The 72,089-nt window shown below is 37.4% G+C and overlaps 2 protein-coding genes and 1 long non-coding RNA gene across 5 annotated transcripts; 2 read left to right on the plus strand and 1 right to left on the minus strand.

The window, feature by feature from the left end:
* Positions 1-9,627: 9,627 nt before the first annotated feature.
* LOC148770660 (uncharacterized) lies at positions 9,628-11,601 on the minus strand. Its single transcript, XM_088817978.1, has one exon. The coding sequence runs from the start codon at positions 11,599-11,601 to the stop codon at positions 9,628-9,630; it is 1,974 nt and encodes a 657-aa protein (XP_088674104.1).
* Positions 11,602-29,481: 17,880 nt separating this feature from the next.
* On the plus strand, positions 29,482-30,702 carry LOC105976983 (uncharacterized). The gene has a single exon (XM_013002247.2). The coding sequence runs from the start codon at positions 29,596-29,598 to the stop codon at positions 30,625-30,627; it is 1,032 nt and encodes a 343-aa protein (XP_012857701.2). The 5' UTR covers positions 29,482-29,595; the 3' UTR covers positions 30,628-30,702.
* Positions 30,703-47,028: 16,326 nt separating this feature from the next.
* Positions 47,029-49,090, plus strand: LOC105958422 (uncharacterized). Of its 3 annotated transcripts, XR_016031450.1 has the most exons (5): positions 47,029-47,409; positions 47,500-47,652; positions 48,153-48,247; positions 48,853-48,982; positions 49,054-49,090. It is a non-coding gene; the product is annotated as an uncharacterized LOC105958422 (long non-coding RNA). The 3 variants fall into 3 exon arrangements; XR_016031449.1 differs by lacking the exon at positions 47,029-47,409 and having other exon boundaries at positions 47,418-47,652; XR_016031451.1 differs by lacking the exon at positions 47,029-47,409 and having other exon boundaries at positions 47,418-47,625.
* Positions 49,091-72,089: the final 22,999 nt, after the last annotated feature.

The following is a 72,089-nucleotide window of genomic DNA, read 5'->3' on the forward strand; positions in this document are numbered from 1 at the left end:
ACTCTGTCTAGCTTGACTTCACCTCTCTCTATGATCTCTCGGATCACATGGTATTTTCTCAACACGTGCTTCGACTTCTGATGAGCTCTTGGTTCCTTAGCTTGCGCTACGGCTCCGTTGTTATCGGAGTACAGCCGTACTGGATCGCTAGCGTTCGGAAATACACCCAACTCTTGGATGAATTTCCTAATCCATGACCCTTCCTTTGAAGCATCTGATGCTGCAATATATTCAGCCTCGGTGGTGGAATCAGCCGTCGTGCCTTGTTTGGAACTCTTCCAACACACGGCACCCCCGTTGACTTTGAATATAAACCCCGAGTTTGACTTCGAGTCATCCACGTCCGATTGAAAACTAGAATCCGTGAAGCCTTCTAATTTCAACTCGGTATCCCCATAGACCAAAAACAAATCTCGAGTTCTTCGCAAGTACTTGAGAATGTCCTTCATAGCCTTCCAATGGGCTGGGCCGGGGTTGGACTGATATCTGCTTGTGACGCTCACAGCATACGCAATATCAGGTCGTGTACACAGCATGCCATACATTATGCTTCCTATAGCGGATGCATAAGGTGTGCTTTTCATCTCCTCGATTTCCATTTGCGTTTGAGGACGCATGGATTTCGAGAGACGAACCCCATGGGACATTGGCAAGAATCCCTTCTTGGATTCTTCCATACTAAACCTTTTAAGAACGGTGTCTATGTACATGGATTGGGACAAGCCAAGCAATCTCCTCGATCTATCTCTATAGATCCGTATTCCCAATACGTAGGATGCTTCTCCCAAATCCTTCATCGAGAAACGTGTGAATAACCATACTTTAGTTGACTGCAACATCCCTACATCATTCCCAATGAGTAGTATGTCATCAACATAAAGTACAAGGAAAGTCACTGCACTCCCACTAACCTTCTTGTAGACACAAGGTTCCTCCGGGTTTTTCACAAATTCAAACTCTTTGATAGTTGTGTCGAACCATTTGTTCCAACTACGGGATGCTTGTTTCAATCCATAAATGGATCGCTGGAGTTTGCAAACCTTTTGCTCATCTCCAGAAGATATGAAGCCTTCCGGCTGCGCCATGTAAATTTCTTCCTCAATGTCCCCATTAAGGAAAGCGGTCTTCACATCCATTTGCCATATCTCGTAGTCATACCACGCAGAGATGGCCAGCAAAATCCTAATGGACTTAAGCATAGTCAACTCCTTGCTTTTGAGTATAACCCTTCGCTACCAATCTAGCCTTGTAGGTCGATACCTTTCCATCTACTCCAATTTTCTTCTTATAGATCCACTTGCAGCCTATGGGAACAATACCCTCGGGTGGATCTACCAAGGTCCATACCTTGTTGGAGTACATAGAGTCCATTTCGGATTTCATGGCATTAAGCTAATGTCCCTTGTCTGTATCCGATACAGCTTCGTTGAAAGTTCTAGGATCACATCCTTGGTCAACTTCATCAACGAGGAATAACCTATCGGGCGCTCTCCGAACTCTTTCGGATCTACGCAGCGACGGTTCAGGAGGTATATTAGTGGTTTGTTGACTTGGTTCATTATCTGATTGTTGTGTTTGAACTTCAGATTGTGGTTCTCGAACTTCTTCGAGATCAACTACAATGCCCTTTCTATCCGATAGAAATTCCTTCTCAAGGAACACAACATTTCTCGAGACGAACACCTTTGCCTCGGAAACATAGTAGAATTCGTATCCCATGGAATCCTCGGGATACCCCACAAAATAGCATATGTCGGATTTTCTATCCAACTTGTCTCCCACTAGCCGCTTCACGTAAGCGGGACAACCCCATATCCTAATATGTTTAAACGTGGGTTTCTTGGAGTGCCAAAGTTCATAAGGTGTGGAGTTAACTGCTTTGGTATTAACCCTATTCAGCAAATATACGGCAGTTAGGAGTGCATGACCCCACAGGTATGCCGATAGCTCGGTGAACCCCATCATAGATCGAACCATGTCTAACAATGTTCGATTCCGACGTTCGGAAACTCCATTAAGTTGAGGAGTTCCAGGAGGAGTCCATTGAGACAGAATCCCATTCTCTTTAAGATAGTCTATAAACTCAGTACTTAAGTATTCGCCACCACGATCGGATCGTAGTTTCTTAATACGTCTACCGAGTTGGTTTTCTACATGGTGTCTAAAATCTTTGAACTTTTCAAAAGTTTCAGACTTATACTTCATTAAGTACACGAAACCATACCTAGAATAATCGTCGGTAAAGGTAACGAAGTAGTTAAAACCACCCCTAGCACTAACGCTTAGTGGACCACACACGTCTGAATGGATCAAATCCAAAAGACCCTCGGCTCGTTCCATCTTCCCTTTGAAGGGAGTCTTGGTCATTTTTCCTTTGAGGCAGGATACACAAGTTTGAAGTGATTTCACGTCCTCCAAGCAGAACAATCCTTCACTTACAAATTTGTTCATCCTTCTCAAGGAAATATGACCCAGTCGAGCGTGCCAAAGTTGTGCGGGGTTAAGACTTATATCTTTTCGTTTTGCTGATATAACGTTAATTGGTATTTCACTTGGATTTAGTTCATACAAGTTGTTTATAAGTTGTCCCTTACAAATCATATTTTGATCCTTTTGTATAATGCAAATCGAATTTCCAAAAACAAAAGTAAAACCTTCATTATCCAAAACAGGAATAGAAATAAGGTTTCGAATAAGTGACTGGACGAATAAACAATTGTTCAAAACAATGGAAAAACTAGAATCCAAAACAGAGAGATAAATCGTCCCAATGGCTTCAGCAGCAACCCTTGCTCTGTTGCCCATTCTTAGGTAGGTCTCACCCACATTAAGTCTCCTACTTCTTGTCATGAGCTGCAAATCATTACAAAGATGTGAGCCACAACCAGTATCCAATACCCAAGAACAAGATTTAACGGACAAATTAACTTCTATTAAATACGTACCCTTTTCAGAACGTTTCTGATCGAGGTAAGCTTTGCAGTTGCGTCGCCAATGGCCCTTCTTTCCACAATGATGGCAAGCGTCATCAACTTTCTTGGTGACCTTGTCATTCTTCATTCCGCTCGACTTGCCCTTCTCAAGTTTCTTGCTCGGGCCGAAAATCCTTTCTTTCCTTTTCTTCTGGAAAGAACCTTTCTTCACAGAAGGAGCAACTAGGAGAACAGATTTCTCCTTCTTGATCGTGGACTCATAGCTGACCAACATGTTCAACAACCATCCAATGGTGGATCGAGCTTGTTCATGTTGAAATTCACTATGAGCGATTCATAGGAACTAGGAAGGGACAGTAGGATCAAATCCACCGAGAGCTCGGCCGGGAGGGTGACATCAAGGCTCACCAACTTCTCAAGGAGAGTGATCATCTTGAGACCGTGCTCGTGGACCGAAGCCCCTTTCACGCAGCCTCATGGTGATCAACTCCTTGGTAGCTGAGTACCTTGATGCCCTAGTATTCTCACTGTACATGCTTTCAAAATGATGCTTGATATCATAAGCATGCACATGAGACTCATACTTCCTCGCGAGCTCTGGCACCATGGATGCTAGCATGTAGCACCTCGCATGGAGGTCGTCCTTCTTCCATGCCTCGAAAGTGGCAGTCTCGTCAGTAGTAGCAGTCGCAGGGAGAGCAGCGGGGGGACGTTCATTGAGCACATAGAGACGCTCCTCGACTTGGAGCACAAGTTTCAGATTGCGAAGCCAATCCAAATAGTTTGGACCGGTGAGTTTGGTTTGGTCGAGGATAGCTGAAAGGGGATGTTTGGACACTGTTGCTGAGAAAATTTTAAGAAGACAATAATTAGAGTTTAGTTCGTAATAATCGTTACAATTAAAATTTTGGACTTTTATGTTTTAATTGTTCTCCCACTAATTTTATCGAATTCCACCACCCTCTAGCAGACAATCGAGAAAACTTATTTTTCTTTAATGGGCTTTAGGTCCAATAGCGCTAATGTAACCTGTAGTTAATCTATCCCGATTACATAAGCCTAAAGGTAGAGTACTATCAATCACATCACTATGTGACCCTAAATGTAGCACCCCCCTTCTAGACGGGCGATAAATCGAACCGGTTTATCGAAATATTTATGAAACTAGCGGAAGCAAAGGATCTCTTTGTAATTATTGAAACATTGGAAATGAGCGAAAATGCAATTATTAAAACTTTGCATTTTTCGAAAACTTTCTTGGGTTGTCTTTAGCCGAATAGAGTTTTCGTTTAGAAATAAGTTTCAAGAGGAGGTTTTTCATTCGAGTGCTACAATATTACTATCGGTTTTCGGTTCGAGAAGAAATCAGAGTTTTGAAAGGTTATTTTGGTGAATACTTCAGAAATCACTAACGGGGCATGAAAATAGCAAATTACGAAACTTACTATATTAAAGTAGGGGTTAAGTACGATTCGTAACGAAAATGAGTTCAAAAAGTACGAAAAGAAAATGTTACGGTTTAAGGTTACACCACCAAAAGAAAATAACCAAGAGTTTCTAGCATCGTTCATAGGTCCTCGTACGTCTTCCAAAATTCCGGGCAAGACCTCGATCCACTACTCAATCCATCCCGGTTGAGGATTACTAGCACTACTACCTGCAACTAAAAGACATCATATGAGCTATAAAGCTCAGTAAGAAATCCGATGAAATATCGAACTTTGAAAATACGTTATACATAATATTATATACCCATGCTTACCCACGTTTCGTACAACAACACCAGATATTCGTAACTCACGAGAACACATCATTTAACACAAAATCACGTGATCATGCAAAACGACTAAAATGCCCTTTTTGTGAAAATCATGAAAAACACATTTTTCGGTTATCGGATCCGTGAAAGATTAATTTATGTACCGGATAATAAACCTGTTACTAGCCCGTTTTCACTAAGTGGAATCAAACCACTACACACATCATCCTAGTTGGATATCGGCCCACTATATCCGAGGTGTTTATTACCCGATATTCCATTAATCTTTCAAATAAAAATCATTTAATGCAACTTTTCGAAATAATGCTATAACCCAAACATGACATCACAAATATCAATCAAGTGCCACAAATTCACACAATTATCACAATTTACCACATATTTGTAAATTGGGCAAAAATCCCAAATTCACACACATAAACACACAACCACACACGGCACACACACCATGCACAATCAACACCCACACATTCACACATTTTCAGCACACACACATGCAGCCAAACATTAAACTTCACTAATTACTCATCAAAGCATGCTTAAGAACAAATACCCCTTTTTCACATCTCATTTAATGGACTTATTACAACTTCTAGGTAATAATCCATTTCAATAATCTCTCACAGCCATTAAACCACATCCAACAGCATTTAAAAATACCAAAACTCATCACTCATAACCATTAAATCAAAACATGAACATTTAAGGCACAAAACATATGTAAATGACATGCAATTATCCTAATTTTGAAATAATAGCAAGTTAATTCCAAAAATTCTCAAATTAAATCCTAGAACTCCTAATTGATCCAAATTCCATATTCTGAAATTATTTTAAAGTTTTACAAAGTTTCGAATTTTCTTGAAATTAAAAACTAGGAAAATCCCTTTTTCAATTTAAAAATCCAAAACTCTAATATAACTCTAATTAATTTAAAAACTTGTTAAATAAAACTTTTTCCTATCTAATACTTGCTGAAAAACAGATCCAAACTTTTAAAAAAATGAGAGATTTTTCGGAAATTGCAGTTTTGACCCAAAAGTTTCGAGATTTATACATGCAACCACACTAGAAGTTCAATTTCTACTTTTTCATGAAAACCCCTAACAAATCTGAAATTCCACTTTACTAGATGCAGAAAATGAAGTTGAGAAGTTACTCTATGCAGAAATTTCGGAAATTACACAATTTACCCCAAAATCTCTAGATCTACACATGCAAGCCTACTAGAATTTCAAAAATCAACTTTTCTTACAAAAATTCCTTAAATCCGAAATTTTTGTTCAATAAATGCTGGAAAAATTTTTTGAAAACACTTTTAGGACTGACTTTACAAAAATTACAGATTTGACCCAAAACTTTCGAAGATCTACACATGCAACCACAAAAAGTTAAAAATTCGTTTTTCTTGAAAACCCCTTTTTGAAATCCCAAATTTTTAAGGCTTTTGGCCAATAAAAGTTGTAGCTAACCACTATCAACATAGATGATGCATGCAAGAACAAGAAATTAACAAGAAACACTCATTTTCCATTTTTCTTCAAAAAGCCCTAAATTTTCGAAATCATTCCCAATCTTTTAAAATTTTATGAAAATCAATTTCATACTATTGATGCCCTTTAATTGCAGCAAGAAATCGAAATTTCTTACCTTAAAATCGAAGAAAGAAAATAACCGAAGGGAGAGGGCTTTCAAGCACCGAAGTCCAACCAAGCTACCTTGATGGTGAATGAAATGGTGTGAGCTTCAAGAAGGGAGGAGTTGTGATCTCCCGAAAGGAGGCAAGTGGTCTTGATGGTGTTCTTGGAGTAGTCCAAGGCAAGTGTTAAATAAGGAACTCTCATTTTAATTTGGGAATTTCTTTGTAAATAGAAGGTGAGGTGGACAGAGGAGGGCTGATGATGGTGGTGATTGCTTCGGTGGAGAGGGGAATGGAGGACAAGTAATTTGGCTAGGTGTTGCAAGAAGACATATGAAGGTGCCTCTTCATCTTACAATGAGAGTGTTGAGTGTAGGTTTAGATAAAATGATTAGGGGGTGCCAAGTGTAAAGACATGCATGCTTATTACTAATTATTTTATTAATATAATTACAACTTGCATAAACACCACACACACACCATCCGAACACACACACATTTCGTATATATATATATATATTCAAATATTTATGTGATGCATGTAATGGTAGGTATAGGTGTATATCTATATGCATGTACAAAATGTACATATGTATGCATGTATGTACGTACGTGTGTGTATATATATATATATATTAATACAATCCACATAATTCACTAAGTTTCGAACATATATAAATAATTTACCAATTAAATAAGATACGCAATTATTCACATAAGTCACCTAATTCACGAAATTTCCTAGTATTTCAAGTTACGAAAATATAAATCACACATATAATAGCGCACGTAATTATTCACGTAAGTAACAAAATTAAACTCACGTAATGCATATAATTAATATCACGTAATAATATTTCCTAAGGGATCTCTAGTTAGAAATATTAGTCTCGGGTTTTAGGGTTTTCGGTTTTGGAAAGGTGGGGTGTTACAATCTCCCCCCTTAAAGAATTTTTGTCCCTAAAATTGTTACTTGAACAACTCGGGGTAACGTTCGCGCATTTCTTCTTCTCGTTCCCACGTGGCTTCTTCAGGTGTATGGTTTTGCCAAAGGATCTTAATGAATTTCAGGTCTCGTTTTCGAAGGGTTTTGGTTTTGGAGTCAAATATTTGGGAAGGTTTCTCTTCGTAGGATAGGTTAGGGTTTAGTTCGACCGGTTCGGTTTTCAATATGTGGTCGGGGCTGCGAATGTATTTCCGAAGCATCGAAACGTGAAAGACACTGTGAAAGTTGGATAATTTGGGTGGTAAGTCTAGTCGGTAGGCGCGAGTACCAATCTCGTCGAGAATTTCGAATGGGCCAATAAATCGTGGTGCTTATTTTCCCTTTTTCCCAAATCGCATAATTCCTTTGAAAGGCGCCACTTTTAAGAATACGGAGTCTCCGACTTCGAATTCGAGATCTCTCCTTCGAGTGTTGGCATAGCTTTGTTGTCGATCTTGGGCAATTCGCATTTTCTCTCGAATATTTTTGATGATATCGACGGTTTGCTGGACTAGGTCGGGACCAAGGAATTTTCTTTCACCAATCTCGTCCCAATGGAGTGGGGATCTACACTTGCGGCCGTAAAGGGCTTCATAAGGTGCCATTCCGATTGACGAGTGAAAGCTATTGTTGTATGCGAATTCGATTAGTGGGAGGCGGGATTCCCAATTTCCTCCAAAGTCGAGAATACAAGCGCGGAGAAGATCTTCTAGGGTTTTGATAGTTCGTTCGGATTGGCCGTCGGTTTGGGGGTGATAGGCGGTGCTGAAGTTTAATCGCGTCCCGAGGGTTTCGTGTAAAATTTTCCAGAATTTGGACGTGAATCGAGGGTCACGGTCGGAAATAATGGAGACGGGAACACCGTGGAGACGGACTATCTCGCGGACGTATAGTTCGGTCAACTTTTCTAAACTGAAGGTCATTCGGACTCGAAGAAAGTGAGCTGTTTTGGTCAGTCGGTCAACGATCACCGAGATGGCGTCGGATCCTCTTTGGGTCTTTGGAAATCCTTGCAAGAAGTCCATTGTGATAGCTTCCAATTTCCATTCCGGAATTAGGTTCGATTGAAGTAGACCTCCGGGCCTTTGATGTTCCGCTTTGACTTGTTGGCACACTAGGCATTCTGCTACGAATCGGGCAACGTCTTTCTTCAGTCCAGGCCACCAGTACAGCTTTTTGAGATCTTGGTACATTTTGGTTCCTCCGGGATGGCAAGTGTACGTTGTTTGGTGGGATTCGGTTGAGATTAGTCGGCTAACGTTTGGGTCGTCGGGGACGTAAATGCGATTTTGGAATCGGACGACACCATCTTTGGTGATTCGGAAGTTGGGATTGGATTCGAGGTTATTGCGGATTTTGAGAATTTTCGGATCGTTTTGTTGGGCTGATTTGATCGATTCTCCCAAGTTAGGTTGGACTATGAGCGCGTTGATCGATTTGCGGCTAAGTGCGTCGGCGACCACATTTGCTTTGCCGGGGTTTTAGAGTATCTCGCAGTCGTAATCTTTGACTAGTTCGAGCCATCTTCGTTGCCGCATGTTCAAGTCTTTTTGGGTGAAGAAGTATTTCAGACTCTTGTGATCGGTGTAGATGGTACACTTTTCACCATAGAGGTAGTGTCGCCAGATTTTGAGTGCGAAAACGACGACGGCTAATTCGAGATCGTGCGTTGGATAATTGCGTTCGTACTCTTTGAGTTGACGTGAGGCGTAGGCAATGACCTTTCCATTTTGCATAAGGACGGCGCCTAGACCTAATTTCGAAGCGTCGCTGTAGACTATGAATTCTCCGACTTTCTCCAGTAGTGCGAGGATTGGTGCCGATGTGAGTCGAGCTTTTAATTCGGTGAAACTGGCGTCGCATTCGGGTGTCCACTGATACTTGACGTCCTTTCGAGTCAATCGCGTGAGTGGAGAGGCAAGCTTTGAGAAGTCTTTCACGAATTTGCGGTAGTAGCCGGCTAGTCCAAGGAAACTTCGGATTTCCTTTGCGTTTTTCGGAATTGACCAATTTGACACGGCTTCTATCTTGCTGGGATCGACGGAGATTCCTTGTTCCGAAACAATGTGACCAAGGAAAGTCACACATGATAGCCAGAATTCACATTTGCTGAACTTGGCGTATAGTCGATGTGATCGGAGAGTTTGGAGTACGGTACGAACGTGAGACATATGTTCTTCTTGGGTTTTGGAGTAGATGAGAATGTCGTCGATGAAGACAATCACGAACTGGTCCAAGTATTGATGAAAGACTCGGTTCATAAGGTCCATGAAAGCTGCGGGGGCGTTGGTTAGACCGAAGGGCATGACAACGAATTCATAATGGCCGTATCGGGTTCTGAAATCCGTTTTGGGGATATCGGATTCTTTGATTTTGAGTTGGTGATAGCCGGATCGGAGATCGATTTTTGAGAAGACCGATGAGCGTTGAAGTTGGTCGAAGAGATCATCAATTCGAGGAAGAGGGTATTTATTCTTGATTGTGACTTTGTTGAGTTCACGGTAATTGATGCAAAGGCGGAGGGATCCGTCTTTCTTTTTGACAAAGAGGACCGGTACGGGGAATGGCTGGGCCGAACATAGCCTTTATCGAGCAATTCTTGGACCTGATCTTTCAGCTCCTTCAATTCCATCGGGGCCATACGGTACGGGGCTTTGGAAATTGGAGTAGCTCTGGGGATCAGATTGATTTCGAACTCGATTTCTCGGTCGGGCGGAAGTCCGGGAATGTCATCGGGAAATACGTCGGGGAATTCTTGGACAGCTGGAATGTCGGAAATTTGGGCTTTGGGATCGGACTCGGATTTTAGAATGTCCACTAAGTAGCCGGAATGGCCTTTGTGAATGAGTTTGACTGCTTTGATCGCGGATATGATTGGAATCGAGGGTTTGGGTTGACTTCGGAATTTTAGGGTTTCGCCGTTTGGAAGAGGAAAAATGACCGTTTTTGAGGCACAGTCGATTTGGGCTTTGAATTTGGTTAACCAATCCATGCCTAGTATAACTTTGAAGTTTTGGATCGGTAGGAGGATTAGGTCGAAATTCATGGGTTGAGTATGAACTCGGATTGGACAATTGATTATGACTAGGTTAGAGCACATTTCTTCGCCAGAGGAAATGAGAATTCGGTATTCATAGTTTAGTTGATTCGGTTGGAGATTTAAATGCGCAATTATGTCTTTCGATATAAAGCAATGAGTAGAGCCGGAATCGATAAGAGCGTAAATGGGTTCTTCGAGGATAAATATGGTACCTGCTATCATAGACGGGTCTTGCTCGATCTGTTCTTGAGTCATGGCGAACACTCGGCCGGGGACGTTCGGTGGGGGTTTCGGGCAATCTTTCACCATGTGTCCGGGCTGATGGCATCGAAAGCAGCTCCTCGTTCCGTGTATGCATTCTCCGGAGTGACTCTCTCCACACTTTGGGCAGGTTGGCCTTGGCGGCGGTGGCGGTGGTCCGGTTGATTGGCGAATGGGCTGCGTTAGTTTTCCTCGGAATGGGCGGTTGCCAAAGTTGTTCTTTTTCCACGGTCGTTGAGTAACTCCTTGTGGTCGGCGGCTGTTTTGAATGTCTCGTTCGTCCTGGGCAGCCATGAGTGCCTTGTCTACGAGTTGACGGAAAGTCGAGGCGTCGGACATACAAATGTCTCTACGGATTTCTGGTAGGAGGCCGCGAATGAAATGGTTCTTCTTTTCTTCGGCGTCTCGAGCGATGAATGGGGCGTAGAGGCAGCCACGTTCGAAACGACGGATGTACTCGATCATTGGTAAGTCGCCTTGTCGGAGTTCGAGAAATTCTTTGAGTTTGTGGGCTCGCACGTCTTTCGAGAAATATTTTTCGAAGAATTGGACTTTGAAATCGGTCCATGGCAGAGTCTCGAGGTTTGTTCCTTCCTTGATTCCTTCCCACCAGTGACGAGCTTCGTTTCGGAGCAGGAATATGGCACAGTGCACGCGGTCGCGGTCGGTCATTTGCATATAGTCGTAGATGACTTCGAGAGATTTGATCCATTCTTCGGCTATGGTGGGGTCGGTTCCACCGTGAAATTCGGATGGGTTCATTCGGAGGAATCGTTCGTATATGGCTTGAGGCGCATTATTTTGAGGCGGGGTTTGGTTACGTTGGAGAAGTTGTTCAATTTGACGTTGGTGGTTTTGGGCTTGTTCACGGATTAAGTTTGAGAGATTATTAATGGTTTGATTGGGGTCTTGTGGTTCATCGGCGGGATTGCTCGGGTTTGCTCGGGTTATACATCTCGCCATTATTTCTATATTAATTATCATTAATAAGTAAAGCAAATAAAACACATAAAGAAAATAATATACATACTTTACCGGATGGTCCGAGCTTCGCGTCTCGAGTAGTCTCTAAGCCCGTGAAGTTCGTACGAGTATCTATGAACCATGCTCTGATACCAACACTGTAGCACCCCTCTTCTAGACGGGCGATAAATCGAACCGGTTTATCGGAATATTTATTAAACTAGCGGAAGCAAAGGATCTCTTTGTAATTATTGAAACATTGGAAAGGGGCGAAAATGCAATTATTAAAACTTTGCATTTTTCGAAAACTTTCTTGGGTTGTTTTTAGCCGAATAGAGTTTTCGTTTAGAAATAAGTTTCAAGAGGAGGTTTTTCATTCGAGTGCTACAATATTACTATCGGTTTTCGGTTCGAGAAGAAATCAGAGTTTTGAAAGGTTATTTTGGTGAATACTTCAGAAATCACTAACGGGGCATGAAAATAGCAAATTACGAAACTTACTATATTAAAGTAGGGGTTAAGTACGATTCGTAACGAAAATGAGTTCAAAAAGTACGAAAAGAAAATGTTACGGTTTAAGGTTACACCACCAAAAGAAAATAACCAAGAGTTTCTAGCATCGTTCATAGGTCCTCGTACGTCTTCCAAAATTCCGGGCAAGACCTCGATCCACTACTCAATCAATCCCGGTTGAGGATTACTAGCACTACTACCTGCAATTAAAAGACATCATATGAGCTATAAAGCTCAGTACGAAATCCGATGAAATATCGAACTTTGAAAATACGTTATACATAATATTATATACCCATGCTTACCCACGTTTCGTACAACAACACCAGATATTCGTAACTCACGAGAACACATCATTTAACACAAAATCACGTGATCATGCAAAACGACTAAAATGCCCTTTTTGTGAAAATCATGAAAAACACATTTTTCGGTTATCGGATCCGTGAAAGATTAATTTATGTACCGGATAATAAACCTGTTACGAGCCCGTTTTCACTAAGTGGAATCAAACCACTACACACATCATCCTAGTTGGATATCGGCCCACTATATCCGAGGTGTTTATTACCCGATATTCCATTAATCTTTCAAATAAAAATCATTTAATGCAACTTTTCGAAATAATGCTATAACCCAAACATGACATCACAAATATCAATCAAGTGCCACAAATTCACACAATTATCACAATTTACCACATATTTGTAAATTGGGCAAAAATCCCAAATTCACACACATAAACACACAACCACACACGGCACACACACCATGCACAATCAGCACCCACACATTCACACATTTTCAGCACACACACATGCAGCCAAACATTAAACTTCACTAATTGCTCATCAAAGCATGCTTAAGAACAAATACCCCTTTTTCACATCTCATTTAATGGACTTATTACAACTTCTAGGTAATAATCCATTTCAATAATCTCTCACAGCCATTAAACCACATCCAACAGCATTTAAAAATACCAAAACTCATCACTCATAACCATTAAATCAAAACATGAACATTTAAGGCACAAAACATATGTAAATGACATGCAATTATCCTAATTTTGAAATAATAGCAAGTTAATTCCAAAAATTCTCAAATTAAATCCTAGAACTCCTAATTGATCCAAATTCCATATTCTGAAATTATTTTAAAGTTTTACAAAGTTTCGAATTTTCTTGAAATTAAAAACTAGGAAAATCCCTTTTTCAATTTAAAAATCCAAAACTCTAATACAACTCTAATTAATTTAAAAACTTGTTAAATAAAACTTTTTCCTATCTAATACTTGCTGAAAAACAGATCCAAACTTTTAAAAAAATGAGAGATTTTTCGGAAATTGCAGTTTTGACCCAAAAGTTTCGAGATTTATACATGCAACCACACTAGAAGTTCAATTTCTACTTTTTCATGAAAACCCCTAACAAATCTGAAATTCCACTTTACTAGATGCAGAAAATGAAGTTGAGAAGTTACTTTATGCAGAAATTTCGGAAATTACACAATTTACCCCAAAATCTCTAGATCTACACATGCAAGCCTACTAGAATTTCAAAAATCAACTTTTCTTACAAAAATTCCTTAAATCCGAAATTTTTGTTCAATAAATGCTGGAAAACATTTTTGAAAACACTTTTAGTACTGACTTTACAAAAATTACAGATTTGACCCAAAACTTTCGAAGATCTACACATGCAACCACAAAAAGTTAAAAATTCGTTTTTCTTGAAAACCCCTTTTTGAAATCCCAAATTTTTAAGGCTTTTGGCCAATAAAAGTTGTAGCTAACAACTATCAACATAGATGATGCATGCAAGAACAAGAAATTAACAAGAAACACTCATTTTCCATTTTTCTTCAAAAAGCCCTAAATTTTCGAAATCATTCCCAATCTTTTAAAATTTTATGAAAATCAATTTCATACTATTGATGCCCTTTAATTGCAGCAAGAAATCTAAATTTCTTACCTTAAAATCGAAGAAAGAAAATAACCGAAGGAAGAGGGCTTTCAAGCACCGAAGTCCAACCAAGCTACCTTGATGGTGAATGAAATGGTGTGAGATTCAAGAAGGGAGGAGTTGTGATCTCCCGAAAGGAGGCAAGTGGTCTTGATGGTGTTCTTGGAGTAGTCCAAGGCAAGTGTTAAATAAGGAACTCTCATTTTAATTTGGGAATTTCTTTGTAAATAGAAGGTGAGGTGGACAGAGGAGGGTTGATGATGGTGGTGATTGCTTCGGTGGAGAGGGGAATGGAGGACAAGTAATTTGGCTAGGTGTTGGAAGAAGACATATGAAGGTGCCTCTTCATCTTACAATGAGAGTGTTGAGTGTAGGTTTAGATAAAATGATTAGGGGGTGCCAAGTGTAAAGACATGCATGCTTATTACTAATTATTTTATTAATATAATTACAACTTGCATAAACACCACACACACACACCATCCGAACACACACACACATTTTAGATATATATATATATATATATATATATATATATATATATATATATATATATATATATATATATATATAAATTCAAATATTTATGTGATGCATGTAATGGTAAGTATAGGTGTATATCTATATGTATGCATATATGTACGTACGTATATATATATATATATATATATATATATATAAATACAATCCACATAATTCACTAAGTTTCGAACAAATATAAATAATTTACCAATTAAATAAGATACGCAATTATTCACATAAGTCACCTAATTCACGAAATTTCCTAGTATTTCAAGTTACGAAAATAAAAATCACACATATAATAGCGCACGTAATTATTCACGTAAGTAACAAAATTAAACTCACGTAATGCATATAATTAATATCACATAATAATATTTCCTAAGGGATCTCGAGTTAGAAATATTAGTCTCGGGTTTTAGGGTTTTCGGTTTTGGAAAGGTGGGGTGTTACACTAAAGTTTGATTTACCTCACACTTGATAATGACCTAAGTTAATCTAGCGAATATCAAAATCTTCGTGTGTCAAGTCTAGCCTACCAATATGAGATGTCATAGATCCAACTACATCAAACTAATGCAATCCCTAGTTAATCTAGCCGACCACATTAATCCAATATAATTTTATCTATGACCGTATCTCCATCTAATGTCAATTAAATTACAGCTTATCCCACAATAGCACTCCCCGCTAACACAGCTTACTGCACTATTATGAGAGGCTACAAATAATTTAATTGTTGGTAGAAGGAAAGAAAAATTCAACAATTTGGTTTTTCTTTATAGCTTGATAATTATTCTTGATTAAGAATGAGGGATTTTATTTATTGAATCTTATTAGCTCATCGGAAGTTTTAGGTTATGATCGTTTGTGATTCCTACAACTATGTTGTCTAGGTATGTGGAAACGCATATTGATCCTAAGAGAGACATACGATCATCATCGTACTTAATAACAGTCATTCATCACATGAAATAATTAATTAATACGATTAATTGCAAATATAATTAACGAACTCCCTTCATTCATAAATCAATCAAATAAGAATGAAGTCCATTAATTATTTGCCATCTAATTTGTGTTCCATTAATTAAACTAATTTAACGATTAAATTAAATAATTAATCCAACACTATTCTTTGAATTCAAAATAAATTAATGGATCAATTATCTAATTTGGGTTTAATTGATAAATAATTTCAAAAATTAAAAATCAATTAATTTTAATTTTAATATCACCCAATTTGATAACACCAAAAATTCAACAATTCAACAAATCGAAGCATGCTTTCGAAAACGATAAACACGTTGACAAATAAACGATTAACCCGTGGCTCTGATACCACTGTTGGGGATCGTGCATGTATACGCAGCGGAATTTAAAAAATTTAGATCGAACTAGTTTCGATTACATGCATAAACTAATCACATAGTCAACGTACCTTAACGCTTCCGCCATACATATGGTAATTATCGATTTAATTGAAAAACACGTAAAACCGAAAATTACGAAACATGCTTGTTCATCATTCAATAAAATCGAAACACGTAATCAGATATTACTCATAATCATAAATTACAATTCATACAAACATGCTCGAATTAATTTATGAAAGTTTCGATTTATTTACCTCTTGTAGCGTGAGATTTCAACGAATCGAAACCTAGAACCAATCACGTACAAGCTGCAAATTACCAATCCTTGGGGCTGCAACTCACAGCTGGAACAAGCTGATCCAGCAAGCGACGAATGGCGGTGAGTGGCAGCAGCAGCGGCGGCGCGTGGCAGCAGCAGCGGCAGCGCGTGAGCGGCGTAGCGGCGCGTACGGCGGTGCGTGGATTCGTCGGGGCAGCAACTCCTCTCAAATTAGGTTTCACCTCGTATTTTCGACCCACTCGAACTACAGCACTAGATGTAAACGAGTTAGATAACAAGTAAACGAAGGAGAAGAGAGGAGAAAACCAGCGGTGATCGGCGGTGGTGCGGCGGGGCAGCAACGGCCGAAGGTATGAGCGGCTAGGGCTTGGGCGGCTAGGGTTTGGTGCAAAAAATCTGATCTCAAACTCTTGTTTGAGGTCTATTTATACTAGGGTTTTCAACCCTTGTGGGTTTAAGTCATTGGGCTTGACCCACTGATGCATTAAGCCCATTCCCTCGTCGGCCTCGTTTCTTATAAACGATCGTTCACAAAATTATAACCAAATTATATTTGTGACGAGCTCAAATTCCTCGTCGATATGAGTGCCTCTTCGAAATTTCCAATTTCCAAAATTGGAAACTTCTACTTCAGTGGACCTGCTAAATTGAGAAACTTCCCAATTTAGAAAGTTCACTAAATTCCGCATTTCTCTCTTTCTCCACGTTTATTCCGATTCGCAATTCACAATTACGAATCTTGGATTCAATCATATCTACATCCAATCGTTCAAAGATTAACACATTAATCGATGCTTGTTGTTATCAAGGATCTATATTACACGAGAAGTGTGACCCTCAATGGTTCAGGTGTATGCTAGCCATGGGCTCACAACTCTTTGTGATTCAAACAACACATTGTTCGTATACGAACTCCTCCCAAGAGTCTTGATTAGAGTAAAACTCATTTTACCTAATCCCCGATCAAATCGGTGCCCAACGAATCAAGATTGGCGTCTAGCAACTACGCATCATGATTCCCTAGATACAAGTGAAGTGCCTGCAAGAACCTTATGATATAGTTAGCGTACAGTACGATCCCTTCGCAGCACATGTCCCGATTGAACTAGAGACCTCTTATAAAGTTCAATAACCGTGCGAACGTTCTAGGTATTATAAATCCGTTCATGTGCGACTTAGGGAAACACATTTCCCTAATCACCCCACTATCAACTCTGGCCAGAGATTCCTTGGATTATAAACCGCCAGAACACACAGGACATCCATGACTACTCAAGCGCTCGAATCCCCTACTACAATGCACAAACTTCACACTAGATTTCAGATTGCACGAACGTTGGCCCTTGGAGTGGTCCGCGGTGGGACTCAGAGACAGGTCACGATACAATCGGTCCTCTAGTGAAGTCACGGTGATGTCTGGGTCTTAAGGACTAATGGTGTACAACTATATCTTAGAAACCTATTACTCGATGAATGAGAACCACTTATAGATTTCTAGGGCGAGGGAGTTCAGTGAACTCATCTAGTATGAGCACCCACTCAAGTATGCCGATGTCACAACACCGATGACTGATGAGACGCAGTACACATACACTAAGTGCTAGTCTCAAAAGGGAAAGGCCAGTATCCTCATTATTGGCGTAACCCATCAACTAGGAACAATGTTTATTAGTTACATTACATTGCTGAGTTATCTCACAATTCTACTAGATCAACTCACAGTAATAGAGTAACTCGTTAGGACTATATCTATGTTGCTTGCATGGGATAAGAGATATAGAATGCCAAATGAAATGTTTTATTATTACGAACGAAAAACGATTGTTTTATTACAAGATAAAAGGAAAGACCACAGCCACAAGTTGGCTTGTTGGTCACCTACTCCAACAATCACGAGTGGGCAGGCCTTGTTTGATCAGAAGCTGATAGATCAGAGAAGGAAACATCAGATGCTCACGCTCAGTTCGCGAATTGGCTAACACACCAATCTGATTGAAAATCAATTCATCGATATTGATTTTAAGGTCATGAGTGATGCACGATAGAAACTCAGCTTGAGTGGGATTGAGAGTAGCATTGTGAGTAGTGGGAAACCAGTTGGAAATGCCGATTTTAAACAGGACCGAGTACAGCTGAGTCAGCTTGGAAACATGAAAAGCAGACCTTGGACCAGGCCATTTTTCAAAACTTTGGCAGTGTGAACAGAGGCCAGAGTATCTTTGGAAACAGAGGGTTTGGAAGAAACCTCGTTTGGACATTTATAAACTCATTAATTAAGGCAGGGGTACAGAATAGAAGGAACCCCTCACATACACTTTCCCATACCCACGAGACCCCTCAACAGAAAACCGATCAGAAAGATTTGCATAAAACTCAACAATGACAGACCGTTCGAAAGGTTTTGCACTCACAATAGTGCCAAGCAACCCTTGAGATTTAAGAAGACGGAAAATCCCAGACAGAGGTAACACAACCCTAGACAACACACGCTCAGGACAACACGCACGCTTACTCATACTATCCCAATTTTCTTTAGCAAGAGCGGAATAAAAGAGGGATGAGAAACAGTTACCAGCAGAGAGTTGAGAGCCCACAGATGAATCACAGGATTCAGAACGCAAATGGTCATCCTAAGGAATAGGCTCAGAAGAAGAGGATTGATGACCTCCAGACTCGGAGAGAGGAGTGGAGACAGATGGGCCTTCGTGTTTTCGATTAGAGCGGCGGAGTTGAGCAGGAAACACAACATTGCGGGGGAAAACCTCTGGATCTGAGGCCAGATCATCTTGTGGGGTTGCAGAGAGGCTATCACCGCCAAGAGCAGCTACGCCGGTGTCAACAGGGTCAGGCACATCACTTGTCTTAACACTTGGTGATGGTGAAGCCACGTGAGTAGAGATGGGGTCTCGATCGGTGGCGACGGGAACAGGAGAGACCTCCACAGCAGTAGGGCGAACTTTCTTCGAGGATTTTCTGGACATCTTCTCAGCAGGCGAGGCAGATGGAGTGTGGCGTCGTTTCTTGGAGCCCTCAGCAGATCGATTCTTGCCCATGGTGAATAGTGAACACAGAGAAAAAACAAGAGAAATAGAAAAAGAACGGCGGAAGAGAAAAAGAGAAAGAATAAAGTGTGAGAGGCAAACCCTAAAAGAGGCAGATATTTAAAGCACAGGGACCGAGAAAATAGGCAGAAAAAGAGAGGACTCTTCGGATACTGGATATTTTCAAACCAGAAAAAGATCCCACAAAATCCGCCACCAATAACAAGCAAGATATTCTCCACACGAAACATCACAAAATAGGGAAGGCAGATGACATGGCCATAGCCACATGGCCAGAGACAACTAGTAGCCAAAAAAATTCACAAAGCCCAAACAAAATTCAAAAAGATTTTTAAAAAGAAAAAAATCACATCTTTTAAGGAAAATAAAATCAATAAGATCACAAGATTAAAAGTTGAGGGCTTGGTTTTCATGAATTAATTTGATAATCTTAAAGAGAATCACAATAGAAGGCCACCGAGCAAACTCTTGGATGCAAGATATAACTATAACCCCATGACCATACTCAAGAAACCATAATTTAGGTAATTTTCTTAGGGTTATGAATGCGTATGCGTTTAGCACAACAATTCGATCGTGGACTTCAAGGAGAATTTCCTAATATATGCTTGAATATCATCCCAACTTTTCTTTTTTTTTTTTTTTTTTTTTGAATTCGGACTATTTTTCTTCTCCTCCCCTTTTTAGTTGATATGATGTTCAAGCAAACATTAGGAGGGCAACCTCCTTAAGAATCCACATAGCTTTTAAATAGAAGTCAAGGATGCATATGCGGTAGCATAATTCTCCCAATAGAGGTATGATCTTTGAGATGAATGAGGTCATAGACATTGATCACTCCCGATAGAGGGGGCAACACACTTCTATCATGGCTAACTGTGGAAACAAAAATTAATTCACAAAAACTAACACAAACAATTAGTCATAATGAACCTCCCATCATTCCTATTCCAAAAACAATGATGTCAAATTTATAGGTGACACATATAATGTCCGATTAAAAAAATTCAAGTGCAATCCAGACAAAAACATTAATTGCACTATCATAGAAAATTCAGTTTTGCACATGGCAAATTCCAAGCGCTTTACGCAAGGAATCAAACCTAAGGAAATCGAGGGGCTTTGTGAAAATATCAGTTAATTGATTGTCTGTGGACACATAATCTATAGTCACACGTTTCTGCTCAACTTATTGCCTGATGAAATGGTGTCGAAGATCTATGTGTTTGGTTCTAGAATGCTGGACAGGGTTTTTTGAGATATTTATGGCACTTTCATTGTCACATAATATATGAAGGAGTTTTTCATGAAATCCATAGTCATTTAACATATGTTGCATCCAAAGAAGTTGAGTGCAACAACTACCTGCAGCTATGTACTTAGATTCAGCTGTTGATAAAGAGATACAGTTTTGTTTCTTACTGTACCAAGATACTAGGTTGTTTCCCATGTAGAAACAGCCTCCTGTAGTACTTTTTCTGTCATCCACATCTCCTGCCCAATCAGCATCACTGTATCCTGCAAGACAAGTATTAGTATCTTTGGAGTACCATATCCCTAGTTCAAGAGTTCCACTCACGTATCGCATGATGCATTTGATTGCACTTAAGTGACATTCTTTAGGATTCGATTGGTACCTAGCACATACTCTTACACTGAAACAAATGCCAGGTCTACTGGCAGTAAGATAAAGTAAACTTCCAATCATACTCCTGTATAATGTGGGATCCACGTCTGTGCCGTCACAGTCGCGTCCCAACTTTTCAGTAGGACTCATTGGAGTTTTTAGAGGCTCCGCATTATCTAACCCAAATTTACTTACCAGATTCTTAGCATACTTGCTTTGTGTGATGAAAATTCCCTCCTTCATCTGCTTTACCTGCAAGCCAAGAAAGTATGTTAGTTCTCCAACCATACTCATTTCAAATTCGTTTGACATTTGAGAGATCAATTCATCTTTCTTGTGGTCAGAAGTAGACCCAAAGACAATATAGTCCACATAGATTTGGGCCAAAAGAATTTCGTTTTTAAATTTTTTGACAAATAGTGTTTTATCTACCCCACCTCTTCTGTATCCTTTTTCAACTAAAAAAGTCGTAAGTCGCTCATACCAAGCCCGAGGAGCTTGTTTGAGACCGTATAGGGCCTTTTTAAGTTTATAGACATGTTGAGGTTTGAGAGGGTCTTGAAAACCTTTTGGTTGTTCGACATACACTTCTTCATTTAAGAGCCCATTTAAAAACGCACTTTTTACATCCATTTGAAAAAGTTTAAACTTTAAAGCGCAAGCTACCGAGAGTAAAAGACGTATTGACTCAAGACGAGCTACAGGAGCGAATGTTTCATCGAAATGTACTCCTTCAATTTGGGTGTATCCTTGAGCAACAAGACGGGCTTTGTTGCGAGTTATATTACCAAGTTCGTCCGTTTTGTTTTTAAACACCCATTTTGTACCTATAACATTTACCTGGTCGGGTCGTGGAACAAGTTCCCACACTTCATGTCGAGTGAACTGCTCAAGTTCCTCTTGCATAGCTTGTACCCAATACTCATCAAGAATTGCTTCTTTGATGTTTTTTGGTTCTATAGTAGAAGTATAGCAATCGTACCTGACCATTTCTTGGTAATCAACTTTGGGCTTATTTCGAGTTTTCATACTTTCATCAAATTCTCCTATCACCTGTTCAGAAGGATGATTTTTTACAACTCGTTTTGATGGTCTTTTTCTTTCTTCTGTGCTTTCCTTCATAGCTGTCACTCCTTCTGTGCTTTCCTTCACTGTCGTCACTTCGTTTGTGCTCACGACTGGCGTTTGTACTGGTACAATGGTTTTTCCAGGATTAGCGTCTTCCTCATCCATATCTGCAGATAAAACTTCATTAAAGCTTACATTAATGGATTCCATAACAGTCATTGTACGTTCATTATAAACGCGATATGCCCTGCTGTTTAGAGAGTAGCCATGAAAGGTACCTTTATCTCCTCTTGCAGAGAACTTACCGAGTTGTTCTCTATCGTTCAAGATGTAACATTCACATCCAAAGACATGAAAGTAACTTAAGTTGAGTTTCTTACCTTTCCACACTTCATATGGAGTTTTCTTGGTACCTGGTCTGAGGTGTACACAATTTATGGTGTAGTAGGCAGTGCTCATAGCTTCAGCCCAGAACTTTGTGGCCACTCTTGCTGAGATGAGCATTACGCGAGTCATTTCTTGGAGAGTTCTGTTCTTTCTTTCTACCACGCCATTCTGCAGTGGTGTCTTTGGTGCTGAGAATTCGTGAGAGATACCATGTTTATCACAAAATTTTGTGAATGACGAGTTTTCAAACTCTCTTCCATGATCGCTTCGAATTCTTCCAATATTGCTGAATTTTTCAATTCGCAATTTTTTGCACAACGTTTTGAACTCATAAAAGGTCTCTGACTTTTCCCTAATGAAACGTACCCAAGTGAACCTTGAGAAATCATCAACACAAACTAGAACATACCTTTTTCCACCAATGCTCTCGGTTTGCGTTGGTCCCATTAAATCCATGTGAATGAGTTCCAAGGTCCTGCTAGTCCCTGCATGATCTGTGTTCTTGTGAGATGTCCGTACTTGTTTTCCCAGAGGACAATCACCACATGACTCAGGTGTGTCAGTCTTCAGTTGTGGTATCCCTTTCACACATCTTGTATTAACAAGACGGATTAGATCATGAAAATTTAAATGACCTAGTTTCCGATGCCAGAGATCAGTGAGATCAGAAGAAGTGTGATGACATTGATCCGATTTGTCAATCTGATCAATTTTGTAGCAATTATCTGATGACCTGTAGGCACAGATGTTGTGGTGTCCGATACAGTTTGCAGAGCAATTTTCCTTTCCTTGTCCATTCCGCTGATGTTCAACTTGTTTTCAAAAGTCTGTAGATTTCCAATCAGATCCTCAAGTCGCAATGAGTCCACATCACTTGCTTCCTCTATGGCAGTGATCTTGTACGCGAATCGGTCTGGCATGGATCTGATCACTTTTCGTACACGTTTAACTTCAGGATAAGTTTCACCGAGGCCATGAGCTTCGTTTGATATGTCACATAATTTGGAGTTAAACTCGCTCACGGTCTCATTTTCTTCCATACGAAGATCTTCAAATCGGGTGGCAAGCATTTGAAGTTTGGATAGTCTGACTGAAGCAGTTCTCTCGTAAGCTGTTTGGAGTTTCTCCCATGCTTCTTTAGCACACTCACACGCCGATATTATCTTGAATTGATTGATATCAATTCCATTGAATATAGCATTCAAGGCTTTGGAATTCATATTTGCTGCAATTTGTTCGGCTTTGCTCCAGTCTTTCTCATGCCTTTCAGTTTCAATCCCTTTCTCATCTGTGGCAACGGGTCGCTTCCATCCAGTTAGCACTGTTCGCCATGCATCTTCATCCATTGACTTTATGAACATCTTCATTTTAGTTTTCCAATAGGAGTAGTTGGTTCCCGTGAGCAGTGGTGGGCGAGTAGTGGAACCTCCTTCCATATGAGAACTCATAATACCTATGAACAATAAATGGCAAATAAATCAAATTCCCAAAATCACACACTATGTATATCTAGTGAGAGGCTCTTGATGCCAATTGTTGATTTATATGCCTATAGAAATCAATTAACCTAAGTTGTAACAGTTAAGTTGTGGAAACAGTATTTAGTTACAACTGTAAATCTTATGTTGGCACAGTTATACTCTACTTAAAGTAAATAAACAGAACACAAGAATTAATGTGGTTCAGACACAATTGTGCCCTACATCCACATGGACCTGCAAACACGATTTCACTAGTTCAGATTTAAAGTGTACATTAATAGGACTTAATAAAAACACTAAAGACTCCCTCTTTATGTAATATGCCGTTCTTGCACACAACTCGAACTTCGTGTTTCTTCCAACAGCAGCTCCACACCGCGTGCCTAGAACTCCTTTCTGGCCTGAACTCCCTTTAGTGACGCGGTTGATCTCTCAAGAGATCTATACAGCAAATTGATAAGTGTTCATTTTGCATGATTTTCACTTATCAATTCTTCGAGTTTTGGTCTTCGTTCGTCCGAGTTTTCGGCTTTATTTGTATATATTATGTTGTTTTTGTTTTATTTATATTTTAGGCAAAGATAAGCTATTTTTGCCGATTCGAGACGATTTTGAAAGCGAAGCCGAGAACCAAACCAAACACGTGCAAAAGTGCATTCTCGCGGATTGTGGCAGTGTTTGGTATTTAAAGCATAACTTTTGCATACAACCTCCGATTGAACTGATTCAAGTGGATTTAGAAATATAACTTCAAGGGATACAACTTTTGTGAAATGCACAATTGTCGAATTCGGGCTGAAAAAGGGTGAAAAAAGTGTTTGAAGTTTATGTAGAGGCCAGATCGCGATCCAGAATCACCGGATCGCGATCTGGTGGCAAATTCCAGTAGCAGCGAAAAGTTGGGGCAGATCGCGATCCGCACTTCCTGGATCGCGATCTGGGAAGGCGGTGGGCATTTTCGAGGTTGCCAGATCGCGATCCAAGAAGCCCAGATCGCGATCTGGGCACAGAAATCGAGTCTAGATATTTTTCTTTGATTTTTCACTATAAATAGAAGGTCTCTTTTTCATTTTTCAATCTCTCGATTATCTTCTCGACTTTTTCTTCGGTTCTCGCCAGTTCTTCGCGGGAAGCTTCGACAAGGGTTTCGACTCGGGTTTTTCATAAGCTTTTCTTTACGTTTAGTTTATGATTTCTCGTGTTCTTCATTTGGATGCTATGATTGTAATGAACTAAGCATTTTCTTTTAGGCCAATGAAACCTTGTATATATTGATTTTGATTTCCAGATCTGTGATCTATTTGTCGTTCTTTGATTCTGTTTATGTTTTCCTGTATTAAATGCTTTCGATTGTTTGGCCAACAGTTGAATTGATTCTAAATGGGAATGAACTCGAGAGAGGATTTCTCGTTTGATTTTAGGAAAATATTGTAACACCCCGCGTTTCCGATACCCGATTTCCGTATTTTCCCTCTCGTCTCCTTTGCATGAATATGTGTTGTATGTGCGAATTTTATTAGTTGCTTTTCAATTTGCTTTATTTGCTATTTATGTGAAATTATGTGAACTAATGTGCATTATATGTCTACATAAATATTTTTGATTTTATTCTCTATTTGCGCAACTAAAATGTATTTTATGTGTTTAATATAATTGAACATGTGAAATTATGTGATTAACGTGGATTTAGTTTTAGTAACATAAGAATTTATTTTCTCACACTAGAAAGTTTATATGCTTAATTGATAGTAATTTCCTCTTTTTAAATTGGCTAGGATTGTATGTGTTGCATGCATACACTTATTCCATGTGCATTTCCACTTGGCTTTTCATTTAGCATTATTTTTAAGATATCTTAAATGAAATTGCCTAGAAGTCCCTCTAGATTATTTCAAGTTACTCCTAATTGCAAAAAGACCCCTCTTCATACTTACTCATTAAGAATACAAGCCTCTTCAATTCTATAAATACCACCCTCTTCTCTTCATTTCCTCACACCAAAAAAATCAGCCAAGTCCCCTTTTCCTTCCCCCTCCCCATCGATCAAAATAGCCCAAAGTAGAAGAAGAAATCTCTTCTTCTAATTGAAGCCTTCTCCATTAAATCTCTTCCTTCTTCTTCTTCTTCTTCTTCTTCTCGTTTTTCTTTCATAAATTCCTAGCTAGGATAGTTCTTCATCTCCAAAAGAAGATTCTTCAACCAAGAAGGGTAAGCAAATCCTTGTTCTTTGTTTCTTTCCTAAACTTTTCGAAATCCCCTATAGTTCTTATTTCTAATTTTCGAAATTCTTGAAGGATTCTCTAGTGGGTTTCAAATATATACAAAGCCTTTCAAATTCTCAAAGACCCTAAGGTAAGAATCATGGAATTCTTGCTACATCAAGCTAACATCAATAGTATTTCCTTCTCTTCTCTTTTTGAAAAACTCCCCTTCTTGAGTGTTTGAAGAAATCGAAAGTTTTATGAAAGAAAGTGCTCATAATATGTTATATTATATGTTTAGCCTCATGCATGTTAAGATCCATGCTTGAATCCTTGATCTTTGATGAGAAAAATGATTATGATGTTTTGATATGTTTAATTTCATGTTTAAAGCTTTGCATGTGAGAATCTAGCTCTTGATTCTTGATTCTTGAAAGAAAATAGAAGATTGGTGAGAAAACCGAAAATTTGATGATTATATGCTATGAAATTAATTATCTTGATGTTTATAATGATTGCATGTTAAGATTTACTAATTATGATTATATGTTTAAGGTTTTGATTTGAGGCACATAAGTTGATTGGATCTAGAATCTTGAAATAGATGGTTATATGTTAAATTTTCAGATTCATAGGTATGGATTTTAACCCATGTTTCACCCACGAGTTTATTTATGAAAACTACGAAATTTTATATGAGGATAGATCTCTCTATTATGGTCATATTGATAGGTGGCTTGTAATTGTTGGAGTAGAAATGAATGAGTTATGAATTATTTACCGAAACTGTACAGAACTAGAGTTAGTTTAGAATTAGTAATTAAATCTAATGTTGTCCTCTTTCAAATTTAGTAAGTCCAATTGGATTAGAAAGCCAACTTATAGAACTCATCTGAGATAATATTTGACAGTGATTGATACAGTTGATAATTTATAAGAAATATTTGAAGTCCCCTCCCCTGTTCTGAGTTTTAAACTGCACTACTGTACCATTTTACTTATTTATCCTAATTTCCTAAATATTTTATAAAACTGTTTTTCTGGGGTATATAAAACTCCTAAGAGTATATGTAGTTAAAATTTCAAAAGGTTTGGATGAATATGTAAAGCGCAATAAATTTTTAAAGTGACTCCCTCTGTTCAGATTTCAAAACTGTACCACCTTAGAAATTTATTTATATCTCTTACTCGGATAATGATTTTTCTAAACTGTTTCTCGGTGGTTTTAAAGACATATAAAGGAGTATGTAGTAAAACTTTCAAAGGCTTTTGATTTGTGGTGCAAGAGAAATGATTTTTCAAAGTTAGGATACCAAAGCTGTTTGATTTTCTTAAGATGACTATTTTTATCAAAGTATAATTTGTGATCATGGTTCTAATATACGAGGTAGGAAAGATAAGTTAGTGATGAAGGTGAAACCTCTAAGTTATGGTCTAATGATCTAAGTTTAGGTATTATGTTGCATGTTATAAGAGAGAATTAGAGTCTACTAGCCTAGAACGGTGTTATGAATAAGTGCAAGATTCAGAAAAATGATTAATTGATTTATAATGATAAATTAGAATACTTGGTTGTTTTCGTATATTATTTGTGATGTTATGTGACCCTTTTGAAATAAAGGTTTATGTATTAAGTGATTAGACTAAAGTAATGCCGTATGTGATAATTTTCATAATTCATGATATGAGTGATATTGATATGCTATGAATGACATGGTTATATGATTATGTGATTACAATATGGTTAAAGTTGAAGAATGCCCTTCTTGGTGCTACTATGTGATAATAAATATTTATGTGTGTTTATGGAATGAAATGTGAAGTAAAGGTGCTATGTTCTATATGATTATGTGTTCAATGATTTGATTGAAGATGTGAAGTATAATTGTTGCGATACTTGTTACTTTTATGTTTGTTTATTTGATTAAACATAGATAGATCATGTAAGCTTCATGTCATTCATTAGTAAGTCTAAGATGCATACATCACGATTTTTCAAAGTTAAAAATGTTTGGAAATTGGTTGTGGATCTAGGTGAATAAGTACGGGATACGGGGGGCTGGTATTCCGTTAGTGGTTCATAGTTGGGGTCCACATAGGGGCCTGTCCACATAGGGACTGATTCACATAGGAATCGGGATTATAAACCACTAACTCGGCTATAGTAAAGTTATAGCCGTGACTATATTCCGGTTAGTGGTTGATAGTTGGGGTCCACATAGGGGCCTGTCCACATAGGGACTGATTCACATAGGAATCGGGATTATAAACCACTAACTCGGCTATAGTAAAGTTATAGTCGTGACTATAGTAGAGTTATAGATCACAAGCTCCAAAACACACGGCTTATTGCCGAACTCCACGATTGTTTTTCCAAACGGGCCCAATGTTTTCTCATGAAAAGTTTTAAAAGTCTAAAGTATCATTTTCATGCATATTGCATATTAACGTAAAGAAAAGAAGGGTGTTAAGTACCCGACTTTTGCATATTGAAGTAAAGAAAAAGAAGGGTGTTAAGTACCCGACTTTTGAAAGAAATGAAAGGATGTTAAGTATCCTTGAAAGATTCAAATGAAAGGTAAAGGTAAGGTATGATAAGCGTAAGTTTGAATGATCGTAAGTGTATTATGTGTTCGTGTATGCCTATATATATGTGTGTATATATATAAATTATGTGTAAAGTCTTTTTCAAAACCTTGTTATTTCTTCCGGATTCTTACTGAGTCTTTTTAAAGGCTCATATAGATGTTATCTTGGTGTAGGTAACAGATGATCCGAATCCGAGGAGCAAAGTTGAACCAAGTTCGGGGAAAGCCGAGGGATCGAGCCGTATGGAATTTATGTGGATTCAAGTAACTTCCATTTTGGTACTTAAATGTTTTTAGTGGATTGTGATCCGTATTACTTGAATATGTTATCGGGAAACGATTTTAACCCTTATGTATAATATAAAGTTTTACGACTATTCTTGTTATTTTCTAATGTTGATTTCTTAAGAGCTTTACCACAACCAACCCGATTCATTATTTGAAGTAAGAAAATGTTTAAAGGAAAATGTGGCACCGAATAAAGGGAGAATGTTTTTGACTAAATATATGAAGTGTTCGACTTCAAAGGTTTTTCAAGAAAGATTTTTATCGAACGAAAATTGAAGCGAACCACTTCAAGTATTTTCAAAATTAGAGAAAACTTTACAACCTTTCTCTAGAACTTTGTTTCGAAAAACAAAACCGTATTTTTAAAAGAAGGTCTTCCGCTGCAACTTAATAAAAAAAAAAAGAAAGAAAAAAAAACTTTATACCATTTTCCGGTATAGAGTATAAAGTAGACGGGGTGCTACATGAGGTGGTATCAGAGCACCGGTTTTGGGAAAATTCATACGAATCGATCGATCTCGGAATCTCCGGAACAAGGATCAATGATGCAAATCGGAGCGGTATGTAAGTGTTTAATTATGTATGTTATGTGTTTTATGTGATAATGTAGAATATTATTATTCTGTTTAGTATCACTATGTCGGGACGACGGACTCGAAATACCAACCGCAATCACTACCCTACCGAAAACCCTCGTGATCAAATACCTACCATTCGAGACCTTACCGCTCTTATCCGAGAGCAAAACGACCAAATTAACCGTCTTGTCAACCTCCAAACCCGTGGTCGACAACCTACCCCTCCCCCACCTCCTCCTCAAAATACGGCACCGCTAGCTATGTACGAACGGTTCTTGCGAATGAATCCGACAGAATTTCACGGTGGTTCAGACCCAACAATCTCCGAGGAATGGATCAAGTCACTCGAAGTGATTTTTGATTACATGGAAATGACGGATCGTGACCGAGTCCATTGTGCCTTGTTTTTGCTTAAGAATGAAGCTCGTCATTGGTGGGAAGGTGCCAAAGAAGGAATCGACTTAGAAAATATAGATTGGGCGACGTTCAAAATCCGATTCTTTGAGAAGTATTTTACCAAGGATGTCCGCGCCCAGAAAATTAGAGAGTTTCTAGACTTGAAACAAGGAAATCAGTCCGTTGCCGATTATGTTCGTAAATTCGAACAAGGATGCATCTATGCCTCATTCATAGCCAAAGATGCCGAAGAAAAGAAGAACCACTTTTTGCAAGGCCTTAATCCCGTGATTAGAAGAAATGTCCGTATGGCCTCTGCTTCTACTTACCGTGAAATGGTAGACAAGGCCCTCGTAGCAGCTCTAGACGAACAAGATATCCAACAATTCCGAAAGACAGAATCCTCCATTCACCGCCCGTGGAAAAAGCCGAACACCGGACCCAACGTTGGATCCAACCAATCTAACAACAAAGAGAAGCAACCGATTTTGAAGAATCTCCCAGCTCAACCAACGAAACCAATATGCCAGAAATGCGGGAAACCTCACTTTGGAGTTTGCGTCCAGGGAACTAATAATTGTTTCCGGTGTGGAAAACCAGGGCATATGGCCAAGGATTGCACTCAACCTCCGAACCGAGTACCTGGTAGAGTTTTCACAATGACCAAGAAGAACCCTGAGAACCTTCCATGGTAGCAGGTACTCTACTCACCTGTAGTAATCATGTTTATGCTCCAGTGAAAAAGTGTTGACCGAACAGTTCACTTCAATGTCACGATGTTTTCTACGTTTCGATGCAACCGTAGTACGTTCCCAACCCCAACCACATCCTTGAACCAAACCAATTAGCCTACCCCTAGCCTTTCTTCTACCAAAACAACCCATCCAAATTCTCGATCAAAAGGCCAAACAGTAGATTGGAAACCCCAAAAGGAAATCACGAGTCGATTCCCGAATTTATTTGGGGCATGTCACAATTTTGAGGACAAAATTCTTTTAAGGGGGGGAGATTGTAACACCCCGCGTTTCCGATACCCGATTTCCGTATTTTCCCTCTCGTCTCCTTTGCATGAATATGTGTTGTATGTGCGAATTTTATTAGTTGCTTTTCAATTTGCTTTATTTGCTATTTATGTGAAATTATGTGAACTAATGTGCATTATATGTCTACATAAATATTTTTGATTTTATTCTCTATTTGCGCAACTAAAATGTATTTTATGTGTTTAATATAATTGAACATGTGAAATTATGTGATTAACGTGGATTTAGTTTTAGTAACATAAGAATTTATTTTCTCACACTAGAAAGTTTATATGCTTAATTGATAGTAATTTCCTCTTTTTAAATTGGCTAGGATTGTATGTGTTGCATGCATACACTTATTCCATGTGCATTTCCACTTGGCTTTTCATTTAGCATTATTTTTAAGATATCTTAAATGAAATTGCCTAGAAGTCCCTCTAGATTATTTCAAGTTACTCCTAATTGCAAAAAGACCCCTCTTCATACTTACTCATTAAGAATACAAGCCTCTTCAATTCTATAAATACCACCCTCTTCTCTTCATTTCCTCACACCAAAAAAATCAGCCAAGTCCCCTTTTCCTTCCCCCTCCCCATCGATCAAAATAGCCCAAAGTAGAAGAAGAAATCTCTTCTTCTAATTGAAGCCTTCTCCATTAAATCTCTTCCTTCTTCTTCTTCTTCTTCTCGTTTTTCTTTCATAAATTCCTAGCTAGGATAGTTCTTCATCTCCAAAAGAAGATTCTTCAACCAAGAAGGGTAAGCAAATCCTTGTTCTTTGTTTCTTTCCTAAACTTTTCGAAATCCCCTATAGTTCTTATTTCTAATTTTCGAAATTCTTGAAGGATTCTCTAGTGGGTTTCAAATATATACAAAGCCTTTCAAATTCTCAAAGACCCTAAGGTAAGAATCATGGAATTCTTGCTACATCAAGCTAACATCAATAGTATTTCCTTCTCTTCTCTTTTTGAAAAACTCCCCTTCTTGAGTGTTTGAAGAAATCGAAAGTTTTATGAAAGAAAGTGCTCATAATATGTTATATTATATGTTTAGCCTCATGCATGTTAAGATCCATGCTTGAATCCTTGATCTTTGATGAGAAAAATGATTATGATGTTTTGATATGTTTAATTTCATGTTTAAAGCTTTGCATGTGAGAATCTAGCTCTTGATTCTTGATTCTTGAAAGAAAATAGAAGATTGGTGAGAAAACCGAAAATTTGATGATTATATGCTATGAAATTAATTATCTTGATGTTTATAATGATTGCATGTTAAGATTTACTAATTATGATTATATGTTTAAGGTTTTGATTTGAGGCACATAAGTTGATTGGATCTAGAATCTTGAAATAGATGGTTATATGTTAAATTTTCAGATTCATAGGTATGGATTTTAACCCATGTTTCACCCACGAGTTTATTTATGAAAACTACGAAATTTTATATGAGGATAGATCTCTCTATTATGGTCATATTGATAGGTGGCTTGTAATTGTTGGAGTAGAAATGAATGAGTTATGAATTATTTACCGAAACTGTACAGAACTAGAGTTAGTTTAGAATTAGTAATTAAATCTAATGTTGTCCTCTTTCAAATTTAGTAAGTCCAATTGGATTAGAAAGCCAACTTATAGAACTCATCTGAGATAATATTTGACAGTGATTGATACAGTTGATAATTTATAAGAAATATTTGAAGTCCCCTCCCCTGTTCTGAGTTTTAAACTGCACTACTGTACCATTTTACTTATTTATCCTAATTTCCTAAATATTTTATAAAACTGTTTTTCTGGGGTATATAAAACTCCTAAGAGTATATGTAGTTAAAATTTCAAAAGGTTTGGATGAATATGTAAAGCGCAATAAATTTTTAAAGTGACTCCCTCTGTTCAGATTTCAAAACTGTACCACCTTAGAAATTTATTTATATCTCTTACTCGGATAATGATTTTTCTAAACTGTTTCTCGGTGGTTTTAAAGACATATAAAGGAGTATTTAGTAAAACTTTCAAAGGCTTTTGATTTGTGGTGCAAGAGAAATGATTTTTCAAAGTTAGGATACCAAAGCTGTTTGATTTTCTTAAGATGACTATTTTTATCAAAGTATAATTTGTGATCATGGTTCTAATATACGAGGTAGGAAAGATAAGTTAGTGATGAAGGTGAAACCTCTAAGTTATGGTCTAATGATCTAAGTTTAGGTATTATGTTGCATGTTATAAGAGAGAATTAGAGTCTACTAGCCTAGAACGGTGTTATGAATAAGTGCAAGATTCAGAAAAATGATTAATTGATTTATAATGATAAATTAGAATACTTGGTTGTTTTCGTATATTATTTGTGATGTTATGTGACCCTTTTGAAATAAAGGTTTATGTATTAAGTGATTAGACTAAAGTAATGCCGTATGTGATAATTTTCATAATTCATGATATGAGTGATATTGATATGCTATGAATGACATGGTTATATGATTATGTGATTACAATATGGTTAAAGTTGAAGAATGCCCTTCTTGGTGCTACTATGTGATAATAAATATTTATGTGTGTTTATGGAATGAAATGTGAAGTAAAGGTGCTATGTTCTATATGATTATGTGTTCAATGATTTGATTGAAGATGTGAAGTATAATTGTTGCGATACTTGTTACTTTTATGTTTGTTTATTTGATTAAACATAGATAGATCATGTAAGCTTCATGTCATTCATTAGTAAGTCTAAGATGCATACATCACGATTTTTCAAAGTTAAAAATGTTTGGAAATTGGTTGTGGATCTAGGTGAATAAGTATGGGATACGGGGGGCTGGTATTCCGTTAGTGGTTCATAGTTGGGGTCCACATAGGGGCCTGTCCACATAGGGACTGATTCACATAGGAATCGGGATTATAAACCACTAACTCGGCTATAGTAAAGTTATAGCCGTGACTATATTCCGGTTAGTGGTTGATAGTTGGGGTCCACATAGGGGCCTGTCCACATAGGGACTGATTCACATAGGAATCGGGATTATAAACCACTAACTCGGCTATAGTAAAGTTATAGTCGTGACTATAGTAAAGTTATAGATCACAAGCTCCAAAACACACGGCTTATTGCCGAACTCCACGATTGTTTTTCCAAACGGGCCCAATGTTTTCTCATGAAAAGTTTTAAAAGTCTAAAGTATCATTTTCATGCATATTGCATATTAACGTAAAGAAAAGAAGGGTGTTAAGTACCCGACTTTTGCATATTGAAGTAAAGAAAAAGAAGGGTGTTAAGTACCCGACTTTTGAAAGAAATGAAAGGATGTTAAGTATCCTTGAAAGATTCAAATGAAAGCTAAAGGTAAGGTATGATAAGCGTAAGTTTTAATGATCGTAAGTGTATTATGTGTTCGTGTATGCCTATATATATGTGTGTATATATATAAATTATGTGTAAAGTCTTTTTCAAAACCTTGTTATTTCTTCCGGATTCTTACTGAGTCTTTTTAAAGGCTCATATAGATGTTATCTTGGTGTAGGTAACAGATGATCCGAATCCGAGGAGCAAAGTTGAACCAAGTTCGGGGAAAGCCGAGGGATCGAGCCGTATGGAATTTATGTGGATTCAAGTAACTTCCATTTTGGTACTTAAATGTTTTTAGTGGATTGTGATCCGTATTACTTGAATATGTTATCGGGAAACGATTTTAACCCTTATGTATAATATAAAGTTTTACGACTATTCTTGTTATTTTCTAATGTTGATTTCTTAAGAGCTTTACCACAACCCGATTCATTATTTGAAGTAAGAAAATGTTTAAAGGAAAATGTGGCACCGAATAAAGGGAGAATGTTTTTGACTAAATATATGAAGTGTTCGACTTCAAAGGTTTTTCAAGAAAGATTTTTATCGAACGAAAATTGAAGCGAACCACTTCAAGTATTTTCAAAATTAGAGAAAACTTTACAACCTTTCTCTAGAACTTTGTTTCGAAAAACAAAACCGTATTTTTAAAAGAAGGTCTTCCGCTGCAACTTAATAAAAAAAAAAAGAAAGAAAAAAAAAACTTTATACCATTTTCCGGTATAGAGTATAAAGTAGACGGGGTGCTACAAATATAGCTCGGGTTGTGGAAACGGATACGTGATGCAACTCGGGTAGCCCTTAAGGACTTGACCTAAATGCTCTCTTAATATCAGGTTCTGAACGGAGACGTCGGACCTGTGGGTAGACTCTAACTACACTGGAGACGGGGGTTAGGGTACTTTAGTGTCTGGGTTAGCGAACATAGAATTGACTATAAATTCGGGTTTGTAGATCTTTATCGATAGTACACTGGTGGATTTTACCCTAGAAGCCATCACACGTCGGAATTCCTCGCTTATACTGGCGAACCGTTGTTTTTTATTTATTGTTTCTTTTTAGTTTCATTTCTCCCATCCATTCTTTGATCGTCTAGATAAAGTTTAGGATAGTATAATTACGGTACTTGGTGGATTTAAGAACTTAATTCCCTGTGGATCAATATCTGGAATTCACTATTCTACAAAACGCGATACTGTACACTTGCGGTTTTTCATACGTAGGTTTTACGCGTATCAAGTTTTTGGCGCCGTTGCCGGGGAATTAGTTAATCTTGAATTTATTAATATCGTTACCAACTATCCTTGCTTTACTTTAGACATTGTTTCTTTTATTTCATTTTTTTCATTTTGATTTATTTTATTTATTTTCACAGATTTGTATACATTGATGGCCTCGATTTATGATCTCTGTCTTGGCGAGATTCAATCCAGAGCTGATTACATTCAACAAGAGTTGGAGGATATTGAAAGACGTCGAAGGTTGAACCCAGAAAATGGATTTGCACAAACAAATGAGCACTTGTGCTATTTACAAGACGAACTCCACTTTCTGGCAAATATTTTCAAAAATTTTCAGAGATGTCACATTCACAAACCACATCCGACCATCCTATATGAAGACAACGAGGTATTTACAGATTTTCGTATGAACGATGAGGTTGAACACCTTGAGGGAATTATTCATCCCAGTTCTGTAGATTCTTTTGCGTGTGATGAGAGTGGGATGAAGATGATGGTAGAGGAACTTGACGAACAAAATCCTATCCACATTGCTACTCCGGATTTGAGTGTGAGCAAGGATACGAGGTCAAATTTGAGGTAGAGCTTTCTCCAAAGCTCGAATATCTAGTATACGAGTTTGAGAGATCGGTAGGCAAGCAACCCATCCTAGTCTCCTACCAACTGATTTCCCAAGCAAACAAAAAGTACCATGGGTTGGGATGGTCATTACAAGATTGCAATCTAGTCCATGATATGATTGCAAAGTATGTATCGAGACTGATGGATGGATGCGCAATCTACAAGGCTTTGGATTGGACATAATCCGTCCAAATTGTGTCGAGCCGTCGACAGTAAAACAGGCGCTGAATGGGAGGCAACCCATTATTTATTTCTCGTCATTTATTTTCTTTATTTTTGTCGTTTTTGCATTTTTTTTTATTTTAAAGCTAAATTTCACCCCTTTTTTTTTCTTGACTTTTGCCGGTATCTCGTCCCCAAGGAAAGAAGAGTAAGAAGTCGGGAAGTCTAGACAATTCCGGCAATTCGCCCTCGGTGCCAAAATTCATGGCACCCCGTGCAACCAAAGAACACTTTCGCAACCGTAGAACACTGATCAATCTGCGGCACGACTGTTCAGGGCGTATTTCTTTCTCATATCTTTTATTTTTCGCATTGAGGGCAATGCATGATTTAAGTTTGGGGGTGAGTTTAGCTTATTTTTCTTTTTGGTCTTTTGCATGCATATCATATAATTTAGTTTCATTTATGTACTTCAATTTCCGTAATTGTGTTATTTTTGTCACATACATTTCATTTAGGATCGAGTGTAAGTTGCATTTCCGGATTCTATTGAAGCAAAGCAATTAATGAATTAGTAGATGGGCTAGTTGATTTTAAAATTGAAATTATGGATAACCAGCTAATTATAGATGTACCTTCCGACTGCGTTTTTGCAACTTGTGTGGATAGCCTTTCGAATCCTTTCCAATTAAGCTTGAGCGCACTTTTCTGAGGGGTATAATAGTCTGAGGTTTGGGGGGCGAGTTAGAATTGAATTATGTGTTCACGATTTCCAGTTGTTGGCTAAAAGTTCTATCAATGGTCTTTACGTTTTTATTTTATGTTTGATGTTACAAAAAAAAAAAAAAAAAGAGAAAAATAATAATTTGTGGTATTGTTGTGATTCACGCTCTGATTTCCCCGCCTTTCTTACTCGAGCTTAACCCGTTGGGTGCACCTCGTCGCCTACGTCTCTCGAGCTGTCGAGCTTGGGGGTTTCTTGGAGTAAAGTTCGATAAATGGTTCAGGGAGATAACACAGTGGTGTCGAGCCTTGCACGAGTCACGATTATGCCCGTTTCAAAAAAAAATGAAAAAAGGAAAAAGTTGTGATGAAAATCACCAAAAATATTGTAGTTGTCATTTCTTTTATTTGAATAAATAGACCTACTTATGCCCAACTCGAGTTTTAGAATTCCTGAATCAAAACTTACTTTTCACCCACATTTCTACTCAAAACCCTCGATAATTGTGTTTATTGTTTAATTACGGATTCTTGAGTCTATCTTTCATTTTGGTGTAGAAACAACTAATTGCGTCGGTAAGAAAGTCGAATACCTTAAGTTGTATTCCATTCTAAGATTTTAGGTTATCTAGCTCGTTTCATTTTTGGAATTAATTGCAATGCTTTGACCAATCCGGCAACTTTGTGGGTGTGTTGTCTGAAAACCCTCACGAGACACAACTCGTCCTTTGGGGGTACCCAGGGGTTCAACGGCTTGTTGCATACGCTAAATGCAATCGTGTTTCCCTACGTTAGTGGCCTAGGTTTAGTTTTTTTTTGCTTTCGTCGTTTTTGTTTTTGGGTTGTTGTTGTTTTGTTTTGATTTACTCGGGACGAGTAAAGATCTAAGTTTGAGGGTGTGATAAGTGTTCATTTTGCATGATTTTCACTTATCAATTCTTCGAGTTTTGGTCTTCGTTCGTCCGAGTTTTCGGCTTTATTTGTATATATTATGTTGTTTTTGTTTTATTTATATTTTAGGCAAAGATAAGCTATTTTTGCCGATTCGAGACGATTTTGGAAGCGAAGCCGAGAACCAAACCAAACACGTGCAAAAGTGCATTCTCGCGGATTGTGGCAGTGTTTGGTATTTAAAGCATAACTTTTGCATACGACCTCCGATTGGGCTGATTCAAGTGGATTTAGAAAGATAACTTCAAGGGATACAACTTTTGTGAAATGCACAATTGTCGAATCTGGGCTGAAAAAGGGTGAAAAAAGTGTTTGAAGTTTATGCAGAGGCCAGATCGCGATCCAGAATCACCGGATCGCGATCTGGTAGCAAATTCCAGTAGCAGCGAAAAGTTGGGGCAGATCGCGATCCGCACTTCCTGGATCGCGATCTGGGAAGGCGGTGGGCAGTTTTCGAGGTTGCCAGATCGCGATCCAAGAAGCCCAGATCGCGATCTGGGCACATAAATCGAGTCTAGATATTTTTCTTTGATTTTTCACTATAAATTGAAGGTCTCTTTTTCATTTTTCAATCTCTCTATTATCTTCTCGACTTCTTCTTCGGTTTTTCTTCGGTTCTCGCCAGTTCTTCGCGGGAAGCTTCGACAAGGGTTTCGACTCGGGTTTTTCATAAGATTTTCTTTACGTTTAGTTTATGATTTCTCGTGTTCTTCATTTGGATGCTAGGTTTGTAATGAACTAAGCATTTTCTTTTAGGGAAATGAAACCTTGTATATATTGATTTTGATTTCCAGATCTGTGATCTATTTGTCGTTCTTTGATTCTGTTTATGTTTTCCTGTATTAAATGCTTTCGATTGTTTGGCCAACACTTGAATTGATTCTAAATGGGAATGAACTCGAGAGAGGATTTCTCGTTTGATTTTAGGAAAATATAGCTCGGGTTGTGGAAACGGAGACGTGATGCACCTCGGGTAGCCCTTAAGGACTTGACCTAAATGCTCTCTTAATATCAGGTTCTGAACGGAGACGTCGGACCTGTGGGTAGACTCTAACTACACTGGAGACGGGGGTTAGGGTACTTTATTGTCTGGGTTAGCGAACATAGAATTGACTATAGATTCGGGTTTGTAGATCTTTATCGATAGTACACTGGTGGATTTTACCCTAGAAGCCATCACACGTCGGAATTCCTCGCTTATACTGGCGAACCGTTGTTTTTTATTTATTGTTTCTTTTTAGTTTCATTTCTCCCATCCATTCTTTCATCCGTCTAGATAAAGTTTAGGATAGTATAATTACGGTACTTGGTAAATTTGAGAACTTAATTCCCTGTGGATCGATATCTGGAATTCACTATTCTACAAAACGCGATACTGTACACTTGCGGTTTTTTCATACGTAGGTTTTACGCGTATCACAAATCTGTATATGTTGGCACATCCAACGATGGCACAGTTATGTTCAGCAGAACGTTTCAGCGATTCTTCAAATCTATGGAGTGATTTTTCTCCCAACAAAAGTGTCGCAGTCTTTGTGAGGTGAGGAGCCTTATAAAGGCGTGAGATCGGCCTCCAAAGACCTGTCTTCCAAAGGAACCGAATAACTAGGAAACAGAATCCTAGTCAATATCTAGTTCTAATCTAGATAACTATAAAATATTCCTAACAAGAGTAAAGTACAAGGAAATAAATCTAAGTCCTAAAGTATTACAAAGGTAGGACTCTGAATTTCCAAAATAAACATGGGAACAAATCTTTAGCCAATCTTTACTTCCCAAGTGAGGCGGATTTCTTCCTTGGTGGAAATCTGGCGCCAACAGGCACCATAATATCAGATTGGGGAGGAAGATCAGAATTAGAGATTAGCTCTGTCTTCAAGTCCTACCAATATCTTACTCCTATTCTATTTCGCACTTCCAATTCATTCCGAGTCAGTTCATTCACGACTAAGACATTGTTGAGAAATAATTTTGATGTGCTCGCACGGAGACTAGAAGATCTTACTGACATCAACCATGAAGTCGTTGTCCATATGTTATGAAACACGTGGATTATTTCCACATTTTGTTTTTAACTTTCTTATTTTCTAACTAAATTTTAGTTATGGAATAAGAAGTGCTTAGTGGGTTAAGTATATGGCCTAGTGGGCTAAGTAGTGTTTAGTGGGTTAAATTGTGGATATTATTCTAACTACTAAACTAACCCACTAACCCATGTTCTTGAGTGCTCTTGTAGTTGGTTTTCTTGCAGATCATGGGCTGAGGAGTGGAAGTTTGGAATGTCTATAAATACCGACTTCAAGACTCAAGGAGAATGATTGATTCCAAAAATTAAACACCGAGAGTTGAAAAGAATACATGAGTGTTTTAGAGTGTTTTTAAGAATCGGTTGGTTGTACTCCTCATGAGTACAATCTTTACGTACTCCTCATGAGTACATTCTTTACGTACTCCTCATGATTACATTCTTTACGTACTTCTCATAAGTACATTCTTTGTAGTCTAGATTGTTTAGTATATAAGTTTCCAGACTTGGTTGTAAGAATGATCAAGATAGTGATTAATTCATAAGAAATAAGTTCTTTACGTACTCCTCACGAGTACATTATTTGAAATCTAGAATTGTTAGTATTTATCTTTTTGTTTCTAGTTTTGAATGTAAGAACGATCATGTTAATGATTCATTCATAAGGAAGAAGTTTTCGTACATCTTCTATTTGTATTCTTGTAATACTGTTTTAATATAATTTTTCCGTCCTGTAAAGGGCAAGTTCACAAGTTTTTACTTGTGAACATTTTTAGATATGAGTATTGTCTTTATATCTTTATATTTCCGCTGCATGTTTTCTCAAGTGTCATAACACTTAAGATAACATCTCTATATTAAACAAATTCGGGACCATTAATTCTTTTAATTGGCATCAAGAGCCAACACTTGACGTATACTAAGTGTTTGTTCCTATTTCCTTTACAGAAACGAATTCGTGATGGATACTCAGATGACTGCTTCTATGCGACCTCCTGTACTTGATGGCACAAACTACACCTACTGGAAAGTCAAGATGAGGGCGTACATCAAAGCCATTGATGAGAGATCCTAGAGATCTATTCTTACTGGATGGAAGCCACCAACTACAACAGATGTGGATGGAGATGTATCTCCAACACCAGAATTACGGGGGACAGCAGACTATCTATCAAATGCCAATCAAAACTCAAAGGCGTTAAATGCAATCTTTAATTCAGTAGATTTAACAATGTTTAAATTGATTTCAGTGTGCACTTCTGCGAAGGATGCATGGGAGGTTCTTCAGCTACATTGTGAAGGATCAGACAGTGTCAGAAGAACTAAGCTCAGATTACTTTCTTCCAAATTTGAGTGACTAAGGATGGAAGAAACTGAAACAATTTCTCAGTACAATGAGAAATTGATTGATTTAGCTAATGAATTTCAATCCTTAGGTGCTCCTTTGAGCAACGAGACACTGGTGAATAAGGTATTGAGAACTCTTCCAGAAAGATTCAGCATGACAGTTACTGCCATTGAGGAGGCCAAGGACACATCATCTCTACGGCTGGACGACTTAATTGGTAGCCTAAAGTCTAGAGACATGAACTTTGAAGATCAAAGAAAGGAGAAAGGTAAGGCTATCTCAAATGCACTCCAGGCAGAATTAGAGAAGGAAGATGTTGCTCTGGAGTATGATGATTATGCAGAGGAATGTCTCAACAATGTGGCATTTCAAATTCAGAAATTCAAAAGGGCATACAGACGAAGTGGAATCAAGCCCAGACAGTTATTTCCAGATGGCTCTCCACAAAATCGACAAACTCAGCCCCGGAACAGATCTATCCACAGAGAACATTTCCTCAAACATCTTCTCAAAACACTTTAAAAAATTCTTCTTTTATTCGTTCAAATTCTGAACCACCTAACTTGGATCATATAAAATGCAGGGCATGTTCAGGATTTGGACATTATGCTAATGAATGTGCAAATACCTTGAGAAGAAAAGGAATGAGTCTGATTTGTGTTGTCGGTGATGAGGAGGAAGAGCAACCTGAACAGACAGAGGAGCAGCAATCCGCTAAACAGGCTCTTTCTGTCAGATATATCACTGAAAATTCTTCTGAAACAGAATCACATGGAATTTCTCTAGATGTTGCAACACTCTCTGAAACACTTTCAGTAACCAAAATTTCTGAGTTAGATCATAGTCATTATACATGTTTGAGCTCTATTTCTTTGAATGCAGCAGAATCCAGTAAAGAAGCAGTAGGAGATGAGGAAGAAATGTACAAGAACTTGTTCAGTGACTTGGAGAAGAAGAATCATGCTCTAGATGCAGCCAACAAGGAAAATTCTTCTCTCAAAGAAACAATCACTCATTTGGAGGTTGGTATCACCAAGAAGGATCTTGAACTGGCAAAGGTGAAAGATGAACTCAAAGAAGCGACTCTAGCAATCAAGAGGATGAATACCGGCACAACTAAACTCAAAGAGATTGTGTCACTGGAGAAGTACAACAAAAATGAAGGTCTAGGGTTCAAAAACCAAGTGAAGAAACACAAGCCAGTAAAGAAGAAGGAGATTGTCTTTGTAAAAGAGAAGGGTTCAAATGGAAAAGAATGCGGAAATTCCACAGTCACCACTTCAGAGTCCAGAATAAGGGGATACATTTGTCAATAATGTTTCTTACCAGGACATATCCGTCCATTTTATGAGAAACTAAGTAGTGATAAAATGTTGTACAGGATGAGTCACAGCACTCCAGGGAGCACCTCCAAGAAAATGGTAGAATTTACCAAAAAGGAATGCAGAATATGGACTCCCAAAGGTAAACTTATGTGCAAAGCAGTATACACTTCTTTAAATGCTAATATTTCAGGTTCATGGTACTTTGATAGTGGATGCTCTAGGCACATGACTGGAACTAAAGAATTTCTATCAAACTACCATACACTCAATGGAGGACGTGTAACCTATGGAGAAGGAGCTAAAGGCAAAGTGGTTGGACGTGGAACACTGAGTATTGAGGGACTTCCAAAACTTTCAAATGTTTTACATGTTGAAGGACTGGGGTCAAATCTCATCAGTTCCAGATCAATGGATAATTGTTATCAAACAGGTGACACCATCTCATGCAAGAGCTCAAGAGTAAGTGAAGTAGAGCTGTGGCACCAGAAACTAGGGCACACAAACTTCAAAAACCTGAAGCTACTCAACAAGTACAATGCCATAAGAGGAATTCCAGATCTCAAGATCAACGACATTCCTGTATGCGGAATGTGCCAGAAAAGAAAGCAAACTAGAGTACCACACAAAGTGTTACAACACGTTGGTACCACCATTTATTTTGAACTTGTACATATGGATCTTATGGGTCCTATAGAGGTAGAAAGTCTAGGTGGTAAAAAAATATGTATTTGTGAGTGTTGATGATTTTTCGAGATATACTTGTGTGTATCTTTTAAGAGAAAAATCTGATCTAGAATACATGCATGTGTTTGGATGTGTTTGCTATGTCCTAAATGATAGAGATCATCTAGCTAAAATTTGATTCAAAAAGTGATTTGAATTTATTTATGAGATACTCTAATAAGATTCATGCTTATAGAGTATATAACTTAAGAACTCGAACCATTATTGAATCTGTAAATGTGGTATTTGATGATTTTGCTGATCTCCGCAGTAAAACAGCTGAAGATGAAGTTGATGACCTGATTGCTGAAGGAGGAACAACCAGAGGAGACAATACTGCCACAGATGCTCCTGATATAAACAGTCCAGTTTTAAGAGAATAGGGTGTTGAGCCAAGTGTTACCACATCTGACTCAATACAGCCTACAGAGAGCACAGAAGCTGAATTGCAGCTAACTCATGATGTCTGCAGAAAGGAACCATCAAGTAGAATCCAGAAAAATCACCCCTCTACTCAAGTTGTGGGAGATATCTTTGATGGGATAAGGACCAGAAGAAAAGAGAGAGTAAATTACAGAGATATGGTAAGATTTGCAAATTTATCTTCTGAATGTGCACTAACTGGAACAACTTGTTTTGTATCTTCAGTCGAACCAAGGAATATTGCAGAAGCACTGAAGGATGAGTTTTGGATTAATGCAATGCATGAAGAGCTGAATCAGTTCATCAGGAATGATGTTTGGTACTTAGTTCCCAGACCAAGTCATGTAAATGTAATAGGAACTAAGTGGATCTTCAAAAACAATAAAGATGAAAAAGGTACAGTTGTGAGAAATAAGGCTAGGTTAGTAGCACAAGGTTATACTCAGATTGAAGGTATAGATTTTGATGAAACCTTTGCTCCAGTAGCTAGAATTGAATTTATTAGGTTACTTCTTGCTATAGCCTGTTTTCTTAAAATCAAACTGTATCAGATGGACATCAAAAGTGCATTTCTAAATGGTGTTTTAAATGAAGAAACATATGTAGAGCAGCCCAAGGTTTTTGAAGATTCTGCCAAACCTGATCATGTGTTTAAGCTTAAGAAGGCTTTGTATGGTCTTAAACAAGCTCTTAGAGCTTGGTATCAAAGACTCACTGACTTCTTACTTGAAATACAATTTACTAGAGGAGAAGCAGACAGAACTCTATTTGTTAGAAGAACAAATAACCATATCATTATTGTACAGATATATGTTGATGATATCATTTTTGGTTCTACTTGTGCTAACCTCTTACAGTCTTTTGTAGATTCTATGTCTCACACTTTTGAGATGAGCATGGTAGGAGAGTTGAATTACTTCCTAGGACTCCAGATCAAACAAATAGGTGAAGGAATCTTTGTAAATCAAAAGAATTATGCTCTAAATCTGGTCAAAAGGTTTGAGTTGGAGTCAGCCAAGCACATGAAAACTCCAGTGGGTTCAAGTCAAAAACTGTCCAAGGATGATGTTGCCGAAGATGTTGACAGCACCCTATACAGAAGCATGATTGGAAGTCTTCTGTATCTAACTGCAAGCAGACCTGATATTATGTTTAGTGTTTGTGTGTGTGCCAGGTATCAAGCTAATCCCAAAGTCACTCATCTTAAAGCTGTGAAGAGGATTATTAGGTATGTTGCACGTACAGTAGACTTAGACATTCAGTTTTTCAGAGACACTAATACAAATTTGATAGGTTTTAGTGATTCTGATTGGGCTGGGGATATTAGTGACAGAAAAAGCACATCAGGTGCATGTTTCTTTTCCGGGAATAATCTGGTTTCTTGGTTTAGTAGAAAACAAAATTGTGTATGACTTTCAACAGCTGAATCAGCATATGTAGCTGCTGGAGGATGTTGTGGTCAACTAATTTGGATGAAACAAATGTTGGGGGATTATGGGTTAACCAGTGACACCCTGACCATATATTGTGATAATTCAAGTGCTATTGATATTTCAAAAAATCCTGTTCAACACTCACGAACTAAACACATAGATATTAAACATCGTTTTATTCGTGATATAGTTGAGAAAAATATAGTGTGCTTAAAGTGCATTCCTACAGAAGATCAGCTGGCTGACATCTTTACAAAGGCATTAGATTCTGAGAGGTTTTCTAAACTTAGAAAATCTCTCGGGATGTGTACTCAATAAACATGTCCTGAAATATGTTGCAGCACCTCATCCAATATCTTAAGCTGCAACATAATTTACTGAAGCTTAGCTTCTTTAAATAATGACTTCACTGTGATGGATTATTCTCTAAATAAGTAACTGGAAGTCTTTCACCTTGAAACGTGATCATGCTTCATGTAAACATTTCAGAGAACAATTATAATCACATAAGTCAAACTCCTCTATCTGAATAGTCATATCTTAGTAACTGAGGAACTTTCAAACTGAACACTTGATCATGTTCCATGTGAATTGTTTGACTTGAAAATAAGAGTTTAAAAAAAATAAATAAATAAAAAATTAAAAAAAATTATTATTATTATAAATTCTATGCCTGTTAGCAATTTTTTTCTCACACTATTAATCATTATAGATGTGTTTCTTATTTTTGTGAAAATTTCGTGAGTGCTACTATTTTTATTATTCTTATTTTATTTATTATTGAATTATCACTATTTATATGGGTCATGGGGTACATGGGTTAGTCTTTTATTTTCCACTAAGTCCACTCCTAATTGTGCCATGTGTCACGTTTTGTTTTAAACTTCCACATAAACCTTTATTCTCCTTAATCACACTTTCTCCAAGAAAAACGCACACCACTTCTTCACCTTCTCCACTTCATTTTTTTCTGCAAATTAGGGCTTATAAATTTCGTTCTTCTCTTTCGAAAATTCACACTCAAAAATCAAAAGCACAAGAAGCAATTTTTTTTCATCTACTGTATCATGGCATCTCCTCCTAGAAATCCTCTTCCATCCGATGGTGATGTCCACAACGATGCTGCAGCACCTGAACCAGCATACCCGAATTTGGCAATCATCGTTCATCCTGTCAATCTTGAAGCAATGCCGATCAGTTTTATTGAGCCAGGAGATGAGCTGAATCCGATTGACCCAGACAACTTCGAGTTCGTGGGTCCCTCTTCCACTACAGCAAGCACTAGGCCAAAATGCAAGACTGACGACGTGTTTTTAAGCGACGGTTTTATGTTCGTAGCATGTTTGCGACGTTTATGAGTTCAAATCGTCGCTAACCCCGGTGTTGTTAAAAACCCTCGCGACGATTTGGATAATCGTCTCTAGATCGCGACGCAACATATCAAAACGTCGCACGTATTAAAAAAAAAAAAAATATATATATATATATATATATATATATATATATATATATATATATATATATATATATATATTTTGTTGCGACGAAACAGGACGTTCGTCGCACGATTTACATATTTTGCAATTTTATATTTGAAAACTCGCGACGAAAATCTATAATACGTCGCCATGGTTCTTTTTTTCTGAATTTGATGGCGACGTAAACCTGTATACGTCGCTAGGGTTCCTTTTAAAAAAATATTATCTTGCGACGTTAATGTAGAAACGTCGCAATGTTTAGATTAATTATTCTGCACAGACCCTAATTCGTTCACTTTGCTGTCTCTCTCTTCTCTCTCTAAAATTTCTCTCCCTCTCTCTCCTTCTCTCTTTAAAATTTCTCTCTCTCTCTCTCTCTCTCTCTCTCTCTCTCTCTCTCTCTCTCTCTCTCTCTCTCTCTCTCCTTCTCCGATCAGCCCACCGCGGCCTGCTGCCCGCCGCCCGCTGCCTGCCGTCCGCTGCCCGCCGTTCCCCGTCTGCCCACCGGCGTTAGCCCTCCTCCGTGAACCGTAATCGTCGCCGATCCCGTAAGCCCTCCGCCGCAGAAGTCTCCCGCCAGCCCTTGCCGCCGTCGCCGTCAGCCCTCTCCGTAAACGACATTTAGAAAAATCCGTTTTTTTTAAGGTTTCGGATTGAGTGGTGGGTATTACTTTCTTCTTCCTCCGAACCCTAATTCCCCTCTTTTTTTCTTCAGGAATAGCGAGTTTGATTCCATTTTCTAATTTGCAGGTGCCTACACTTACGTTTCTTCTGGTGGAGAAAAAGGTGAGGTACTTACGTACAAGGATGCGGGTGTTGACATTGATGCTGGTTCAGAACTTGTTAGGAGAATAGCAAAGATGGCTCCTGGAATTGGTGGTTTTGGTGAACTTTTCCCTTTGGGTAGGGTTTTTTTTATTTTACTTATTACCCGTATTCCATTGTTTTGCTGCAGTTGTTTTGGTTAATGTGTGAAATGCAATTAATCTCTCTGAAATGTGCATTTTTCTTTGAATGTGAATTGATTGGCTTTAGATTGTTGTTTGACATTTTTTTCAGTCCAACACTTGGACTTATTTAACAGGGAGAAGTTGCTTCAAATTATTTTCGGGTGACAGTGAGAAACTTATTGCCTTTTTTTATGATTGGATTCCCCACATTCGAAGATCATTTTCGAACTTATTGGCGTTTCCCTAAAGAAGTCTTCTACTACAAAATTTGGCGATGATTCATAGAAACATATTTTTTTGCACTCACCAAACCGATCATGTTTCTATATGTTGATGGTTTTATTGCTCTCAATACTTTTTACGTAAATTTTTACCTTATTCATTGTTGGTTGTATCTTGTGGTCTTTCCTATCTTATTATATTGTAATCTAACGATGTTTCAATAATTCGCAGGGGATTCGTATCTGGTGGCTGGTACAGACGGAGTGGGTACCAAACTTAGGCTGGCTTTCGAGACTGGAATCCATGAGACCATTGGCATTGATTTGGTAAAACTTATGTCATTATTTGCATGTTCGTTATTTGTACCAAACTTAATCACAATTCGCAACTTTTTTTTAATCAGGTTGCAATGAGTGTTAACGATATTATCACTTCTGGGGCGAAGCCTTTGTTTTTCCTTGATTGTTAATTTCAAGAGTTAATGCTATCTCTTATACTAAACTATGTCGAAACCTTAAAAATAACGGATTTTTCTAAATGTCGTTTAAGAATTTGAAATGAGTTCCGTCGTGGGACGAACAAGATATATACTATCTACTAATCCTTAATTATCGAATGTTATATTCCATAACATTCGATAATTCAAGAAAAAATTAAACTACGGACTTTCGAACGATTATTGAAACTCACTTTGTTAACAGTACGAAATAAACTTAAAACTCGTATTTGTGTTATGGAAATGCTTATATACTTGGCTCAAACTCGTATTTGTGTTCGACTAGAAGAAAAGGTTAAACTGTGAAAATAAAAATTATCGACAACAGCTCTGATTTGTGCTATAGTTTGTGTCCGATTTAGTTAAAGTATGATAGGCTTACGAAATTCAATTCCGTCGCTGCTGGGCCCCTTCTTTCTTTCCATTTGTCTCCAGGAATTTTTATGCACATGGGCAGAGGTTACCCTTCAAAGGGTATTGTTAGTCAAGAAAAAAATAGTGGGGGAGAAACTCCCATGGAAGAGAAGAAGAACCAGAGCTTCATTTCAATCAATTTCTAGTTTGGGTAAGTTTCAAAAGTTCAATTGAGTCATTAAGTTTCAATTAAGTTAAATTGAGTCCTTACAACAATTGCAGGAAACCCGAGAAACAATGCAAGAACAAAATAAAGTTATGAAAAAGTTGATCGATTAGAAGAGCAATTGCAAGAAACCCGAGGTATTTTGAACACCTTGCTCGAGCGTTTTAATAGTGGAGTACAAACACGAGATGAAATTAGTGTGCCTCTTCAACTAATACATTTATGGTTTCAAGTTTTTATGTAATTTTTGAATTAATGTTTGTGTTGTATTTTGATATTTAATTGGTTATCGTGGTTTTTAATATTTTTGAGTAAATATGGTTTTGGTTTTTTTTTTTTTTTTTAACAGCTTATTTTATTTTGTAATAGAAAATAATTAAAATAAATAAACTAATTAAAAAAAAACGTTTGCGACGAAAACAAAATCGTCACAAGCAAAAATGAGTACTTGAGACGAAATATAATTCCGTTAACGTCGCCAAATTAATTAAAGCCGGGCGACGAAAAAACTATTTAGTCGCCAAAAGATTCTGTGAACTTGCGACGAAATATGAAATTTCGTAGCAACAACTTGCGACGAATGTGTATTATCTGTCGCGAAAAATAAATAAATAATTTTTTTCAGAAAATACGGTTTTAGTGACGAAGTGTGTTTTTCGTCGCCAAATTTGGCGACGCAATTGTATTTTCGTCGCTGACTTTGCGACGGGGTATTTGGCGTCGATTTAGGACTGATTTGGCGACGAAAATAAAACGTCGCTAACCGTGATAAAACGTCGCTAGGAGATAAAATTCGTCGCGAATTTTCGTCGCCAATCTTGTGTTTTGGCCTAGTGAAGGTTTCCAACTCGCCGGTCCAAGCGCATGAATCCCTTCTCAGATCTGAATACTGCTAGGTCACAACGCCGGAGGGGAGGAAACTCTCCCAGAAGAGGAGGCATAGGAGGAAGAAGAGGCAACAGAGGTGGCCGTACTCCAGTTAGGCCAAACCCACTAAGAGGTCTTCATTTGGTTGATGAGGACACAGATGATGAAGCAGGAGATCCTTACTTTGCAGAACCAGAAGCCCAAGCTCTCTCCTCAAGCTCCACTGAGTCATCGTCCAACGACTCACCTCTACCAGCATCAACTCATGGAGAGACATCTCAGCCTAATATGGCAGCAGCAGCTTCTCAACATTCTGTCTCTGAAGATGCTACTACACATGTTCCAGAAGATGCTGCTGCACATTCTGACTCAGCCAATGCCCCTCAGAGTGCTGCTGAGGATGTTGCTCCCTATCAGGATGAGGAAATGCCTGACTTTTCTGGGATATCCTGTGCTGAGCATGTAGACATTCCCACTGTTGATGCCCAGGATTTCACTACCACTGAAGAAACACCCTCAGCTCCACATCCAGAGCCTCTGGAAACTCTGGCAGAGGCAACTGTTCAAGTGGATGCATCACCTTCCCAAACTGAAGAAGAAGAAACAAATGATGATAGCTGGGAAGTTCCCTTTGCCTCCTTCCGCAAAAACTTGCCATCCTCAGAGTCAGACAGTGACTCTTCTAAGGACTCATCTCAGATGGAAGAAGATGCTGCTCCACCTGTTGCATCACCTGAGCCAGCATACATCCCAGATGAACTTGAAGACTCAGAAGAAGAGGAATCGTCAGAAGAAGAAGAACCAGACTTGGATGGGAAGGATCTGTCAACTCATTTTGAGGTAAACAATGCCTTCAGTCCTATCTTTTATTTTGAATCTGATTCAAATTTGAGTCCTCAAATCATGAACTGCCAATTCATTGAGGAAAAGAAAATTTCCAAGGATGAGTTTGATAGACATAGGATCACTGCTTTTCTTGATCAAAGAAAAATCCTTAGTCTAGTTGAGGTTGCCTGTCCTTATGATCCTTCTATTGTGAAGGAATTTTATGCCAATTTACAAACTTCCTTTTTAAAGAAAAATTCTCCAAACTTTGGCAAAGTTTTTGTGCGAAATTCCATTTTCTCTTTTTCTCCGAAAATTATCAACTCTCATTTACAAACTCCTATTGTGATTGATGAGGATAATTATGGTGATTTTACTGAGGTTTGTAAAACTCTTTCTGGCAATCGTTTAAAATGTTGGCCTGCTCACCCCAGAAAATTCAAAGTTTCTCAACTCACTGCATTTTATTTTGTCTTGTTCAGACTCACAGTGATGAATTGGATTCCATCCAAAAATTTCTCTGTGGTTACTAAACCTCATGCAGTACTCATGTACAAATTGGGGATAGGATTACCAGTTGATTTTGGCAAACTTTTCTTTCATACTATAGGTCATCTTGCCCAGAAAATTTCTTCCTCCACTCATCTTCCTTATCCTTCTCTCATCTAAGCCCTTCTGCTTTCTCAAAATTTGGGCCAAGATGAATCAAAATATCTTCACACTCCACTTGGCATGATCACTGTTTCTCAAAATTTTCTAAAAGCTCCTCTTGTCCAATATCTTCCCTGGAATGGAGATAATTTTCTCTCAACTGAATCAGGTCAAAATAATCTTGGTACTAAAGGTGTTGCTCCCCATGTTGACAACACCCCTAACATCCTTGTTTCTGTTCCACGAGATCTTTTGTTACAACAGCTTACTCACCCCCTAGCTCAGATCACTTATCACCAGTCCATGGTGGAGATGCTACAAAAAGTTCTTTCGGATCAAAAAGGAGGAGAACAAGCTAGTCATGAAGTTGAAGCAGGAACTTCTCATCCTTTGGATGAGGGTGAAGCTGAATGAGAAGAGGAAAGCAGTGGGTCCAGTACTAGTGATGGAGGAACATCAGCTGATACTGAGGAGACCTTGGATATTCTACTTTAATTTTTTTCAGTTTTTATTTTCTCTCTGTACTTTTATGTTAATTTTGGTTGTCAAATTCAGGGGGAGTTCAAGCAATAACTCAGGGGGGGGGGGGGGGGGGGGGGGGTTAAGCTAAAATTTAGTTTTGATCAGAATGTTAAAAAGGGGGAGTTTGAAACACGTGGATTATTTCCACATTTTGTTTTTAACTTTCTTATTTTCTAACTAAATTTTAGTTATGGAATAAGTAGTGCTTAGTGGGTTAAGTATATGGCTTAGTGGGCTAAGTAGTGCTTAGTGGGTTAAATTGTGGATATTATTCTAACTACTAAACCAACCCACTAACCCATGTTCTTGAGTGCTCTTGTAGTTGGTTTTCTTGCAGATCATGGGCTGAGGAGTGGAAGCTTGGAATGTCTATAAATACCGACTTCAAGACTCAAGGAAAATGATTGATTCCAAAAATTAAACACCGAGAGCTGAAAAGAATACATGAGTGTTTTAGTGTGTTTTTAAGAATCGGTTGGTTGTACTCCTCATGAGTACAATCTTTACGTACTCCTCATGAGTACATTCTTTACGTACTCCTCATGAGTACATTCTTTACGTACTTCTCATAAGTACATTCTTTGTAGTCTAGATTGTTTAGTATATATGTTTCTAGACTTGGTTGTAAGAATGATCAAGATAGTGATTCATTCATAAGAAATAAGTTCTTTACGTACTCCTCACGAGTACATTATTTGAAATCTAGAATTTTTAGTATTTATCTTTTTGTTTCTAGATTTGAATGTAAGAATGATCATGTTAATGATTCATTCATAAGGAAGAAGTTTTCGTACATCTTTTATTTGTATTCTTCTAATACTGTTTTAATATAATTTTTCCGTCCTGTAAAGGGCAAGTTCACAAGTTTTTACTTGTGAACATTTTTAGATTTGAGTATTGTCTTTATATCTTTATATTTCCGCTGCATGTTTTCTCAAGTGTGATAACACTTAAGATAACATCTCTGTATTAAACGAATTCGGGACCATAAATTCTTTTATGTTATATATCTGCAAGGATGCGAGGCCTGTTAGATAGAAAAGGAGTCAATTTGGGGTCATTGAATATGCAATTGTCAAGGAGGAGGTGGATAAAGTCTTGCGAATAGGACATATAAGGGAGATCCAATTCCCGGCGTGGGTATCCAAAGCGGTACTTGTAGCGAAAGCCGAAGGCAAATGGCGGATGTGTATAGACTTCTGTGACCTCAATTTGGCGTGTCCTAAAGATCATTATCCTTTTCCCATGATAGAACAATTAATGGATGCTACTACAGGGTGCAAGCTACTCAATTTGATGGACGCATCGCAAGGTTATCACCAGATCAAACTTGAATCTATGGATCAACCTATGGTTAGCATCATTACCTCAAACAAAACATATTGTTATTAGGTTATTTTGTTTCATCAAAAATATGCAGGAGCTACTTATAAAAGGCTGATAGATAAAGTCTTGGCAGCATAACTCAAATGCAATATATAAGTGTACGTTGACAACATGCTCATCAAAAGGAGTTCGAGTGGACGGTAGAGTGTCAATGCTCGTTCGACGATCTTAAGAAGTTCATGACCAGCTTACCCTCATTCTCAACATTGGAGGTGGGCAAAACGTTGTACATGTATCTATCGAGGGGTCGTACATGGAGGCTTACGTAGAACTCATCAACCAATGCATGGAGCAATTCGAGGAGTGCAACATAGATCAAACTCCCAGCGAAGCCATCAGTAGTTCACCCACAGATTCTGGCGAATTTTTTCTTACTATTCTCCACACCACTCGGCAAATCTTCCACAAAAACCAAACCCTAGAAGAAATTAGGTCAAACATGAGGGATCAAAAGTGTAATTCTCCCAGAATCTGAATTTGGGAATAAATAATTTTTTTTTTTTTTTTTTTTTTATTGCAATGGCCAATGAGGCACAGAGGGGCCATTGTCGGCCTCTTTAACTGCATAGTCTATTATTTTAATGAAATGCTATTTGCGGTCACAAAATTGCTATTCGCGGTTTATAACAAAACCCCCCAAAACTTTTAAAAATATCCAAAAAACCCCCCAAAACTGCAAATAGCAAAAAAAAAAAATTCAAAAATTCGAAATCAAGCTTGACGAAGGGTTGGGCTTCGATTTTTTGATGTAATTTCGACTCTTTTATGTGTAATATGCATTTGGTAGGTCGATTACGGAACCAATTTCATGTTAAAAAGCCCTACAAATCGATTTGTAGGGATTTTTTTTCGCAAAATGGCGTTCGTACACGCCTTGGGCGCCCATCTTGGGCGTTCGAACATTTAAAAAAAACATATTTTTTTTTTGCACTGGACGCCCAACTTGGGTCGTGCACTGCATGAATGGGCGCACAAGTTGGGCTTTTACACGTTTGGGGGGGGGGGGGGGGGGGTTGGATTTTTTTGGGAAGTTTTGGGGTTTTAGTGAAATAAAGTGTTTTTTGGAGGGTTTTGTTATAAACCGCAAATAGCAATTTTCAAACCGCAAAAAGCAATTCCCTTATCTTATTTGTATATGAAATGACGTGTTGACTTTGGATATGCATATAAAGTTAATCGTTCACTGTCTACATAGAGATTGTACCACAATATTTAAGTAATTTATCTCAATTACGTTAAATATACATAACTGTGGAGTTATTATTATTGTGCTAGCAGGTTTGGCAAACATTTAACTGAAGAAAGAGAAATAATTGTTTCATCAGTGATAAAATGAAACTATATTGTTCTTGGTATTTTTCAATTACTTTTATCTCTGAATCCTTAGATATTTTACCTACACATGCTTAATCGTGTGGGGTTTACCACATACAGTTGTAGTGGAGTTACTAAGAACTCCGACGGCCAGGTCAGTATTTCGGATCAAAAGCTTACTCTACTCGCAACGATAATAACCGTATGAATTATGAAAAGTGAGTCATGATATCATCGCATAAACCTTCTCTTTATAGTTGACCTTTACGGGCATGTCATCGCCGCATATTTAGGATATTTCGTCGTACGTATTTGAGATACATAATATTCTTTGGTGCGTATTACTAGGAATTTACGGAGCAATTTCATAGCCTGCTGATATATAAACATGTGAATAAAAGAACCATATTCAATCAATTAATTTACAAGTCTCCATAATGTACATAAACGTGGCGTTTTATCAGACTATAGAACAAGCATCAAGCGCAATCGCACGTGTGTTTGTTTGTTTGTTTTCGTGTGCCCGAGTGAGAGAGAAAGAGAGTCCAGAAGTAATGTTTGTTCATACTCATGACTACTACGTCAATCCCGGTACTAAAGAGATACATTCCCTTATCCGATCGCCTAAAGACATGTTTTTGTACAAGTGGGAGTGATTCATACGGCTAACAAATAAATTTTCGAAATTAGGGAAACAAATGGAAATGCAAAAGAGAAGAAAACAACTAAAATAATTACCAAGACACTCAACATCTACATAGATAATTAGTAGATATAATTCAGTAAGTTCTCTCTCTTCAGAATTTCTGGCACCTCCCTCTCGGACACGGATCCATTCAACTTAAACGCTTCAGTGTCGGCTCTAATTTGAGCATGTGTGATTTTTCAGCATACATATTCTTGGTTTCCTCCGAGCCCATTCATTCATTTTTCTCCACCACTTTCTTGGACATTCTGATACTTTCTTACCAAATGAACTATCAGAGAAGTTTTTGGTTATTAGAATTGCCCTCGAATCATCGTCTTCTGCAAGACTAAGGTCAAATTCCACGTGAAATTGATCCCTTTTCATAATACCGGCCTTCTTTATTGATGGGTCGGGATTCAAGTTCAGATAGAATTCTCTAGGCAAAATATGTACCAAGGGCGAGCTCTGCATTCTAGTTTCTAGTATAGATTTGTATAACTCACCCATGTCCTTGAGAGCTTCTCAAAAACCTACTTCGTTGCTTGTATTTGACTGAGAATTCTTGTCCTTGATATTCTTTGGTCCAGCGGTATTAATGTTGCTCGATTGTGCCAAAGCAAAGCATAGAATTGAATACTCGACGCCTTTTTTTTCTTCTATTGGTTGTGCTATTTGATTTAGATTTTCCTTTGCTCTTCGAGTGTTCACCTAATCACTTCGAACGAGTCATAATTAGCTGTAAAATGAATGTCACTGAACATTAAGTTCCTGATTACTCCCACAGGACAAAAATATATTTATAGATATACATGCAGAATAGATACATAAGAAAATATTCACACTCTAAAGTACATATACAATAATTAAAATGGGTAAATTACGGCCACTCCCTGACGTAATGTCACAAAAAAAAACACCTCATGTTTATAAATAAGATAAATCATTTAAACATATGAATGCATCCCAAAAAAAAATAAAGGGTAAATTACACCAACACCCCTGAGGTATACTTAAATAACTTTAAGGTTCCTGTGGTATCGATAATTACACTCACCCCCTTGAAACGTAGTTATAAACTCTAATGAGATAATGCATTAGATACGTTATTACGATAGAGTTCTAACAGACTATTGGTTTCAGGAAGTGGTGGAGACAAGAAGAAGTTATGGGTGATTTAAGAAATATTGGGGGAGCCATGTCACCCCATAACTCCCCATAACTATATGTTATCTCCATCACTAGCTAAAAGTAATAGTCCATTAGAACCCTATCGGAATAATGTATCCAATGTACTATCCCGTTAGAGTTTCTAACTACGTTTCAGGGGGGTGAGTGTAATTATCGATACCATAGGAACCTTAAAATTATTTAAGCATACCTCAGGGGTGTGGGTGTAATTTACCCAAAAATAAATAATAAAAATATGTATATTTACGAAAAGAAACCATCTCGGCTGCAATGTATCGGTATCAAACATGTGGAAATATTCATAACTGAGCGACTGGAATTACAAAGGCGTCACAATTAAAATTTTGGTTTGCATCATAACTAGGTGGAAATCACCGATCCGGTCTGGAATTTTCTAATTTAGGAATAGTACGTATTTTATACTATATATTTAAAAGAAAATATATCATAAATGTTTTTTTCCAAAATTATGAAGGTGACAAGATTTCTGAAATTCTTAAACTTCTGAAGCTTGAGTTTTCTGATTCCAATTTTTTTAAAATTGGAAGTGGAAGTTATTTTCACTTCAAAAAGAAAAAAAATGTTACAATCCATAACAAACCGAGAAAAATCTCTGCAAATCCACAAGAAGATGGTCGAAGTATTGACGTAAAGAAGTCCTCTCGTAAACCTTTTCAAGATGAACAATTTTTTTTTAAGAAATCCATTCCCAAAAAAAAGAAGGCTCCAATTGAAAACAAATGAGAATTGAAAAAATAAAATAGAATTTATCAAAAGTAGATCTATGGCCTAATTAGTTACTAGATCTTTCCAGGACAAGTCTTCGATCGGAAGGTTTTGGCCAACTGCTTGTAAAGAACGAGTGATTGCTTACTCTCTTAACCTATATTAATTCACACTCACTGAATAAATAGCAAAACAAAAGTTGCAGAGGAGCAATTTAGAAAACCAATATATATAGGCAGAAAAAATCTCCTTTCATTTAATGGGACGATAATATTTTCCGTGTGCTCCAGATAAGACTGACGCGAACGTTAGAAATAAGATAAGGTCAAATTTAACACGGTGATCTAATGGTATATAGACAATTTTCTTAAATATGTGCACACACACGCGTGTAACTGAGGCATGCTTTCGACGGTCCTTGCCCCTAGAGAAAAATTATTTTGTTTCTTTATTGTAAACTAAATGAATTTCATATTGACAAGAGAGCAAAAATTGAATTTATATTCTACATTACTTATTTTATGCTAATTCCTTTTCTAGCTCAAATATTTAAGGGTTAATAGCATTTCGCTACCTGTACTTTGCCTGTTTTTCCACTTTGCCATCTTAAATAAAAAATATTCGCATGGGCACACTCAAACTCACTTTATCGACGCACATAACCACCTATGGCAATATTCCGTCGAATCTTCTCATTTTCCGGTGCACACACAATGCACATGCGAAAGTACAAGGTCTTTTTCATCTTTTCAATTGCAATTCCTCTCCAAGACCTTTATCCCCACAAGAAGCAATTCACAAAAACTTATGTGGAAACTAAAGATTCAAGATTTCTCTTCTTTGGTGGCTCTTGAAAAATTTAAGATAAAGCTAATTTTCCTCCCCCAACCAAACCCACCTGTAGCTTTTAAATTACAGGTTTTTTTTCTTTATTGGGGACCAAGCAAGTGGATTTTAGTGGCTCTGGGGAAGGAATTAATTTTCTTTTACCCATTTGCCTGTAAATAATAAGAAAATATTTGGCCCATTTTCGGAAAAATAGATTAGGACTTAAGGGCACCCAAATTGAGTGGAGATTCTACTCACCTACTTTTTTTTTTTTTTTTTTTTTTTTATGTACAATTGAAGGTGATGAAGAAAACCTATGAATCTATACGTTTTAATTTTTCTTGAATCTATGAAAATTGGGCGAAATTAGATATAATTGGGAAATAATTGCAATTGAAAAGACGAAAAAACCCTTGTACTTTTGCATGTACTAAGGGTCTAGTACGTATAAAAGGATGCCAGCATTGTGGCGATTTCCTTTCTTGGTGGAGAAGCATTTGATTCCCGAGCGGCTAAGATCCAACCCGATATTCTATTCCATCTGCGCAAGCATTCAAACCATTGCATACGTCTAGCCGTGTATTCTAGTCATGCGTAAGTAAGATTCCTACTTGTGAGAACTACCAATCATCCTCATGAATAAGCTCAACTCTACTTTAGGGAGAAGTGGAGGCAGCAGATAGGTCCGGGTGCAGCTTCCCCTCTCCGCCTTGCTTTCATTCCTGTCTCATTTGAAATAGCTTATCAAGCAAGCACGGGAGTCTTCTCGAATCTATCAAAAAGTGGTATATATAGGTATAATAAGAGAGAAATTAGAATTCTTTTATATTGAGTTGTACAAAACAATACAAGAGGTATATATAGATATAATTAACAACGGTCATAAAATCTTGATGGATGGTAATTTCCTAAATTATATTATGCAAATCATCTCCTTGATTTTCTTCAATCAATCCTCCTTGATTTTGTTCTTGAATGGAGATAATCTTATCACCCCCTTCAAGATTGGCAGTGAGAGAGATTGAACACCAAGCTTGTGACGAAAATTTTCAAATGAATCTCTAGATAGGGCCTTGGTAAGAATATCAGCAAGTTGCTTCGTAGTTGGTAGATAATGAAGGCGAAAAATTCCAGCCGCCACTTTTTCACGAATGAAATGATAATCAATCTCGATATGCTTCGTGCGAGCATTAAAAATATGGGATTATGAGACATGTAAATCGCACTTTTGTTATCACTAAGAAGAATTGGCTTTCTTTCCAGTGTGATTCCAAGATTATGAAAAATGTATTGAAGCCATGTTAGCTCGGCAGCTGTAGTGGCTAGAGCACGATACTCGGCCTCTGCGCTTGAACGTGAAACTGTAGGTTGCTTCTTTGAGACCCAAGACACACAATTTGCACCGAGAAAAATACAATAATCTGTAGTACTTCTTCGTGTTAATGGACAACCAGCCCAATCTGCATCACAAAAAGCATTAAGTGTGAGCGAAATTTGAGATAAAAATCGTATTCCATGAGTTAATGTCCCTTTAAGTATCGTAAAGTGCGCTTGACTGCTCGAATATCCTTCATTGTCGGATTTTGAAAATGCTGACATACAAGATTAACAGTATGTGTGAGATCGGGTCGAGTAAAAGTGAGATACTAAAGAGAACCACATAATTGACGATATGCAGTAGGATCTGTTGGCTCATTATCATCGGGAAGAGGGTTGGGTTTTATAGCTATTGGAGTACTTATTTTAGATGACTCAAACATTTTTGCCTTAATTAAAAGGTCACGAGCATATTTTGTTTGAGAATGTGTGAGACCACTAGCAAAATATTTAACTTCCAACCCGAGAAAGTATGTAAGTTTGCCCAAATCTTTTAGAGCAAATTTCTTTCCAAGATACAGAATAATTTTAGAAATGACCTGAGAAGTATTTCCGGTGAAAATTATGTCGTCTACATAAACAAGTAAAAGAAGCATATTAGTACCATGATTATAAATGAAAAGGGATGAATCCGCTTTACTATGTCTAAAACCAAAAGTAAAAAGACAATGAGATAACTTTTCAAACCAAGCAGGAGGTGCTTGTTTAAGACCATACAATGATTTATGTAATAAGCAAACATGAGTAGAGAGTTGAGGATGGACAAAAACCTGGGGGTTGCTCCATGTAGATTTTTTCATTTAGAGTTCCATGCAAAAAGGCATTTTTGACATCTAATTGTCTAAGAGGCCACTTATAATAGGTGGCAAGAGATGGTATGACTCGAATTTTTGTGCACTTAATGATATGATCCAGCCATGCATCGAAGTTAATGCCGATTTAAGCAAAGTGCAAACTCTCGGTGTGAATGTTGATGAGATGGCGGGGCCTAGAGAGATGCTTCATCCATTCTCTATACAGAGGTTGAATGCATTGGAAGTTCAAGCTACAAAATACTCGTGTTCATATCCACTTCAATGGATGCTAGATAGTGTGTTTGGCGATGTGGTGCAGAGATGTGTAAGTTCGCTACCAAACAGAGAGATCGATTTTGTTTATACTCCTTGTGATATTTGTCCGGATTCGAGGACGAATCCTTTTAAAGAGGGGGAGAATGATACGATCCGCACAAGCTCCAAGACGAAGAATTGGAAGAAGCGCAAGCGTACGAGTTTTAAGAGGACATTCCAGTTTTCCTTGGAGAAGAAAGGCTGGAATCAAATGTTTGAGATGTGTATGGTTTGGAATTGGAAGAAAAGAAAGAGAAGAATTCGTTGGACAAGTCGAATTCCATCTATCCGAGATTCTCGCCTATTCTGGCAGAGTTTACAATTTGGGTTATAACTCTCGCATCTGAAGTCCAATTGAGCTGATTCAAAATGATTCGGAAAGCTAACTGAAAGATCTACAACTTTTATGTTTTGAGCGAAGAGATATTCGAAGTGGAACAGTGTCGAAATTGAGCTTTAATTGCATGCACGTGCACAGCCCAATGTCGCGAGTTAAGAAGGGTGATCGAGAAGCCGACTTGAAGATCAAGTTATCTAATTTAATTATGCACGTTTTTAATTTAGGTTTTATTATTTTAGAGTCTTTTATGGTTAGGATTTGCTTATTTATTTATTTCCTTATTATAGTTTAGGTAGGAGTCCTTTTCCTTGTGAAAAATGAGTCTTTTTAGACCTTATAAATAGGTTGCCAATTTGGCTTATTTTAAAAGGACGAATTTTAATGCATATTTGAGTATTTTGAGAGTTAATTCTCCTTCGCTGTTCTACAGCATTCTTCGGGATTTTACAAGTGGATTCTTGTAACTTTCTTAGCGACATAATATTGGTTTCTGGTTCTTTATAATCACGGGGTCAATATTCCACCTTGATAATAATGGTTTCTAGCTCTTTATAGCTATGGGGTCATTGTTCCTTGCTTCCGCCAAACTTGAATCTTTGTTTTTGGGTGTTTTCGATCTTGCTTCCGCGTAGGGTATTGGGTCTCGTAACAAGTTCTACGGGGTTCGTATCAGTTGGTATCAGAGCCAACATCCAAAACAGGTTTCACCTATCTTTATTTTTTGTTGTGTCTTCTAGTTTATCTCATCTTTTCTTGAGTTGTCTTGTTGAGAGTCTTCGTTAAAAAAAAAATACAAAAAAAAAAAATCGAATTTTTATTTTTTGTTTAGGTTTCTTTTCAGCCAAGTTAGGGTTTGTTCGTGTCAAAAAAAAAAAAAAAAAAAAAAAAAAAAAAAAAAAGTCGAATTTTGTTCTTGTTTAGAGTTCCTTACTGCCCAAGTTAGGGTTTATTAGTGTCAAAAAAAAAAAAAAAAAAAAAAAAAAGGAATTGATTTGATCATGTCCGAGAAGGCCGGTTATAAAGGAGAAATAATTCAGCAGCGTAGGATGTCGCCAATGGATAAACGCTTCCAAGAACTCCAAGATCGGATGGAAGGAATTATTACGCAACTACAGGAACTACGCAAAGATCAACATGTTCGAGGGCCATACGTACGACGTGATGTTCACCAACCAGTTATACCTTATCCTGATAAAGAGGTAGATCGTGATAGAAATTTTGGTGTGAACGCTACAAAATCAAGGAGGGAGAGTATGGGACGAGGGTCTGGATTCGATAGATCGAGCCGAGGATATTTTGGTCGAGAAAGAGATGACGTAGATCAAAACCGTAGCTCAATGAAATTGATTATACCACCCTTTCAAGGTAAGAGTGATCCCGAGGCGTACATTCAATGGGAAAGAAAGGTTGAACACGTATTCAATTGTGATTACTATTCAGAAAAGAAGAAAGTGAAGCTTGTCATCGAAGCATTCATTGACTATGCAATTAGTTGGTGGGACCAATATGTGTTAACTAGGCGGCGCTGTGGTGAACCACCAATTGATGATTGGGAGTCCATGAAGGCAGTTATGAGAAAAAGGTTCGTTCCTGCCCATTATTATAGGGAATTGAAGATGCAAAGCTTGAGGCAAGTTACTAAGTCCGAAGAATGGAGTTCGCCGAGGTGGGAATCGCAAAGGAGTTCTCCAGCGAGCATGGTGAGAGAATCGTTGCAAAAGTCTAAAAGAGAGAAATCAAAAACCGAGCAGCAATTCAAGACTAAGAGAGGAGAGTGTCCGAGCAAGCAATTCGTAAACTTGAGGTCCAACATTGAGGATGGATCTACAAAGGAGAAAAAGATTATTTATGTGTCACCACCTCAGAGGAATGATAACATTGAAATTCCCATGGATGAAAATGTTGTAGACATCGTGGAAAGCATTGGTGTAAAAATTGAAGGGATGCAAGACGATATTGTTGACTTGCAGCCCAAGGAGGATGAAAAGTGCATAACAGCCCAAGGAGGATGAAAAGTGCATAACAGCCCCACCACTTGAAGAAGAAATGAAAGATTCGGATTCGAGGACGAATCCTTTTGAAGAGGTGGAGAATGATATGATCCAGGCATGCATCGAAGTTAATGCCGATCTAAGCAAAGTGCAAACTCTCGGTGTGAATGTTGATGAGATGGCGGTGCCTAGAGAGATGCTTCATCCATTCTCTATACAGAGGTTGAATGCATTGGAAGTTCAAGCTACAAAATACTCGTGTTCATATCCACTTCAATGGATGCTAGATAGTGTGTTTGGCGATGTGGTGCAGAGATGTGTAAGTTCGCTACCAAACAGAGAGATCGATTTTGTTTATACTCCTTGTGATATTTGTCCGGATTCGAGGACGAATCCTTTTAAAGAGGGGGAGAATGATACGATCCGCACAAGCTCCAAGACGAAGAATTGGAAGAAGCGCAAGCGTACGAGTTTTAAGAGGACATTCCAGTTTTCCTTGGAGAAGAAAGGCTGGAATCAAATGTTTGAGATGTGTATGGTTTGGAATTGGAAGAAAAGAAAGAGAAGAATTCGTTGGACAAGTCGAATTCCATCTATCCGAGATTCTCGCCTATTCTGGCAGAGTTTACAATTTGGGTTATAACTCTCGCATCTGAAGTCCAATTGAGCTGATTCAAAATGATTCGGAAAGCTAACTGAAAGATCTACAACTTTTATGTTTTGAGCGAAGAGATATTCGAAGTGGAACAGTGTCGAAATTGAGCTTTAATTGCATGCACGTGCACAGCCCAATGTCGCGAGTTAAGAAGGGTGATCGAGAAGCCGACTTGAAGATCAAGTTATCTAATTTAATTATGCACGTTTTTAATTTAGGTTTTATTATTTTAGAGTCTTTTATGGTTAGGATTTGCTTATTTATTTATTTCCTTATTATAGTTTAGGTAGGAGTCCTTTTCCTTGTGAAAAATGAGTCTTTTTAGACCTTATAAATAGGTTGCCAATTTGGCTTATTTTAAAAGGACGAATTTTAATGCATATTTGAGTATTTTGAGAGTTAATTCTCCTTCGCTGTTCTACAGCATTCTTCGGGATTTTACAAGTGGATTCTTGTAACTTTCTTAGCGACATAATATTGGTTTCTGGTTCTTTATAATCACGGGGTCAATATTCCACCTTGATAATAAGGAACGAATCCAATATTCCGGGGGAGGGAGAAAATTGGGTGGTCACCGCCATGGAGAAGAAAGGCGGCTAGGTTTTTACCGCCATGGAGAAGGAAGGCGGCTAGGTTAAAAAACCTAAACCTGGTGCTCTGATACCATATAGGAAGAATAGAATAAGAGAAACCCCCATTATGTTATGGGTTGATTACATGGAATATATATAGAGAAATAATGCTAGGTAACAGAGTTTGACTAGGTAACTAAATCCTAACTAATCTAGGTAACCGAATCATACTAGAATCCTAATATTACAAGAGTTCTATAATATAATATTCTCTAACACGCCCCCGCAGTCGAAACGTGACGAACGTGAAGACTGGACATTCACTTGCTAGCAGGGTGGTTTCTAACTCTAACAGATCGAGTGGATGATGAGGGCAGGGATTGAGTAGTAGTGGTTTGGTGTGGAGGAATGGAGTTGGAAAGTATTTCTTGAATAGAAAGTGATGAAGTAAGATCAGTAGTTTCATAATTCTCGATATTAGGAGAAGTGGGAGTATCAGTACGTGGTGGAGAGGGTTCTCCTTGATTTTGTGATGTGGAATTATTTCCATGTAGCGAATTGTCCAAATCAAATGGGTCAAAAAATATAGGTTTTTCACTTGATGGTGTTTCGGAAGAAATTTTATTTTGAACAATGTTGTGAGAATTGTCTACGAACCACTCATCTAAATGAGGAAAAGTAGTAAGAGATACATTATCAGAAGAAAAAAACTTTTTATCTTTTGAAGAATAAGGAAAATAATGTTTATCGAAAACAATATGTCGTGAGATATAAACACGATTTGTATTTCGATCTAGACATCTATAACCTTTATGCAATGGAATACATCCGATAAATATGAAATGAATTGTTTTCTTTGACAATTTATGCATTCCTGGAGTTTTTAAGTAAGGAAAACATTGACAGCCGAAAGTGCATACATCAGAATAATCGGGATTCTTACCAAAAAAATTAGAATAAGGAGTGTCCTTATTAGAGAGAGCCAAATGGTTAATTAGATATATTGCTGTCAAGAATGCATCTACCCAGAGATTAAGAGGAATGTTGGCATGAAATGGCTATGTCAATCCGGTTTCGACAATGTAACGGTGCTTGCGTTCTGCCAGGCCATTTTGTTTTGGAGTGTATGGACAACACTTGGAGTGTATGGAAAAGAAATATGATGTGTGATACCACAAAAATTCAAGTGACTTTTGAACTGATTAGAAATAAATTCTCCACCACCATCACATTGGAAAAAAAATATTTTTCTATCAAACAAGTTTTCGACAAGAGCCTGAAACTTAAGAAAACACTGAAAAAAGTCAGATTCATTTTGTAAAGCATGTAACCATGTATAGCGGGTAATGTCATCAACAAAGAGCACATAATAACGAAATTTTTGTTAAGAGAGTATTGGAGTTGGTCCCCATAAATCACTATGATTTTTTTTCTAGAGGAAAACAAGAATTAGTTGTCGATTTATTAAACGAAAGTTTACATCGTTTTCCAAGTTGGCAACTACTGCATATTTTAGTTCTGGTCATCCACTGAGAAACGTTGATAACTTTCTTATTTTTCAAAATTTTCAAAAACTTAACATTGGGATGTCCTAAACGAGCATGCCATATAATCGTAGAAACACCGGAGGATTTTATTGCAGCGAAAGCCTGAGCAAGTTGTCCTTCTTCTAGCGCATACAAGTCCCCTTCTCTATGTCCTCTTGCCATGATTTGGTTCTTCCGGTCCTTAATCACAAATAGTACAATAATTATCATCAACTAGTTTACTTACTGATAACATTTTTTTCTTAATTTCTGGTACTACTAGAATATTTTTCAATAAAATTTTACCATGAGATGTGTTGAGCAAAGCTGATCCTGTGTGAGTAATAGGTAATACTTGACCATTACCAACAAAAATACAATTATTACCAAAATAAGGTTTTAAAGATTTCAAGTTACCTCCTTCATTTGTCATGTGAGATGTAGCTCCAAAGTCGGCATAGAAATTGGAATCATGCTCGTTGTTAAAGTTCATGGCTGCAAATGCTTCTTGGAGATTCTCACCTTCGGTTTCGTAATTGTACCTGTAATAGCACTTGGTTGCGATATGATTTGTCCGGCCACAAATTTGAAAAGCAACTGGATTTGTCTGTTGTTTCTGAACTTGTTCTCTCAAGTAGTTATTGAACTTCTGCTGATTTTGAAATGTGAAAGATGAACCGCTATTTCGAGGTCGGTTTTGTGTGAAAGAATTAGGACCTCGTCCTCGAAATTTTCCTCTTCCTCCACAATGACCTCATCCTCTTCCTCGTTGGCCGAAGAAGGCTTGATTATGATCTACTCCTTGGAGATCCTCTCGAAGATATACCTCCTCAAAATTCTGCACACACATAATAAATTTATTAAAGGATGGATAAGGTGGTTTCGACAAAACGGCAATTCGAAACTCCTTGTATTTGTCTCCGAGTCCTTGTGAGAATTGGAACACTTTGTCAACATCACTTAGAGGTTTGCGAATTGCTGTAAGTTTATTGCAAATCTCTTTGAACTTTCGAATGTACTCATCAAGTGAGTGGGTCCCTTTGGATAAGGCATATAAGCCATTTTTCAATTGGGCTTCATTTTCTTCAGTGTCGGGCAACAGTTGCTCTTGGAGAGATTTCCAAAATGAGCTGGCTGTATCCCCACCAAAAACCATGTTGAGAACATCTTCGGTCATGTTCCCGAGAAGCCAAGACATGAGGAGACCGTCGTTAATAATGAGAGGATCCTTGCACCAAAGGCGAAGAAATCCCTCGCCCTCAGGGCCCAGAGCCGGCCTTGGGGTAAGCCAGGGAAGTCTTGGCCTAGGGCCCCACCCCAAGGGGGGCCCACAATTTTTTTCATAAATCACTATATGGCCCTAATAATTAGTTATATAGCACATTTTAGTCCTTCAATATTTTATTAAATGTTGTTTTAAACAATCTGTTAATGGAATATTTTGTAATCTCAACTATTCAAAAAAATATAAAGAAAGACCAATTTAAATGTTTTGTTTTGTAGATAATATTGTTTATAAATTAATTATATAATTACTTATAGTATGTTATTAATATCCAAATGTATATGCCAATTTCTTTTAAGATTATAATTAAACTTTAAACCAAACATCCATATCACAAAAAAGATTGAAACGAACTGTTGTCGGTTGAGACGAACAATATAATGATCAATATATGTAGTGTTAATAATTTTGATCAACGACTGTTTTTTTTCCTCCATGTAATGTGTTGTTTATGCATGGAATAGATGTCTATATCATTATGTCATCAAATGTTTTTACAATGCCAACAACATTAAGGTTCGTATTTGATATATTTCAAATTCATATTGTTATTATCAATAAAACAGAAAAAAAGTTTGTTTATTAAATAAGATATATGTTAAAAATGTGTATCAATAACAATATAATTTAGATACTTTTTAAAAAAATCAAAGCTTAAAATCCGCTTAGGGCCCCCAAATTCTCAGGACCGGCTCTGTCAGGGCCTTCATCCCTTGGCCCGACAAGTATTTGATGGAGGAATGTAAATCATGGTAACTCAACGGCCCGTTAAGGTAGTGGACCCGGACATGGTGCCCACAAGGAACCAACCCTCATTGGAGTTCAAATTCTCACACTGCGGCTGCTAGGATTCGATCCTAGGACCTTGCACCAACTTACAACATCCGGAACCAATTGAGCTACACCCATACGGGCATAATGATGATTTTGTAGCGCTTAATCGTGGTTGGGCCATTGATTTTCATGGAGTGAACGGGATTTTCGGTGTAGCCCATTCACCTTTACATTCGATATACAAATTTGGTACAAATTTTTATGGTAATGTAAAATAATCAATTGGTTGAACAATTCGGTAAAAATCACACCCCAATCATTAATGTTAACAAAATTTAACATTTACAATCTCCACAATAGTGTCTTCATCTAATGTGAAATCACCTTCAGATTATTCTTCATCTTCACACTAATCACTCCAACAATGGTGTCCAATTCACTATCATCTTTCGTACTCGTATTCATTTCCGAGAATTGAACATGCAACTTCTTTGTCATCTTAATTTGCTCACCATATAAAACTCGTCGTTACTTGTTGGCGCCATATTTCCGGCTATTGAAGATCGAGTAAATCCGCCAAGTTTTGGAATTAAAAGATTGGCAAAGATTTGTTTTCCATATTTATTTTGGAATTTATTAGAGTCATATTCTTATAATACTTCTATTAAGACTTAGATTTATTTCCATGTATTTTATTCTAGTTAGGTATCTTTTGTACTTATCTAGAATAGAAGTACAAATCAACTAGGATTCTGTTACCTAGTTAAATAGATTTCTTGGGCTTCAAGTTAGGTCTTAGGGCTTATTTTCGTGGCTATATAAGCCTCCAAGACATACAAGAACCGTGTGCATTATTTGGGTGAAAAACCACTTCATAGCATCGAAGTTTTGCCAAGGCGTTCTGCGGAGCAGGACTGTGCCATCGTTGCACTGTGCCAACATATACAGATTTGTTGAATAGATCTCAAGGGAGATCAGCCGCTTTTTATGAAGGAAGTTCAGGCTTGAAGAAAGTTCAAGGCACGCGGAATGGAGCTGCTGTAGAGAGAGACACGGAGTTCGAGTTGTGTACAAGAACGGCGTAAAAATTAAAGAGGGAGTCTTTATTATTTTTAATAAGTCCTATTAATGTACACTGTAAATCTGAACTAGTGAAATCGTGTTTGCAGGTCCACGTGGATGTAGGGCACATTTGTGTCTGAACCACATTAATTTCTTGTGTTCATTTATTTGCTTTAAGTAGTTTATAACTGTGTTAACACAAGAATTATAGTTGTAACTGAATACTGTTTCTACAACCTAACTGTTACAACTTAGGTTAATTGATTTCTATAGGCATATAAATCATCATTACTTGTTTTTGAACGATTGATTTGGTAAACCCTAATAGAATATTGCGGTGTATTAAGAGTATCCGTTGCAATCAAACAAACAAAAGAATCGATCGGTTCAGTTTTTAATTCCATCACGCAACGATCAACATGAATTGTAGCAATAACGTAGTAGCTCACACCATCAAACTTAACAAGAGCTTACTAACACAATTACATTATTTTGAAATATGTGTTTCCTTTCCCACAAAAAAAGATACAGTACACTGTGAATTTTATTTTGAGAAACATGTTAATTTTACATGTTCCAACAATAAAACACACTTGGTAAAACAACTTTATGTACTTCACAGTAATTTCATCTTCACTTATGTATATATTCAACGACAAATCACTCTCACTCTCATCTTCATCCACATTCTCCTCAAAATACTTCCCATCTGATTCTTCTTCACCCAGATCATATCCTTGATCATCACTATTCCGATTCCTATGCCGTTTCAAATTCGGATTAAATTGTAGGTCACAATCACCATCAATTGCACTATTTCTCCCAGCAACTCCGTACATCCTAGCCGAAGAGCCCTTTATATCCGCATCATTATCCATTGCAATCAACCCCACAAAGGAATCAGTCGGTTTGGTTGCGAAATCCAGCACGCACCGTTCAAAATCGAGCACGCACTGTCAAAGCGTCCAGTGTGTGTATATGAGCATATTTGGACCTAATTCGTTGCTTATATTTGACTGAGGATTCTTTTCTTTGATATTCTTCGGTCCATCCGTATTGTTGCTCGATTGTGGCATTGTGCCAAAGAAAGCTTAGAATTAAATACTTGACGCCTTCCTTTTTTTTCACTAGTTGTGCCATTTGAATTGGATGTTCCTTTTCTCTTCTAGTGTTTACCGAATCCCCTTGAGCGAGCCAGAGCGATAGGTTGTAAAATGAATTGAACTGAAATTAAAACCACGATTACTTATGCAAGATAAAGCATTTAATCATATGCCAAGCTATATTTGTAACATTTAAACATATGCATGCAAGATCAAGCATTTAACTGAAATATAAATATATATAGTTACGAAAAAAACCATCTCGACTGCATAGGCCAAACTATTTGTAGCTATCAAACATGTGGAAACATTCATAACAAGGTGGAAACCTATCAAAATTTCAGAATTCCACCGATCCGATTTGGAAATTTTCTAATTCAACAATAGTATTTTAGACCATATCGTTAAAAAATCATTTATTTCCAAAACCAATCAAAAAAATTCTGAATTTTTTTCAACATCATAAAGGTGACAAGATTTTTGAAATGTTTAAACTTCTGAAGCTTGAGTTTTCCCATTCGATTTTTTTTTTAAATCGGAATTGGAAGTTATTTTTCAGTTCCAAGAGAAAAAAATGTTACAATCCATAACAAAACAAAAATAATCTCTGCAAATCTACAGATCTACAAGAAAATGGTCGAAGTATTGACATAAAGAAGTGCTCTCATAAACCGTTTCAAGATGAACAATTTTTTTTAGGAAATACATTTCGAAAAACAGTAAAATATGCGCCCAATTGAAAATGAATGAGAATTAGAAAAAAAAAAATAGAATTTATCTAAAGCACATGTACGGCCTAATTAGTTACCAGATCTTTCCAGGACAAGTCTTCGATCGGAATTTTCTGGTCAATTGCTCGAAAAGAACGAGTGATTGCTTACTCTCTGAACCCATTCTAATTCACACTCACTCAATAAACACCAAAATAAAGTTGCATAGTAAAATGTAGAAAACCAATATATATAGGCAGGAAAAATCTCCTTTCATTTAATCGGACGGTAAGAATTTCCAAGTTACAGTTAAGAATGACGCGGACGTTAGAAATAAGATAAGGTCAAATTTAATGTCTTATAATATGATGACATATATAGACAATTTTCTTAAATATGTGCACACAAATGCACGTAACCGAGGTGTGCTCCCCTAGGGGTGTAAATGAGCTGAGCCGGCTCATGAAGTCATTTAGCTAGCTCGAAAAATATTTGAGATCAAGCTCGAGATTGAGCTCATTTTTAGTTTTTCATGAGCTCATGAGCCGGCTCACGAGCTTTATATATATATATATATATATATATATATATATATATATATATATATATATATATATATATATATATATATATATATATATATATATATATATATATATATATATATACTAACAAGCACCACGTGCGTTGCACGTGATAATGTATGATTTTACTTATTCTATAAATTCATAGCTAAAAAAATAAAGTAAGATATGATATTTAAAAATAAATAAAAATTAAGTAAAATCAAACAAGTATAAAAATTAGTGTTCTGATTTATGTATCTATAATAAGAATATAAAAAGAAGAAAAAATAACTAAAATATGTTTTTTATATGGGGAAATTGGCTAGACACCCCTTATTTTGGACTTATATAGGTGGAGGTCAATTGTATTAGATGAATATAGGTGTATGTCCTTTGACAAATAAAATAAAATAAAATTATTAGTGTATAGACATAAATAACCCTCGATTAATATTTATATGTAAATAGTTATTTTGGAAAATGAGGGAACAAATCCCACAAATCCCCCACCCACGCCCCACACCACACATCAGACGCCTTTTCCTCCATTTCTCTTCTCTCACACCTCTTTCTTTCTCAAGCCTCTAGTTTTTGTGAAATTTAATTTTCATTTCTTGTTAAAAAAATTATTTTATTTCCATATATTTTGAATATTAACTGTTATTTCGTATGTTTTTGAAGGTATTGTATTTTTTTTAAAGTTTTGCATTTTCTAACTGGTTTTACTTCAACAAATCATACAAAAAAAATAACAAACCAAAAGAAATTACAATATATAATATAAAACTGCAAATTGCTATTTATAACTTAAAATTACACAAACAATAAAAAACAAAGTAAAGAATAAACAGCAAATAGTAAACGACAAACACAAACAATAAATAACAAATATAGTAATCACAAACACAAATAATAAACAACACTGCCCCTAGTGTATTTTTTACTCGAGCAATATGAGATAATTTCAAAACACAAAATACAAAATAAAACATATTATAAGAGACACCAAAAACATATTTTTTGTCTA

Source organism: Erythranthe guttata, chromosome 5, assembly GCF_056151865.1.
Source record: "Erythranthe guttata isolate IM_541 chromosome 5, IM_541, whole genome shotgun sequence".
Lineage (NCBI taxonomy): Eukaryota > Viridiplantae > Streptophyta > Magnoliopsida > Lamiales > Phrymaceae > Erythranthe > Erythranthe guttata.

Excerpts from the sequence above, each read along its gene's own strand:
- LOC148770660 (XM_088817978.1), bottom strand. The coding sequence starts at position 11,601 with ATGGCGAGATGTATAACCCGAGCAAACCCGAGCAATCCCGCCGATGAA.
- LOC105976983 (XM_013002247.2), top strand. The coding sequence starts at position 29,596 with ATGTCGGGACGACGGACTCGAAATACCAACCGCAATCACTACCCTACC.